Source organism: Scylla paramamosain, chromosome 2 (genome assembly GCF_035594125.1).
Source record: "Scylla paramamosain isolate STU-SP2022 chromosome 2, ASM3559412v1, whole genome shotgun sequence".
NCBI lineage: Eukaryota > Metazoa > Arthropoda > Malacostraca > Decapoda > Portunidae > Scylla > Scylla paramamosain.
The window spans coordinates 23,728,261-23,800,349 of NC_087152.1; the positions used below are offsets into that span (position 1 = coordinate 23,728,261).

Genomic DNA, 72,089 nt, shown 5'->3' on the forward strand with positions numbered 1-72,089 from the left:
AGGATGTTTTCCATCCTTTTTTTTGCGTTTTAGTACCTAATACGTTTATAAACACTCAGATGACACGTTTCTTGTAATATTGTGCAGCTATCTCATATACGGTGGTTTGTATGCATATTGGCGTTTTGATACCTAACTACCTCAAAAATACTCAAAACACGTTTTTCGTAATGTTCATCTGTATTTCCAGAAAGGATATATATATATATATATATATATATATATATATATATATATATATATATATATATATATATATATATATATATATATATATATATATATATATATATATATATATATATATATATATATATATATATATATATATATATATATATTCGTTTTTTGGACGAAGAAAGGTCAAAAACACTTAAAAGACACGACTTTTTTGTTGTTTTGTTCTCTAATATAGAGTGATTAGTATGGTCAGAAACACTTAAAAGACACGATTTTGATAAAATTGTTTTGTTCTCTAATATAGAGTGATTATTATAGTCTTTTAGCGCTTTTCCTCGTAACAAGCTGAAAAAAAATTCAAAAGACAAGTTTTTGGGAATGTTTTATTTTCCAAAGAACGATGGTTTAAATGCACCATATCGTTTTGTTACCTAAAAAGCTCATTATACGTTCTTAGCAGTTGTTCCCACTCTTCTTATAAGGTGATTTGAATGCATTTTAGCGTTTTCATAACTAACCAAAATCGCTCATAATACAAGATTTTGGTAATGTAGTTTTGTCTCTCCACATAGAGTGCTATTCATGTGTTTTAGTGTTTTGGTACAGAAGAAACTGAAAATCATTTATAATATACCTTCCTGTCAATAACTTTTTGTTTGTACATATTAGGTACTTTGCATGCATTTTTTTTTTTTTTGACATTTTTGATAACTAACAAGCTCAAAACACGTGATACTTTGTTTTTCCATTTTGCGTGCTTTCTATTTATTTATTTATTTTTTTTACCTATTCTTGCCAAACGACACGTTTCCTGTAATAATTGTGTTGTTATCCTTTGGGGTGCTTTGTATGCATATTGGCGTTTCGATTCTTAACAACTTCGAAAAATACTCAAACCACACGTTTTTGATAATGTTGCTCTGTTTCTCAAGAAAGGTACTTTTGTATGCGTTTTTGCGTTATTGTACGAAGATAGCTCAAAAACTTTCAGAGGACACGATTTTAATGAAGTTGTTTTGTTTTCCAATATAACGTTTTTTCCATGTCCTTTAGCGTTGTGGTAAGTAAGAAGCTAAAAAAAAAAAAAAACTCTAAATTCACGGTTTGTAATGCTGTTTTCTTTTCCCATACAGGGTGCTTTCAATGCACTTTAACGTTTTGGTACCTAACAAACTGAAAAGCACTCATATTACACGTTTTTAGCATATATATATATATATATATATATATATATATATATATATATATATATATATATATATATATATATATATATATATATATATATATATATATATATATATATATATATATATATATATATATATATATATATATATATATATATATGTTACAGTCAATACCTGAATCCAGACAATTTGTAAAGTGATTTATTTTTTCAGGCAATTTGTGAACTGCCTGGTTAGGTTAGGTTAGGTTAGGTTAGGTTAGGTTAGGTTAGGTTAGGTTAGGTTAGGTTAGGTTAGGTTATAACCTAACCTAACCTAACCTAACCTAACCTAACCTAACCTAACCTAACCTAACCTAACCTAACCTAACCTAACCTAACCTAACCAGGCAGTTCACAAATTGCCTGAAAAAATAAGTCACTTTACAAATTGTCTGGATTCAGGTATTGACTGTAACATATATATATATATATATATATATATATATATATATATATATATATATATATATATATATATATATATATATATATATATATATATATATATATATATATATATATATATATATATATATATATATATTTATTTATTTATTTTCTATTTCTTATCATAGAGTGTTTTGTATGCTTTTCTACGTTTTGATCCCTAACATAGTTGCAATCACTCATGATATACGTTTTTCAAAATATTGTTCTGCTTATCCATAAAATGTAATATTCATATGTTTTAGCGTTTCAGGAACTAAAAAGGTGAAAAAAAACTCATAATACAATTTTTTTTTTTATTAAAATCGTTTCGTTAAACATAACAAGTACTTTTCATTTCAAGCGTTTTGGAAATAACAAACTCACTCTCAAATTACACGTTTTCCATAGTGTTGTTTTGTTTCTCCAGAAAGAGTGTTTTTTTTTTTTTTTAGGTGTTTTAGCGTTTTTTAAAGTAAGAAGTACAAAAAAACAAGTAAATGACGTTTTCAATACTTTTTTTTTCTTTTAATATAAAGTGATATCTATGTTTTTTTTTTTTACGTTTTCCTGCGTAAAAAGTTGAAAAGCACTTAAAAGTCATCTTTTTGGTAAAGTTCTTTTCTTTTTCTCTATAGGGGTATTTTCCTTGCGCTTTAGTCATTTGGTATCTAACATGCCAAAAAACGTTCATATTACAGTTATTTAGCACTGTTGTTATGATGTTTTGTTTTATGGTGCTTTTTTTATGCATTTTGCCAATTTGGTCCCTAACATTTTGATAATCACTCATAATACACGTTTTCTGGTAATATTCCGTTTCTTTACGTAGAATGATGTTGATGTATTTTACCGTTTTGGTATCTAAGAAGCTAAAAAATAAATAAATTAATATATATATATATATATATATATATATATATATATATATATATATATATATATATATATATATATATATATATATATATATATATATATATATATATATATATATATATATATATATATATATATATATATATATATATATATATATATATATATATATGTACATATATATATATATATATATACATATATATATTACACATTTCTGTTAATATCTTTTCGTTTCTAATAATAGGTACTTTACATGCATTTCTAAGGTCCTGACAAGCTAAAAACGCGCAAAATAAAAATTTTCAATCATGTTATTTAATTATATACTTTCCCCCACCCCCCCCCCATATAAGCTGTTTTCCATGCTTCCTAACGTTTTGGTGCCTCATACGCTGAAAGGCCACGTTTCTTGTAATGTCATTTCGTTACCCCATAGAGGATGTTATGCATGCATTTTGGCGTTTTGTTACCTAACAAGCTGAAAACCACACAAAAACGTATTTTTGTAATGTTATTTTGTTTCTCAAGAAAGGGTGTTTTGTGTGTGTTTTAGCCTCATTCTTCGAAAGAAGTTCAACATACTCAAAAGACAAGATTTTCATGGTTTTGTTTTCCAATATAGCGTGTTTTACATGTTCTTTTTTTTTTATCGTTTCCGTACGTAAGAAGCTGAAAATCATTCAAAATACACGTTTTTGGCAATACTGTTTGCTTCTCCCATAAAGACTGCTTTGCATGCATTCTAATGTCTTGTTACCTGACAAGCCCAAAAACACTCATATTACACGTTTTTAGCATTATAGTTCAGATTCTTTTTATAGGGGGCTTTGTATTAATTTTGTCGATTTGGTCCTTAACATGGATGTAATCACTCAATATACACATTTTTTGGTAATGTTCTGTCTCGCCATATAGAGTGCTATTTAAGTGTTTTAGGGTTTTGGTACCTGAAAAAAAATAAATAAATAAAAACACCCATAATTCTCGTTTTTGTGCTTTGCATACATTTTCGCGCTTTGATATCTAACAAGCTGAAAAACTGTCAAAACTCATGTTCTTGTTAATATTTTTCTGTTTCTCCAGAAAGGGTATTTTGTATGCGTTTTAGCGTTTATGTAAGAAAGAAGGTCAAAAACACGCAAAAGACAGTTTTCATTAATTTGTTTTGTTTTCTAATATAGCGTGTTTCCCATTCTTTTAAGCGTTTTAGTAGGTAAGAATCTGAAAAGTACTCAAAAGACACGTTTTTGGTAATGTTGTTTTCTTTCCTTAAATAGGGGTTTTTGTATGCACTTTACCGTTTTGTAACCTAACAAGCCTAAAAAAACATATTACACGTTTGTTTGCATTTTTTTTTTATCTAATTCATTTTATTTTTTATCTAATTCATTTTATAGAGTGTTTGGTAGGCGTTTTGACGTTTAATTGCCTAACATGGTATTAATCACTCATAACACACGTGATCTGTAATATCGTTCTGTTTCTCCATATAGAGTGCTGTTTATGTGTTTTAGCGTTTTGATTCCTAAGAAGCTGAAAAACACTCATAATATACGTTTTTGTTATTTATTTATTTATTTATTTATTTATTTATTTATTTATTTTCTTTAATGGGTACTTTGTATGCATGTTTATCGTTTTGGTACCTAACAAGAACACTCAACATACACGTTTTCGATAATGTTTCCCACATAGGATGATATCCATGTTTTATGACCTTTTGGTGCCTAATGCGGTCATAAATACCCAAATGACACGTTTTTGATAATGTCGTCTCGTTACCCCATGAAGAGTACTTTCCATGCATTTTGACGTTTTGATACCTAAGAAGGTCAAAAACACCCAAAAGACATATTTTTGGTAATGTTTCTCTGTTTCCCCAGAGACGTTTTAGTGTTTTTGTAAGAAAGAGGCTATAAAAAGGCATGATTTCGATGAACTTGTTTATTTTCACATATATTGTTTTTTTTTTTTTTTTATGGTTATTAGAGTTTTGGTACGTAAAACGCTTAAAGACCTTCAAAATACACGTTTTTTGTTAATGTTGTGTTCTTTTCCCATAAAGCGTGTTTGCATGCAGTTTAGAGCTCTGGTACCTAACAAGCTGAAAAAGTCATATTGCACGTTTTAAGGAATGTCTTTTTATTATTATTATCATTGTTATTATTATTATTATTATTATTATTATTATTATTATTATTATTATTATTATTATTATTCTAAAAGGAGGTTTTATATGCACTTTCTCGTTTTTGTCCATAACATGATGGTAATCAACATGTTTTTGGCAATGTTGTTCTTTTTCTCTATATAGAGTGATACTGATGTGTTTTAGCGTTTTGATACCCATGAAGCTGAAAAAAAAAAAACACTCATAATACAGAAGCTCAAAAAAACTCAAAGGACACGATTTTGATAAACATGTTTTGTTTTCCAATATAGTGTTTTTCCCATGCTTTTTAGCGTTTTGGTACGTAAGACGGTAAAAACACTCAAAACACATTTTGGGTCTTTTTTCTTTTTTACCCATAAAGGATGCATTGCATACCCGTTAGTTTTACAACCTATCTGAAAAACGCTCATATTACACGTTTTTTTTTTTTTTTTCAAATTTTTATTTTATTTATTTATTTATTTATTTATTTTTTTTTTTTTATATCTTAAGGGGAGCTTTGTATGCATTTCTGCGTTTTGTTCTGTAACATGATGGCAATCACTCACAATACACGTTTTTGGTAAAAATTTTCTGTTTATCCACAAAGTCGTATTCATGTGTTTTAGCGTTTTGATACCTTTAAAAGATAAAAAAAAAAAAAAAACATTCATAATACACTTTTCTGTCAATGACGTTTCGTTTCACATAACGGGTAATTTGCGTTTTTTTTTTTTTTTGTGTATGTTTTTGTACTGAAAGACAAAATACATGTCATTCATATTATGTTTCTTCGTAAAGGGTGTTTGGATGTGTCTTTACGTTTTCTTGAGTAAAGCTTAAAAACACTCAAGACACATTTTTGGTAATATTGTTTCTTTTTCCATAAAGAGAGTTTCGTATGCTCATTATCGTTTTGGTCTCTTAGAAGCCCAGAAAAACTTATATTACACGTTTTTAGCAATGTCGTTCTGATTATTCATATTGGGAGCTTTTAGTTTTTAGTAATGTTGTTCTCTTTCTCCATATATAGTTATTCAAGTGTTTTAGCGACTTGATACCTAAGAAACTAAAAAAAAAAAAAACACGTTCACGTTAATATTGTTTCAATTCCCATATTGGGAACTTCGCATATATATATATATATATATATATATATATATATATATATATATATATATATATATATATATATATATATATATATATATATATATATATATATATATATATATATATATACACATACATATTAGCGTTTTGGTACCTAACAAACTCAAAAAAAAAAAAAATCAAACGACACGTTTTTGATAATGTTAATTTGTTTTCCTATATAAGATGTTTCCTATACTTTTTAGCGTTTTGGTACATTATATGCTCATTAACACCCAAAAGACACAAATATGATATTATCATTTTGTTACCGAATATAGGGTGCTTTGCATGAACTTTTGCATTTCGATACCTAACAAGCTCAAAATCACTCAAAACACAATTTGTAATATTGTTATGCTTCTCTATGAAGGATGTTTTTTTTTTTTCATGCGTTTTAGGGCTATACGTAAAAACCTCAAAAAAAAAAAACAGTCAATTTTGAAAGTTGTTTTGTTTTTTTCCAATATTACGTGTATTCCATGCAGTCTAGGTTTAAATTTATTTAAAATGCCGGATAACACTCAACAAACTCGGTTTTGGTTATGTTGTTGTTTTGTTTTCCTTCCCATATAAGGTGCTTTATAGGGTCTTTTGCAGCTACAAATTTTACATTTTTTGGTACCTAGCAAGATCCCCACAAAAAAAAAAAAAAAAAAAAAAAAAAAAAAAAAATATATATATATATATATATATATATATATATATATATATATATATATATATATATATATATATATATATATATATATATATATATATATATATATATATATATATATATATATATTTTTTATTTTTTTTTATGTAGGAAGGATACTGGCCAAGGGCAACAAAAATCTAATAAAAAAAAATGCCCACTGAAATGCCAGTCCCATAAAAGGGTCAAAGCAGTGGTCAAAAATTGGTGGATAAGTGTCTTGAAGACAGCTAGATATGCAACATTGCGGCGGTGAGAGAGGGGCTGAAGACAGTCAGTTAGAGGAGAGGAGTTGATGAGACGAAAAGCTTTTGATTTTACCCTGTCTAGAAGAGCAGTATGAGTGGAACCCCCCCCAGACATGTGAAGCATACTCCATACATGGACGGATAAGGCCCTTGTACAGAGTTAGCAGCTGGGGGGGAGAAAAACTGGCGGAGACGTCTCAGAACACCTAACTTCATAGAAGCTGTTTTAGCTAGAGATGAGATGTGAAGTTTCCAGTTCAGATTATAAGTTAAGGACAGACCGAGGATGTTCAGTGTAGAAGAGGGGGACAGTTGAGTGTCATTGAAGAAGAGGGGATAGTTGTCTGGAAGATTGTGTCGAGTTGATAGATGGAGGAATTGAGTTTTTGAGGCATTGAACAATACCAAGTTTGCTCTGCCCCAATCAGAAATTTTAGAAAGATCAGAAGTCAGGCGTTCTGTGGCTTCCCTGCGTGATATGTTTACCTCCTGAAGGGTTGGACGTCTATGAAAAGACGTGGAAAAGTGCAGGGTGGTATCATCAGCATAGGAGTGGATAGGACAAGAAGTTTGGTTTAGAAGATCATTAATGAATAATAATAAGAGAGTGGGTGACAGGACAGAACCCTGAGGAACACCACTGTTAATAGATTTAGGAGAAGAACAGTGACCGTCTACCACAGCAGCAATAGAACGGTCAGAAAGGAAACTTGAGATGAAGTTACAGAGAGAAGGATAGAAACCGTAGGAGGGAAGTTTGGAAATCAAAGCTTTGTGCCAGACTCTATCAAAGGCTTTTGATATGTCCAAGGCAACAGCAAAAGTTTCACCAAAGTCTCTAAAAGAGGATGACCAAGACTCAGTAAGGAAAGCCAGAAGATCACCAGTAGAGCGGCCTTGACGGAACCCATACTGGCGATCAGATAGAAGGTTGTGAAGTGATAGATGTTTGAGAATCTTCCTGTTGAGGATAGATTCAAAAACTTTAGATAAGCAGGAAATTAAAGCAATAGGACGGTAGTTTGAGGGATTAGAGCGGTCACCCTTTTTAGGAACAGGTTGAATGTAGGCAAACTTCCAGCAAGAAGGAAAGGTAGATGTTGACAGACAGAGCTGAAAGAGTTTGACTAGGCAAGGTGCAAGCACGGAGGTACAGTTTCGGAGAACAATAGGAGGGACCCCATCAGGTCCATAAGCCTTCCGAGGGTTTAGACCAGCGAGGGCATGGAAAACATCATTACGAAGAATTTTAATACGTGGCATGAAGTAGTCAGAGGGTGGAGGAGAGGGAGGAACAAGCCCAGAATCGTCCAAGGTAGAATTTTAGCAAAGGTTTGAGCAAAGAGTTCAGCTTTAGAAATAGATGTGATAGCAGTGGTGCCATCTGGTTGAAGTAGAGAAGGGAAAGAAGAAGAAGCAAAGTTATTGGAGATATTTTTGGCTAGATGCCAGAAATCACGAGGGGAGCTAGATCTTGAAAGGTTTTGACATTTTCTGTTAATGAAGGAGTTTTTGGCTAGTTGGAGAACAGACTTGGCATGGTTCCGGGCAGAAATATAAAGTGCATGAGATTCTGGTGATGGAAGGCTTAAGTACCTTTTGTGGGCCACCTCTCTATCATGTATAGCACGAGAACAAGGTGTGTTAAACCAAGGTTTAGAAGGTTTAGGACGAGAAAAAGAGTGAGGAATGTACGCCTCCATGCAAGACACTATCACCTCTGTTATGCGCTCAGCACACAAAGACGGGTCTCTGACACGGAAGCAGTAGTCATTCCAAGGAAAATCAGCAAAATACCTCCTCAGGTCCCCCCAACTAGCAGAGGCAAAACGCCAGAGGCACCTTCGCTTAGGGGGATCCTGAGGAGGGATTGGAGTGATAGGACAAGATAAAAATATGAGATTGTGATCGGAGGAGCCCAACGGAGAAGAAAGGGTGACAACATAAGCAGAGGGATTAGAGGTCAGGAAAAGGTCAAGAATGTTGGGCGTATCTCCAAGACGGTCAGGAATACGAGTAGGTTGTTGCACCAATTGCTCTAGGTCATGGAGGATAGCAAAGTTGTAGGCTAGTTCACCAGGATGGTCAGTGAAGGGAGAGGAAAGCCAAAGCTGGTGGTGAACATTGAAGTCTCCAAGAATGGAGATCTCTGCAAAAGGGAAGAGGGTCAGAATGTGCTCCACTTTGGAAGTTAAGTAGTCAAAGAATTTCTTATAGTCAGAGGAGTTAGGAGAGAGGTATACAGCACAGATAAATTTAGTATGAGAATGACTCTGTAGTCGTAGCCAGATGGTGGAAAACTCGGAAGATTCAAGAGCGTGGGCACGAGAGCAGGTTAAGTCATTGCGCACATAAACGCAGCATCCAGCTTTGGATCGAAAATGAGGATAGAGAAATATATATATATATATATATATATATTTTTTTTTTTTTTTTTTTTTTTTTATGTAGGAAGGATACTGGCCAAGGGCAACAAAAATCTAATAAAAAAAATGCCCACTGAAATGCCAGTCCCTAAAAGGGTCAAAGCAGTGGTCAAAAATTGGTGGATAAGTGTCTTGAAACCTCCCTCTTGAAGGAATTCAAGTCATAGGAAGGTGGAAATACAGAAGCAGGCAAGGAGTTCCAGAGTTTACCAGAGAAAGGGATGAATGATTGAGAATACTGGTTAACTCTTGCGTTAGAGAGGTGGACAGAATAGGAGTGAGAGAAAGAAGAAAGTCTTGTGCAGCGAGGCCGCGGAAGGAGGGGAGGCATGCAGTTAGCAAGATCAGAAGAGCAGTTAGCATGAAAATAGCGGTAGAAGACAGCTAGAGATGCAACATTGCGGCGGTGAGAGAGAGGCTGAAGACAGTCAGTTAGAGGAGAGGAGTTGATGAGACGAAAAGCTTTTGATTCCACCCTGTCTAGAACAGCAGTATGAGTGGAACCCCCCCAGACATGTGAAGCATACTCCATACATGGACGGATAAGGCCCTTGTACAGAGTTAGCAGCTGCGGGGGTGAGAAAAACTGGCGGAGACGTCTCAGAACACCTAACTTCATGGAAGCTGTTTTAGCTAGAGATGAGATGTGAAGTTTCCAGTTCAGATTATAAGTAAAGGACAGACCGAGGATGTTCAGTGTAGAAGAGGGGGATAGTTGAGTGTCATTGAAGAAGAGGGGATAGTTGTCTGGAAGATTGTGTCGAGTTGATAGATGGAGGAATTGAGTTTTTGAGGCATTGAACAATACCAAGTTTGCTCTGCCCCAATCAGAAATTTTTGAAAGATCAGAAGTCAGGCGTTCTGTGGCTTCCCTGCGTGATATGTTTACCTCCTGAAGGGTTGGACGTCTATGAAAAGACGTGGAAAAGTGCAGGGTGGTATCATCAGCATAGGAGTGGATAGGACAAGAAGTTTGTTTTAGAAGATCATTAATGAATAATAAGAAGAGAGTGGGTGACAGAACAGAACCCTGAGGAACACCACTGTTAATAGATTTAGGAGAAGAACAGTGACCGTCTACCACAGCAGCAATAGAACGGTCAGAAAGGAAACTTGAGATGAAGTTACAGAGAGAAGGATAGAAGCCGTAGGAGGGTAGTTTGGAAATCAAAGCTTTGTGCCAGACTCTATCAAAGGCTTTTGATATGTCCAAGGCAACAGCAAAAGTTTCACCAAAGTCTCTAAAAGAGGATGACCAAGACTCAGTAAGGAAAGCCAGAAGATCACCAGTCGAGCGGCCTTGACGGAACCCATACTGGCGATCAGATAGAAGGTTGTGAAGTGATAGATGTTTAAGAATCTTCCTGTTGAGGATAGATTCAAAAACTTTAGATAAGCAGGAAATTAAAGCAATAGGACGGTAGTTTGAGGGATTAGAGCGGTCACCCTTTTTAGGAACAGGTTGAATGTAGGCAAACTTCCAGCAAGAAGGAAAGGTAGATGTTGACAGACAGAGCTGAAAGAGTTTGACTAGGCAAGGTGCAAGCACGGAGGCACAGTTTCGGAGAACAATAGGAGGGACCCCATCAGGTCCATAAGCCTTCTGAGGGTTTAGGCCAGCGAGGGCATGGAAAACATCATTACGAAGAATTTTAATACGAGGCATGAAGTAGTCAGAGGGTGGAGGAGAGGGAGGAACAAGCCCAGAATCGTCCAAGGTAGAGTTTTTAGCAAAGGTTTGAGCAAAGAGTTCAGCTTTAGAAATAGATGTGATAGCAGTGGTGCCATCTGGTTGAAGTAGAGGAGGGAAAGAAGAAGAAGCAAAGTTATTGGAGATATTTTTGGCTAGATGCCAGAAATCACGAGGGGAGTTAGATCTTGAAAGGTTTTGACATTTTCTGTTAATGAAGGAGTTTTTGGCTAGTTGGAGAACAGACTTGGCATGGTTCCGGGCAGAAATATAAAGTGCATGAGATTCTGGTGAAGGAAGGCTTAAGTACCTTTTGTGGGCCACCTCTCTATCATGTATAGCACGAGAACAAGCTGTGTTAAACCAAGGTTTAGAAGGTTTAGGACGAGAAAAAGAGTGAGGAATGTACGCCTCCATGCCAGACACTATCACCTCTGTTATGCGCTCAGCACACAAAGACGGGTCTCTGACACGGAAGCAGTAGTCATTCCAAGGAAAATCAGCAAAATACCGCCTCAGGTCCCCCCAACTAGCAGAGGCAAAACGCCAGAGGCACCTTCGCTTAGGGGGATCCTGAGGAGGGATTGGAGTGATAGGACAAGATAAAGATATGAGATTGTGATCGGAGGAGCCCAACGGAGAAGAAAGGGTGACAGCATAAGCAGAAGGATTAGAGGTCAGGAAAAGGTCAAGAATGTTGGGCGTATCTCCAAGACGGTCAGGAATACGAGTAGGGTGTTGCACCAATTGCTCTAGGTCATGGAGGATAGCAAAGTTGTAGGCTAGTTCACCAGGATGGTCAGTGAAGGGAGAGGAAAGCCAAAGCTGGTGGTGAACATTGAAGTCTCCAAGAATGGAGATCTCTGCAAAAGGGAAGAGGGTCAGAATGTGCTCCACTTTGGAAGTTAAGTAGTCAAAGAATTTCTTATAGTCAGAGGAGTTAGGAGAGAGGTATACAGCACAGATAAATTTAGTATGAGAATGACTCTGTAGTCGTAGCCAGATGGTGGAAAACTCGGAAGATTCAAGAGCGTGGGCACGAGAGCAGGTTAAGTCATTGCGCACATAAACGCAGCATCCAGCTTTGGATCGAAAATGAGGATAGAGAAAGTAGGAGGGAACAGAAAAGGGGCTACTGTCAGTTGCCTCAGACACCTGAGTTTCAGTGAGGAAAAGAAGATGAGGTTTAGAAGAGGAGAGGTGGTGTTCTACAGATTGAAAATTAGATCTTAGACCGCGAATGTTGCAGAAGTTAATGAAGAAAAAGTTGAGGGGGGGTGTCAAGACACTTAGGGTCGTCGACGGAAAGGCAGTCCGACCTGGGGACATTTATGGTCCCCTCCCCAGATGGGGACTCCGAGGCTGGTGTAGGAGTCGCCATGATTTTAAAATTTTTGGAGTGAAGGGTGTGTGTGTTATTAGGTGCTTGTAGTTTTGTGTGGAGGAAGAGAGTTGTCTTTAGAGGGCAGGCTGTGACTACCTCCTTGTGTTGTGAGACACAAAGGGAAACGTTCAGTGAGGTCACAGCTGGGTTTAATGATAAGTTCACAGCACCCCCTGAACAGTGCTTTAGACCTCACTGGGAGTAATTATCGTTTCGGCAGGTGTCTACTGCCTCCTCCTATATATATATATATATATATATATATATATATATATATATATATATATATATATATATATATATATATATATATATATATATATATATATATATATATAAGTATTCTTATAGAGTGCCTTGCATGCATTTTAGGGTTTGGATATTGTGATAAGGAACTACCTTAAGACTTATTGTACATATAATTATGACTTTTGAGGTACTAGGTAACTGCCCTTAGAGGAAAGTAACAATTATTTTTGGGTAATGACTGCTATTGCGTTTAGTGGGGAATTACCGTGGTTGAATTAATTTGGTGTATTTAATATGGGAATTGGAAACTTTGATGTCTTTTTGGTACACCTGACGGTTTTTGCTGGCAGAAGCAGATCGGGACTGGTGGTGGTGGTGCAGATTGTGCTCCCCGCACCGAGGACGGTACTTACTCTAAGGTGTTGTATGTTAAAATAAGTTTGCTCAAGTGTAGGGCCTGGCTGGGTTTTTTCTTTCTAGAGTTATTTAGCATTTTGCGTACTTGTAACAGGATTAGGTATATTGGTGGTAAATTGCTTTACTTTTGCCAATGAAGTCTGTTGGCAGTTGGTAATACCGGGTTTAGGCGTGACTGCGTGAATCGCGAGTAATGGTGATAGTGTTTTGTGTTTTTCCATGTATTAGGCTAAGTAGTATATTAGATGTAAGTTTTCTCTTTACATTTAATTATACACACACAAAAAAAATAAATAAATAAAATAAATAAATAAATCACGTTTGTTGTATTCTTTCCTGAGTCTTACTGGGATGATGAGGGTTGGAATGTAAGCCGAACCTAGGGAAAAATTCTGTCTGGGTTCGTGTCTGTCATACACAGTCCACCCTCGCCTCCTACCTTGCTGGAGGAGTGATGGCGTAACAGATAATGGGGGCCTGTCCGGGAGATTTCTCGTTAGTATGGTTGGTTGCTGCTGTTGATTACCTGTTGTTAACTACTGTGGCTAAATTTTAATGGTTAAAGACTTGGAGCCTTTATGGCTAGTTAATGATTTGGATTATGGTACATGTTAAATTACTGGCTCTTAATGATTATGAAGTTATAACTATCTACCTTTAATATGTTCCACATTTAACTTGCATTGTGTATGTTAACTCTTTTGGTGAAGCATTTGAGAAGGAGCTCAATGTGAAATAATTAATTTTCAACACATCTGTTGAGTTACTGCAGACAAGGAAAATAAGTAAAACCGATTGTGTAGAACTAGCTAGTCACAACCAAGTAGTGACTAGCTTCATAAAGGTGGTTTAGCCTTGCGTGAGACTGAGGAAGGCTCTGAGGCTAAGGCTGTCCGACCTCTTGAGTTGGAAGTGGAGAGAAAGAGGCTTAAAGGAAAGAGAATTTCAGTTGACTTACCTCGAGGAGGCTCAATTGATGGTTGGAGATATGATCAGAGAAAACCCTCCTTTGACTTGTGTAAGAATGTGAAATTAGTAACTTCCTTTGATGAAAAGGATCCAGATGAATTTTTTTCAGCAATGTGAGATCATTTCAAATTCTTTAAAGTGGCCTAGTGATTATTGGCCGTTGTTAATTTAGAGAATCCAAAAAAGTAAAGGTCGCTCTACTTACTTGTCTTTGTCTGTTTCTCAGCGATCTAACTATACAGTAGTTAAGAAAGCCATATTGAATTCTTATGAATTAACTGCCCAGGCTCATAGATCGAAGTTTAGGAGCTCTATGAAAGAACCCTGCCAGACTTTCATTGAATACGCTCATGTAGTGAGAAAGCTCAGAGACAGATGGATATCTGCCAGTAAAGTAGATACATTTAATGAGGTGCTTGAACTAATTGCACTTGAGCCTATACTTAAGATGAGTGAGTTCCGAAGTCCGTACACATTTATGTGAGAAAGAAGCAACAAAACTTGAAAGAGCTGTAATTCTATTTGAAAATTAGTTTAATTAATTTTTCCTAAGAAAACCAAACCAGTCCCGTCTGTTCCTCATCAGGGTGGTAAATCAGTATCTGGGCAGGTGAATAGTATTTCCAGTAATCCTGTTAGACCAGAGTCAGGATTCAGTGGTTCACAGTCTGCACAAAAGAACAATATTCATTGGGGAAGACCTTTGATCCGTCAAGTGTTCCAGGTGAACCAGTGTGTAAGGATCCTCAGTTGTCTTTTAAACCATTTAAATTTGCTGGATTCTTATTTCAAACTGAAGATAGTGAAGCAGTACCTGTTCAGATGATGAGGGATACTGGAGCCTCACATAGTATAATTGTAAAAGGGTCAGTACCTGTCTTAAATGAAACTTATAGTGATGAAAGAGTTGTTCTGAGAGGACTAGGTGTAACTATCATTGTCCCCTTGTGTCGTAGATATCTGAAGTCAGATCTTGCTTCAAATCATTGCCAGTTGATGGCGTATCAGTTTTACTAGTGAATGATATTGCTGGCAGTCTTGTTGTTCCAAACCCTGTTGTAACTAATAAACCACTAAAGATAAGTCCAACTGCTGATGTTGAGAAACTGTATCCTGATCTTTATCCCTCTTGTGCTGTCACTCGCAGTCAAGTTAAACGTGAATTGTCAAATCAACCTTCAGTGGAGAATGCTGAAAGCTCTAACGAGTTGGAACGAATTGGGTTTTTTTTTTTGGGGGGGGAGGGGGTTATGACTACTATTGTGTTTAATGGAAAACTGCCGTGGTGTATTTAATATGGGAATTGGAAACCTTGATGTCTACTTGGTACACCTGACGGTTTTGGCTGGCAGAAGCAGATCGGGACTGGTGGTGGTGGTGCAGATTCAGGACTTAATCTGAGGTGTTGTATGTTAACTTAAGTTTGCTCATGTATAGGGTCTGGCTGGGATTTTCCTATCAAAAGTTATTTAGCATTTTGTGTACTTGTAACAGGATTAGCTATATTTGTTGTAAATTGCTTTATTTAAGTTGTACCTGTGAAGCCTATTGGCAGTTGGTGATATCGGGTTTAGGTGTGACTGCGTGAATCGCGAGTAATGGTGATGGTGTTTTTTGTTTTTCCATGTATTAGGTTAAGGATATTAGATGTAAGTGTTCTCTATACATTTAATTATACAAAGAACTCACGTTTGTTGTATTCTTTCCTAAGTCTTAGTGAAATAATGAGGGTTGGAGTGTGAGCCGGACCTAGGGAAAGATTTTGTCTGGTTTCGTGTCTCTCCACCATACACAGTCCACCCTCGCCTCCTACCTTGCTGTAGAAGTGATGGCGTAACAATATATATTTCGGTAATCACTAATAATATACGTTTATTGTAATGTTGTTCTGTTTCTCCATATATTGTGCTATTTGTGTGTTTTATCGTTTTTTGTAGCTAAGAAGCTGAAAAAAAACACTAATAATACACGATTCTGTTAATATCGTTTCGTTTTTCACAATAAGCATTTTGAAAGCATTTCTATCGTTTAGGTACCTAAAAAGCTTAAAGGCCCTTAAAAAAACAAAAACAAAAACATGTTTCTTATCATGTTATTCTGTTTTTATGTAAAGGGTATTTTGCGTGTGTTCATGGGTTTTGGTGCCTAAACAAGCTCAAAATCACTAAAAGACACGTTTTCCATAACGTTAAATCATATATATATATATATATATATATATATATATATATATATATATATATATATATATATATATATATATATATATATATATATATATATATATATATTGTGCTCAATAAGGATAATTCATTAGCGTTAGTGTACATTTTGCTGCCCATTGATGTTAACGGGCAAATTATTTTGTTGTGCTCAATAAGGATAATAGACCATTAACATTAATGGGCAGAGTATTTGTTGTGCTCAATAAGGATAATAGACCATTAACGTTAATGGGCAGAGTATTTCTTACTGGGTAAGCCGAGTTGCTCATTAACGTTAATGTACATTTTGCTGCCCATTAATGTTAACGGGCAAATGATTTTCTTGTGCTCAATAAGGATAATAGCCCATTAACGTTAATGGGCAGAGTATTTCCTACTGGGCAGACCGAGTTGCTCATTAACCTTAATGTACATTTTGCTGCCCATTAATATTAACGGGCAAATTATTTTTTTATCGATTACTTTACATATCACGTCAACTCAGTTTGTGCCTTGCTTGACACGCAAACACAGGGTAAGAAGATACACACATAATTCAATAATGATATATTATATTCAGAATTCCTTACAAAATAATTGTTCGTGTTCAAGCGGGTATTTATATGCTTTTTGTTTTATACTTTAGCCTTTTCTTTACCGTTACTAGTTCCTTTCTTTCTTTATTATTTTTTAACTGGGAGTTTAGCAATTAGTTTAAGAGTTTCTGTAGAAGGGGGTACCTATTTATACAAAATTTGGTATGCGAGAACTGTCTTAGCATTTTTAGTTAAATTACCTATATTTATATTTCATTTATGATTACCAAAAGCTCACGTAGAAGCACCTATTGCTGGTTCAATCATTTTAAATCTCCCAATTAAAGTTGGGAGGATACGGTTTAATTCGGGTACTTATTATATTTCAAGAAGTAAATAAAAGGTTTTGTTGGCTTTGGGTAAGTTTGGGAATTGTAGGTGGAGTTTATATTAGCTTAATATGTATGCGTCAAGTAGATATAAAATCTTTAATTGCTTATTCTTCTGTTGTTCATATAAGATTAGTTTTATGCGGTGTTATAATTTTTAGTTGATGGGGGTTAGCAGGGAGTGTAGTTTTAATAGTTGGTCATGGTTTATGTTCTTCTGGTCTATTTTGTCTAACTAATATGGTTTATGAACGTACGGGGAGACGAAGATTAATGGTAAATAAGGGATTATTAGCATTTATACCGAGAATAGGTTTATGATGATTCTTATTAAGAGTAAGAAATATAGCAAGGCCTCCTTCTTTGAATTTAGCAGGGGAAATCATACTGATTTTAACGGTTTTAAGGTGAAGAAAAGTCTCTATTTTAGGTATTAGCTTGTTATCTTTTTTTTTTTTTTTGTGTAAACTATATATATATATATATATATATATATATATATATATATATATATATATATATATATATATATATATATATATATATATATATATATATATATATATATATATATATATATATAGGTTAAGACAGCATGAGGTTTTTTATAATTCTTTATACTCGTGTTGTTCAGGAAAAGTTAATGAATATTTGAGATTGTTTTTACATTGATTACTTTTAAATGCAATAATTATTAATAGAACTTTATTGATAATTTAATAATCTTTTAAATTTATAAAAGAATGATCTGGAAAATTTCTATACATGCAATTAGAATATTGAGTTTATTTTCAGGTTCGCTCGTTTCTGGGATTCTGGCATTAACAAGAATTAAAAGAGGGGTAATGGATGTAGTTGAATGGGAACTTTTTAGATTAATAAGGAGAGCAATTATATTAACTTTAGTCTTAGATTGAATTTCTTTATTGCTTATAAGATTTGTTTTTGTAATTTCTGGGAGAGTTCTTTATTATAGAAGAAGGTATATAGTTGATGATAAAACTTTCAATCGATTTATATATCTTGTTTTAGCTTTTGTTCTCTCTATAAGATTTATAGTTTTAAGATCTAATCTGTTTAGAATTCTTTTAGGCTGAGATGGGTTAGGGTTAGTATCTTATGCTTTAGTTATTTATTATCAAAATGAAAAGTCTGCAAATGCAGGTATATTGACTATTCTTTCAAATCGAGTAGGAGATGTAGCAATCTTATTAAGAATTGGATTAATAAGATTAGGAGGATGAAATTTTTTGTTCTACAGATAGAACAGTAGGAGATGTAGCAACCTTATTAAGAATTGGATTAATAAGATTAGGAGGATGAAATTTTTTGTTCTACAGATATACGAAAGATGAATATTGTTGAAGTTTCTTTTAATAATTTTAGCTATAACTAAAAGGGCTCAAATTTCTTTTTCTGCATGATTGCCGGCTGCTATAGCAGCCATAACCCCCGGTGTCAGCTTTAGTTCATTCTTCAACTCTAGTTACTGCAGGGGTTTATTTAATGATTCGATTTAGGGCAGATTTAGAAGGATCGACGATCCAAACCAGTTTATTAATTATTTCATGTTTAACAATATTTATAGCGGGGCTAGGAGCAAATTTTTAATATGATCTAAAAAAAAATATTGCCTTATAAACTTTAAGGCAGTTAGATGTAATATTAAGAATTTTGTCTTTAGGCTTTAGTGATTTAGCTTTATTCCATTTATTAAGGCATACGTTATTTAAAGCTTTACTTTTTATATATGCTGGTGTTATTATCCATAGAGTTGGGGGCTATCAAGATATTCGATTTATAGGAAATTTAGTGAAATTTATACCATTAACGGTATCATATATAACTATTGCTAATTTGGCTTTATGTGGGTTTCCTTTTATAGCAGAATTTTATTCAAAGGATGTAATCTTAGAGGTTGCTTTTGTAAGGTGAATTAATTTCGTTGCATTATTACTCTATGTAATAGCGACAGGGTTGACTCTCCGTTTAGTTTTTTATTCCCTTTCAGGAGAGAATAATTTAAGGAAAATCACGAATCTTTCAGATGAAGATTTTTTAATGACTAATTCAATAAGAATTTTAGGTTTTGGGGCTATTTTGGGCGGATCGGCGTTAAGATGGAGATTATTTCCAGAATGCTATATAGTTTGTTTAAGAACAGTAATGAAGATAATAGTATTAGCAGTAAGAATTCTTGGGGGATTAGTAGGCTATATTTTAAATATAACGAGAGTAAATTATTCATTGAAAAAATAAATAATTACAGGCCAGTTGTAATAATGGGGTCAATATGATTTATACCTTTATTAAGAACTTTAAAATTGAGTGAAAAAAGTTTAAAAATAGGATCTCGGATGGAGAGAGTGGCAGATAAAGGTTGGTTTGAATTTTGTGGGTCAGGGTTTATATTATTTATTTTCCCATATATTCTTTATCTTGAATTCTTTACAATTGAATAGAATTAAAGTTTTCATAAAGATATCTGTATGGTTTTAATTTTTTAAATTTATATAATTCAAAAAGAATATTGCGTTGAAGCTGCAAAAGTAGACGAAAAAAAATATATATAATTGAACCCAGAGAGTAGGGAGTTAAAAGAGCTTTAAATTCTTTCTGTAAAGTAAAAATAATTTCTCTTCAGCATAAAGATCATCGTGATGGGAAAGCTCAATATAGATAAGGAATAAATATAAGACCTAAGAGAGTTGAAATTCAATTTAATGAAAAATAAAAAAAAAAAATTCTTGAAGATGGCAAAAAAATTGAGAATAAATTGGCTATAATTTTCAGATAGATTGAAGAGTTGTATAGGAATCAGAAACTTTTAAATCAATTTTTTTCGAAGGGTTAAAAAAAAAAAAAAAGATTAGAGATAAAAATTATTAATGTTAATAAAAAAGAAGAAGTAAAGATAAAATCATAGTAATGGGGCTATCTGAGGCATTAAGAATTATCTTGAAGAAGATAACTTTAACATGACAAATTAATATTATAAATTTAACTTATTTCTTGTCACCAGAAGTAGGCGCTATACTATGATAGGTTTAAAAGACCTACACTTACTTTCAGTCATCGGGTGAATCTGAGTATGAAGAAATTCAATTTAAGAAGGAATCTGTGTTAACACTTTCAATTACAATAGGCATAAATCTATGGTTAGCACCACAAATTTCCGAACATTGGCCATAAAATAATCCTGGGCGAGATATTAGGAATCTGGTTTGGTTAAGTCGGCCTGGAATGGCATCTGCTTTAATCCCTAAAGCTGGAACTGTTCAAGAGTGAATTACATCTGCTGCTGTAATTACAATACGAATTTGTGTATTCATTGGAAGAACGGTTCGACTGTCTACATCTAAGAGACGGAATCCTGATAAATCTAGTTCATTAATAGGAATTATGTAAGTGTCAAACTCAACATTAAGAAAATCTGAGTATTCATAACTTCAATATCATTGGTGGCCTACAGTTTTTAAGGTAATAGACGGATTATTAACTTCATCTAGTAGGTATAAAAGGCGAAGAGAAGGAAGAGCAATAAAGATAAAACAAATTGCAGGAACTCAATAGTTAATTAACTCAATAGTTTGATGCTCAAGTATAAATCGATTAATAAGCGAATTTCTGAGAACCGATGTAAATATATAGCCCACAAAGGTAATAATTATAATAAGAACAACTATAATATGATCATGAAAGAAAATTAGCTGTTCTATTAAGGGAGAAGCTCCATCTTGAAGACCTAAAAAGTTCATGTTGCCATTAAGAGAAGAGAGAGAGAGAGTTCTAAAAGAAGAATAATTTCTTCCTAGTAGGAGCTTAAATCCTATACATCTTTTTGTCATTTTAGAAGTTAGAAATTAGTGGAATTTCTATATAAGAATGGTCAGCAGGTGGGTAAGAGTGATTTCATTCAATTGAGGAAGGGAGGAAAGGAGTAAATAGGACAGGTCGGTTAGAAACCAGAGCTTCTCAAATAATAATTATAAAGATTGATATAGCAACAAGAGAGACTATAGATCCTATAGAGGAAACAATATTTCATGTTGTATAAGCATCTGGGTAATCAGAGTAACGTCGAGGTATACCATTAAGTCCTAAAAAATGTTGAGGGAAGAAAGTAATATTTACTCCGGCAAACATAATAGAAAAAAAATGAATTTTTATTCATTTAGGGTTTAAGGATAAGCCTGTAAAGAGTGGAAATCAGTGAGCAATACTGGCAAAGATACCAAAAACAGCTCCTATAGATAGGATATAATGGAAGTGGGCTACAACATAGTAGGTATCGTGGATAATAATATCAATTGATGAATTGGGTAAAACAACTCCGGTAAGACCCCCAACGGAAAATAAAACCTAAAGCCCATAGTATTGAAGGCCTATAATTAATTTGTGTTCCGTGAAGGGTTCTAAGTCATCTGAAAATTTTGATGCCTGTTGGAACGGCAATAATTATTGTTGCTGATGTAAAGTAAGCTCGTGTATCAACATCTATACCTACTGTAAACATGTGATGGGCTCAGACAATAAATCCTAAGATACCAATAGCCATTATAGCATAGATTATACCTAATGTTCCAAATGACTCTTTTTTTTCCTGATTCTTGTCTTACAATATGTGAGATTATACCGAATGCTGGTAAAATAAGAATGTAAACTTCTGGATAATCAAAGAACCAGAATAGATGTTGATAGATAACAGGGTCTCCACCTCCAGCAGGAACAAAGAATGATGTATTAAGATTTCGATCGGTTAAAAGTATGGTGATTGCTCCTGCTAGAACTGGTAAAGATAAAAGTAAAAAAATTGCTGTAATGAAGACAGACCAGACGAATAGTGGTATCTGGTCTATTCTTATTCCAAAAGATCGTATATTAATGACAGTTGTTATAAAATTAACTGCGGCAAGAATAGAAAATACACCTGGGAGATGGAGAGAGAAAATACCAAGATCAACTGAGGCTCCTGCATGGGCAATAGCTGCTGCTAAGGGAGGGTAAACAGTTCAACCTGTACCAACACTTCTTTCTACTATACCTCTTATTAAGAGTAGAGTTAGAGATGGTGGTAAAAGCCAGAATCTTATATTATTTATTCTAGGGAAAGCCATGTCAGAAGCTCCTAGTATAAGAGGGACCAGTCACTTACCAAATCCTCCAATTATAATTGGTATAACTATAAAGAAAATTATAACAAAAGCATGTGCAGTAACAACAACATTATAAATTTGGTCGTTACCAATAAGTGTTCCTGGTTGCCCTAATTCAGCTCGGATAATCAAAGTTAATGAAGTTTCTACTATACCAGATCATGCTCCAAAGATAAAATATAATGTACCAATGTCTTTATGATTTGTAGAAAAAATCATCGTTGCATAATAAGATGGCTGAGTGATGTAAGCGTTAGATTGTAAATCTTAAAACAGGTTAAAACTTTCTTATTAGGTTCCATAGTAAAATGAAAATAATATTAGATTGCAAAATCTAAAGATGTGGTTAGGCACTGGAACGTAGGATTTAAAAGGTTCTTTTTTTTTAGGCTTTGAAAGCTTTTAGTTTATATAACTTAAAATCCTAGATTGAAAATGGAATAGATAGGCATAAACCAAATATGTTAATAAAGGTAAAGAAAGCTAAAAATGAGGAAAAAGTCGATAAGGATTTAATAAAAAAAAAAGAGGAAAGTGAAGGAAAAGATAATAAGATTATGGGAACAAAAAGGCGTAGGTAGAAATAAAGAGTAATAAGACTTGAAAATAAAAGGATTAATAGAGAAAAATCATTATTTTAGATGAAAGAAGTTGAATAATAACCCAATTAGGTGAAAATCCTATAAAAGGAGGTAACCCTCCAAGAGACAGAAGGTTTATAGGAAGGAGAAGATTAAAAAGAGCTTTATTTTTATTTTGATTTATTAGGTCAGAGATTGAAGAGGATTGAGTTGAATAAAAGAGAATGATAACGGATCTTGATCACCGCACTTTTTTTTAGTGGTGAGCAGAAGAACCACTTAAAAAAAGGCGCACCCTTTTTTAGTGGTGAGCAGAAGAACACCAAAACCCTGCACAGCATTTTACACTAAATACCTGCGCAACTTTTTACACCAAAACCCTGCACAGCTTTTTACAACAAAACCTTCTGCAGGTTTTTAAACCAAAACCTTGCATATGTTTTTACTCCAAATCCCTGCACACGTTTTTACACCAAAACCCTACTGAGTTTTTTAAACCAAAACCTTGCACAAGTTTTTACACCAAAACCCTGCACATGGTTTTAGACCAAAACCCTGCACAGGTTTTTACACCAAAATCCTGTGCAGCTTTTTTAGTGTTGATCAGATAAACACCAAAAACTTGCACAGGTTTTACACCAAAACCCAGCGCAGCTTTTTTTAGTGGTGATCAGATGAACACCAAAACCCTGCACAGCTTTCTACACCAAAACCCTGCACAGCTTTTTACACCAAAACCCTGTACAGGTTTTTACACCAAAATCCTGCACAGGTTTTTACACCAAAACCCTGCGCACCTTTTTTACACCAAAAACCTGCACAGGTTTAACACCAAAATCCTGCTTAGGTTTTTACACCAAAATCCTGCTCACCTTTTTACACCAAAACCCTGCACATGTTTTTACACCAAAACCCTGCACCGGTTTTCTACACCAAAACCCTGCACAGCTTTTTTAGTGTTGACAAGATAAACACCAAAAACTTGCAAAACTTTTTACACCAAAACTCTGAGCAGCTTTTTTACTGTTGATCAGATGAACACCAAAACCTTGCGCAGCTTTTCACACCAAAACAAACAAAAGCAACTTTTTTTAGTAGTGATTAGATAAACAGCAAAACCCTGCAGACCATTTTTCACCAAATCCTTGCGTAGGTTTTTACACCAAAAACTGGCGCAGCTTTTTGCACCAAAATCCTGCGCACCTACTCGTATTTTAATGTTGACCAGATGAACACTAAAATCCTGCACAGAGTTTTACACCAAAACCATGCACAGCCTTTTATACCAAAACCCTGCACAGGTTTTAACACCAAATCCCTGCTCAGCTTTTTACACCAAAAAACTGCACAGGTTTTTTACACCAACACCCTGCGCAGCTTTTTTAGTGTTGATCGGATAAACATATAATCCTGCACAGCTTTTTACACCAAAACCCTGAGCAGTTTTTTTACTGTTGATTAGGTGAACACCAAAACCCTGCGCAGCTTTTTATAGCAAAACTCTGCACAGCTTTTTTTTTTTAGTGGTGATCAGATGAACACCAAAAACATGCACAGGTTTTTAAACCAAAACTCTGCGCAGCTTTTTTTTAGTGGTGATGAGATGAACACCAAAATCCTGCTCAGCATTTTACTCAAAATCCCTGCACAGCTTTTTACATCAAAACCCTGCGCAGCTTTTTACACGAAAACCCTGAGCAGCTTTTTTTAGTGTTATCAGATTAACAACATAATCCTGCACAGCTTTTTACACCAAAACCCTGCACAGCTTTTTACACCAAAACAATGGGGAGGTTTTTACACCAAAATCCTACACAGGTTTTTTACTTCAAAACCCTGCAAAGCTTTTTACACCAAAACCCTGCAGAGGTTTTAACGCCAAATCTCTGCCCAGCTTTTTACACCAAAACTCTGGACAGATTTTTATACCAAAACCTTACACACGTTTTTACACCAGAACCCTGCACAGGTTTTTACACCTAAAACCTGCGCAACTTTTTTTAGTGTTGATCAGATGAACACCAAAAACCTGCACAGGTTTTATTCACCAAATTTCTGCGTAGCTTTTTTAGTGGTGATCAGATGAACAACTAAATCCTGCATAACTTTTAACACCAAAACCCTGCGTAGTTTTTTAGTGTTAATCAGATGAACACCAAACACCTGAACAGCTTTTTACACCATAACTCTGCACATGTTTTTACACCAAAACCCAGCACAGGTTTTCAAACCAAAATCTTGCACAGCTTTTTTAGTGTGGATGAGATGAAAACCAAAATCCTGCACAGCTTTTAACACGAAAACACCAAAACTCTGCGCAGCTTTATTTAGTGTTGATCAGATGAACATAAAAAACCTGCACAGATTTTTACACCAAAAGCCTGCGCAGCTTTTTTTAGTGGTGATCAGATGAACACCGAAACGATGCACACGTTTTTACACCAAAACCATGCGCAGCTTTTCACACCAAAATCCTGCTCAGCATTAAAAAAAAAAAAAAAAACCTGCCCAGCTTCTTTACTATTGATCAGATGAACACAAAAACCCCTTATAGCTTTTTACACCAAACCCCTGCACAGGTTTTTACACCAAATCCCAGCAAAGGTTTTTACACCAAAACCTTGCGCAGGTTTTAACACCAAAATCCTGCACAGCTTTATTTAGTGGTGATCAGATGAACACCAAAATCCTGCACAGGTTTTTACACCAAAACCCTGTACAGGTTTTTTTTATTAGTGTTGATCAGATGAGCACCAAAAACCTGCACAGGTTTTTGCATCAAAATCCTGCGCTGCTTTTTTTAGTGGTGATCAGATAAACACCAAAAAAATCTTCACAGCTTTTTACGGAAAAACCCTACACAGCTTTTCTAGTGTCGTTCAGATGAATACCAAAACCCTACACATTTTTTTTTATTGTTGATCAGATGATAAAAAAAAAAAAAAAACCTGCACAGCTTTTTACACCAAAACCCTGCGCAGCTTTTTGTTTTGTTGATCGGAAAAGATCAAAACCCTGCACAGCTTTTTACACCAAAACACTTCATTGCTCTTTACACCAAAACACTGGACAGGTTTTTACACCAAAATCCTGCGCAGCTTTTGACACCAAAACCTTGCACAGGTTTTTACACCAAAACACTGCGCAGCTTTTTACACTAAAACACTGCACAGGTTTTTACACCCAAACCCTACACACGTTTTTAAACCAAAACCATGCACAGGTTTTCACACTAAAACCCTGCACAGCTTTTTTTTAGTGTTGAGCAGCTAAACACCAAAAACTTGCACCGGTATTTTTTTTTCACCAAAATTCTGCGCAGCTTTTTTTAGTGTTGATCAAATGAACACCAAAAACCTGCACAGCTTTTTACACCATAACCCTGCACATGTTTTTACACCAAAACCCACCACAGGTTTATACACCAAAAAACTGCACAGTTTTTTACACGAAACCCTTCCACAGTTTTTTTAAGGTTGATCAGATGAACACCAAAACACTACACTGCTTATTACACCAAAACCCTGCGCAGCTTTTAACAACAGAACTCAAAGCAGCTTTTTTTTAGTGTTGATCAGAGGAACATGAAAAACCTGCACAGGTTTTTACATCAAAACTCTACGCAGCTTTTTTTACTGTTGATCAGATGAACACCGTAACACTGCACAGGATTTATACCAAAACCCTGCGCAGCTTTTCACACCAAAGCCACACGCACCATTTTACAAGAAAAGTCTGCCAAGCTTTTTTACTATTTATCAGATGAACACCAAAACCCTGCACAGATTTTTACACGAAAAACCTGAACAATTTTTTACACCGAATCTCTGCAAAATGTTTTTGCACCAAATCCCTGAACAGGTTTTTACACCAAAACCCTGCACAGGTTTTTAGAACAAAACCCTCGTCATTTTTTACATTAAAACCCTGCGTAGGTTTTAACACCAAAATTCTGTGCAGCTTTTTTTAGTGTTAATTAAATGAACTCCAAAAAAACATGCACAGGTTTTTATACCAAAACACTGCTGAGCTTTTTTTTAGTGGTGATAAGATGAACACGAAAACCCTTCACAGGTTTTTATAGGAAAACCCTGCACAGGGTATTTTAGTGTTCATCAGATGAACACCAAAAAAGTGCACAGCTTTTTACACCAAAACCCTGCGCAGCTTTTTACACCAAAACCCTGCACAGGTTTTTACACCAAAATCCTGCTCAGTTTTTTTTAGTGGTGATCAACTGAATACCGAAAAAACCTGCACAGCTTTTTATACCAATCCCCTCTGCAGCTTTTTTAGTGTTGATCAGATGAAAAGCAAAAACCTGCAAAGGTGTTTTTAGCGTTCTTGAGATAAACACCACAAAAAAACCTTCAGAGCTTTTACACCAAAACCCTGCGCATCTTTTTAAATGTTGATCATATGAACATCAAAACCCTGCATATATTTTTACACCAAAACCATGCACAGATTTTTACATTAAAACCCGGCACAGGTTTTTACACCAAATGCCTGCATTTGGTGTGTTGATCAGATGAACACAAAAATCCAGCACAGCTTTTTACACTAAAACCCTGCACAGCTTTCTACACGAAAACCCTGCACAGATTTTTACACGAAAATTCTGCACTGCTTTTTTTAGTGGTGAATAGATGAACACCCCCCCCCCCAAAAAAAAGGACAGCTTTTTACACGAAAAGCCTACCCAGCTTTTTCAGTGTTGATCAGATGAACACCTAAATCCTGCACAGGATTTTTTAGAGTTGATCAGATGAACACAAAAAAAAAAAAAAAAAATCTGCACAGCTTTTTACACCAAAACCCTTCGCAGCTTTTTAAATGTTGATCAGATGAACATCAAAATCCTGCACATCTTTTTACATCAAAACCCTGCACAGGTTTTTACATCAAAACACTGCACAGGTTTTTACAGCTAATCCCTGCGCAGCTTTTTTATTGTTGATCAGATGAACTCAAAAATCCTGCACAGCTTTTTACACAAAAACCAAGAACAGGTTTTTACACCAAAACCCTGCACAGCTTTTTTTTAGTGTTGATGAGATGAACACCAAAATCTCGCCCAGCTTTTTACACCAAAAACCTTCCCAGCTTCTTTTAGTGTTGATCAGATGAACACCAAAAACCTGCACAGGTTTTTACACCTGCACACCTGTTTTTACACTGCACACCATTTTATACTAAATCCCTGCACACCTTTTTACACCAAAACTTTACATCAAAGCCCAGCGCAGTTTTTTTTAGTGTTGATCAGATGAACACCGAAACACTGAACAGGATATACACCAAAACAATGCGCAGCTTTTCACACCAAAACTCTGCGCACCATTTTACACCAAAAGTTTGCCAAGCTTTTTTACTATTGATCAGTTGAACACCAAAACCCTGCACAGGTTTTTACACAAAAACCTTGAACAAGTTTTTTTCCTGCAAACTATTTTTGCACCAAATTCCTGCACAGGTTTTTACACCAAAACCCTGTACAGGATTTACAACAAAACCCTCCACATTTTTTTTACACCAAAACCCTGCGCAGGTTTTAACACCAAAACCCTGCGAACTTTTTTTAGTAGTGATCAGATGAACACCAAAATAAAAAATAAAAAACACAGCTTTTTACACCAAATGCCTCCGCAGCTTTTTCAGTGTTGATCAGATTAACAGCTAAAATTGCACAGGTTTTTTTTAAAGTTGATCAGATGAACACCAAAAAAAAAAATCTGGACAGCTTTTTACACCAAAACCCTGCGCAGCATTTATTTACACCAAAAACCCTGCACAGGTCTTTGCACCAAATCCCTGCTAAGCTTATTACACCAAAAAACTGCACAGGTTTTTTACATCAACACCCTGCGCAGCTTTTTTAGTGTTGATCACATGAACACCAAAACACTGCGCAGCTTTTTACACCAAATCTCTGCGAATCTTTTTTTAGTGTTGATCAAATGAACACCAAAAAAAAAACATGCACAGGTTTTTAAACCAAAACCCTACGCACCTTTTTTAAGCGGTGATGAGATGAAAACCAAAATCCTGCATAGCATTTTACACAAAATCCCTGCACAGCTTTTTTACAACAAAAACATGCTCAGATTTAACACGAAAAGCCTGAGCAGCTTTTTTAGTGTTGATCATATTAACAATAAAATCCTGCACAGCTTTTTACCTTAAAACCCTGCACATATTTTTGCACCTAAACCCTGCGCAGCTTTTTTAGTGTTGATCAGATGAACACCAAAACCTGCACAGGTTTTATTCATCAAAATTCTGCGTAGCTTTTTTAAGTGGTGATCAGATGAAGAACAAAATCCAGCATAGCTTTTAACACCAAAACCCTGCGCAGTTTTTTTTAGTGTTAATCAAATCAAAAACATTTTACACAGCATTTTACACAGCATTTTACACCAAAACTCTGCACATGTTCTTACACCAAAACTTAGCACAGGTTTTCGAACCAAAATCTTGCGGAGCTTTTTTAGTGTTGATCAGATGAACACCAAAATCCTTCACAGCTTTTAACACGAAAACCTTGCGCATTTTTTTTTTGTGTTGATCAGATGAACACTAAAACTTTGCACAGCTTTTTAAACCAAAACCCTGCGCAGCATTTTACACCAAAACTCTGTGCATCTTTTTTTAGTGTTCATCAGAAGAACATGAAAAACCTGCACACATTTCTACACCAAAACCATGCGCAGCTTTTCACACCAAAATCCTGTTCAGCATTCTACACAAAAACCATGCCCAGCTTTTTTAGTATTGATCAGATGAACACAAAAACCCTGCATAGCTTTTTACACCAAAACCCTGCAAAGGTTTTTACTCGAAATCCCTGCAAAATATTTTTGCACCAAAACCCTGCACAGGTTTTTGCACCAAAACCCTGCACAGGTTTTTACAACAAAAACCTTCACCTTTTTTTACACGAAAACCGTGCGCAGGTTTTAACACCAAAACCCTGCACAGCTTTATTTAGTAGTGATCAGATGAACACCAAAATCCTGCACAGGTTTTTACACCAAAACCCTGCACAGGTTTTTTTTATTAGTGTTGATCAGATGAACACCAAAAACATGCACAGGTTTTTGCATCGAAATCTTGCGCAGCTTTTTTTTTAGTGTTAATCAGATGAACACCAAAAAAAAAAAAAAAAAAAAAAAACCTGCAAAATTTTCTACAAAAAACCCTGCGCAGCTTCTTTTAGCGTTGATCAGAAGACATCAAAATCCTGCACAGCTTTTTACAACAAAACCCTGCACAGGTTTTAACACCAAAACGCTGCACAGGTTTTTTACACTAAAACCCTGCGCAGCTTTTTACAACAAAACCCTGCACAGGTTTTAACACCAAAACGCTACACAGGTTTTTTACACTAAAACTCTGCGCAGCTTTTTACACTAAAACCCTGCACAGGTTTTTACACCAAAAACCTATACACTTTTTAACACGAAAACCATGCACAGATTTTTACACCAAAACCCTGCACAGCTTTTTTTTAGTGGTGATCAGATAAACACCAAAAACCTGCACCAGCCTGCGCAGCTTTTTTTTAGTGTTAATCAGATGAACACCAAAACACTGCACAGCTTTTTACACAAAAACTCTGCACATGTTTTTACGCCAAAACCCACCACATGCTTATACACCAAAACCCTGCACAGGTTTTTATATGAAACCCTTGCGCAGTTTTTTTTAGTGTTGATCAGATGAACACCAAAACCCTGCACAGCTTTTTATGCACTTGTTTTTACTACAAAACCCACCACATGTTTATACACCAAAACCCTGCACAGGTTTTTACACGAAACCCTTGCGCAGTTTTTTTTAGTGTTGATGAGATTAACACCAAAATCTTGCACAGCTCTTAACACCAAAACCCAGCACAGTTTTTTTTTAATGTTGATCAGATGAACACCAAAACACTGCACTGCTTATCACACCAAAACCCTGCGCAGCTTTTTACAACAAAATTCAACGGAGCTTTTTTTTTGTGTTGATCAGAGGAACATAAAAAACCTGCACAGGTTTTTACATCAAAACCCTGCGCAGTTTTTTTGTGTTGATCAGATGAACATCGAAACACGACACAGGATTTACACCAAAACACTGCGCAGCTTTTCACACCAAAACCGTGCGCACCATTATACACCAAAAGTCTGCCCAGCTTTTTTACTATTGCTCTGATAAACACCAAAACCTTGCACAGATTTTTAAAAGAAAACCCTGAACAAGTTTTTAAACCAAATCCTTGCAAAATGTTTTTTCACCAAAACCCTGCATAGGTTTTTACACCAAAACCCTGCACAGGTTTGTACAACAAAACCCTCCACATTTTTTTATACCAAAACCCTGCGCAGGATTTAACACCAACACCTTGCGCAGCTTTTTTTTAGTGTTGATCAAATGAACACCAAAAACATGGAGAGGTTTTTACACCAAAACACTGCGGAGCTTTCTTTAGTGGTGATCAGATGAACATGATAACCCTGCACAGGTTTTTACACAAAAACCCTGCACAGGTTATTTTAGTGTTGATCAGATGAACACCAAAAACCTGCGCAACTTCTTACACCTAGACCCTGCTCAGCTTTTGACACCAAAATCCTGCACAGGTTTTTACACCAAAATCCTGGTCAGCTTTTTTTATTGGTGATCGGTTGAATACCAAAAAAACCTGCACAGCTTTTTATATCAAAACCCTCTGCAGCTTTCTTAGTGTTGATTAGATGAACACCAAAACCTTGCAAAGGTATTTTTAGTGTTCTGCACAGAATTTTACACGAAAACCTTGCGCACCTTCTTAGTGTTGTTCAGATGAACACAAAAATCCTGGACAGCTTTTTACACCAAAACCCTGCACATGTATTTTACACCAAAACCCTGCGCAGCCTTTTACTCCGAAACTCTGCGCAGCTTTTTATACCAAAACTCTACGCATCTTTTTTAATGTAGACCAGATAAACACTAAAACCCTGCACAGCTTTTTACAACAAAACCCTGCACAGCTTTCTACACCAAAACCCTGCACAGGTTTTTTACTCCAACACCCTGCGCAGCTTTTTTGGTGTTGATCAAATAAACACCGAAACACTACGCAGCTTTTTACATCATAAATTTGCGCAGCTTTTTTTTAGTGTTGATCAGATGAAAACCAAAAACATGCACAGCATTTTACACAAAATCTCTGCGCAGCTTTTTACACCAAAACCCTAAGCAGCTTTTTACACGAAAACCCTGAGCAGCGTTTTTAGTGTTGATCATATTAACACTAAAATCCTGCATAGCTTTTTACACTAAAACCATGCACAGCTTTTTACACCAAAACCCTGGACAGGTTTTTACACCCAAATTCTACACAGATTTTTACAACATAACCAAGTGAAGCTTTTTACACGCACAGGTTAAACCCTGCACGGGTTTTTATACCAAAACCTTGCACAGGTTTTTACACCAATACCTTCGACAGGTTTTTACACCAAAACCCTAAACACGTTTTTACACCAAAACCCTACTCAGGTTTTTACACCTAAACCCTGCGCAGCTTTTTTTAGTGGTGGTCAGATGAACACCAAAAAAACCTGCACAGCTTTTTGCACCAAAACCCTACACATTGTTTTTAGTGTTGTTCATATGAACAACAACCAAAACCTTATGCAGCTTTTTACACCAAAACCATGCCCAGCTTTTTACACCAAAACCCTGCACATGTTTTTACACCAAAAAACTGCACAGGTTTTTAGACCAAAACCCTCCGCACCTTTTTAGTGTTGATCATATGAGCACAAAAATCCTGCACAGCTTTTTACACCAAAACCCTGCACAGGTATTTTACACCAAAACCATGAGCAGCTTTTTTAGTGTTTATCAGATAAACTCCAAAATGTTGCACAGCTTTTTACATCAAAACTCAGGTTTTTTACAGTTAATCAGATGAACACCAAAAGCCTATGCAGCCTTTTACACTAAAACAAAGCGCAATATTTTTTAGTAGTGATCAGATGAACACCAAAACCCTGCACACCAAATCCCTGCGCAGCTTTTTACACCAAAACCCTGCGCAGCTTTTTATACCAAAACTCTGCGCAGCTTTCTTAATGTTGACCAGATGAACACTAAAACCCTATAGAGCTTTTTACAACAAAACCCTGCACAGCTTTTTATATCAAAACAATGCACAGGTTTTTACATCAAAACCCTGCACAGTTTTTACACCATATACCTGCTCAGCTTTTTATACCAAAACCCTGCACAGGTTTTTCACACCAACACCCTGCGCAGCTTTTTTTTTTTAGTGTTGATCAGATAAACACCAAAACCTGCACAGCTTTTTATACCAAAATCCTGCGCAGGTTTTTTACTGTTGATCAGATGAACACCTAAACCCTACGCAGCTTTTTACAGGAAAACTCTGCGCAGCTTTTTTGAGTGTTGATCAGATGAACACCAAAAACATGCACAGGTTTTTAAAACAAATTCCTAAACAGCTTTTTTTTAGTGGTGATCAGATGAACACCAAAACCCTGCACAGCATTTTACACAAAATTCTTGCACAAATTTTTATACCAAAAACCTGCGCAGCTTTTTACACAAAAACCCTGAGCAACTTTTTTAGAGTTGATCAGATTAACACTAAAATCCTGCATAGTTTTTTACACCAAAACCCTGCACAACTTTTTACACCAAAACCCTGGACAGGTTTTTACACCAAAACCCTGTACAGATTTTTAAACCAAAACTCTGCATAGGTTTTTACACGAAAATCCTCCACAGGATTTTACACGAAAACCCTGCGCAAGGTTTAACACCAAAACCCTGCACATTTTTTTTTAGTATTCATCAAATGAACACCAAAAACCTGCACAGGTTTTAACAGTAAAACCTTGCGGAGCTTTTTTTAGTATATAGATGAACACCAAAAACCTGCACAGATTGTTACACCAAAATCATGTACAACTTTTTTTTTTGGGGTGATCAGATAAACACCAAAACCCTGCACGGCTTTTTACACCAAAACCAAAATGCAGCTTTCTTATTTTTGATGAGATGAACAAAAAAAATAATGCATAACTTTTTACAAAAAAACCTTGCACACGTTTTTGCACTTTTTTTATTGTTGATGAGATGAACAAAAAAAATAATGCATAGCTTTTTACACAAAAACACGTCATGCGCATCTTTTTACACTAAAACTCTGCGCAGCTTTTTTTAGTGTTGATAAGATGAACACAAAAAATCTGCAAAGTTTATACACCAAAACCCTGCGCAGCTTTTTACACCAAAACCATGCGCAGCTTTTTTTTATTGTTGATCAGAAGAAAACCAAAACCCTTCACAGCATTTTACAGTATCTCTGCTTTAGTATGGATCAGATGAACAGCAAAACCCTGCACAGCTTTTTACACCAAAACCTTGCGAAGGTATTTAAACCAAAACACTGCACAGGTTTCTATACTAAAACCCTGTGCAGCTTTTTACACCAAAACCCTGCACATTTTTTTACTCACCACCCCCCAAAAAAGCAGAGCTTCTTACACCATAACGCTGCACAGGTTTTTATATTAAAACCCTGCACAGGTTTTTACACCAAAACCCTGCACAGATTTTTACATCAAAACCCTGTGCAGCTTTTTCAGTGTTGCTCAGATGAAAATAAAAATGCTGCACACCTTTTTACACCAAAAACTTGCATAGGTTTTTACAGCAAAACCCTGCGCACCATTTTTTGAGTTGATCATATAAATACCAAAATCCTGCACATCTTTTTATACCAAAACCTTGCGGAGCATTTTTAGCATTTAAAGCAGAGCTCCTTACACCATAACCCTGCACAGAGTTTTACACCAAAGCCCTGCGCGAAAAAATCCTGCACAGATTTTTACACCAAAACCTGCGCCTCTTTTTTAGTGTTGATCAGATGAAGACAAAATTGCTGCACAGCTTTTTACACCAAAACCCTGCACAGGTTTAAAAAATAAAAAAAATCCTGCGCAGCTTTTTTAGTGTTGATCAGATAAACACAAAAATCTTGCACAGCTTTTTATACCAAAACACTGAGCAGGTTTTTTACTGTTGATAAGATGAACACCAAAACCCTGCTCAGCATTTTACATCAAAACCAAGCGCAACTTTTTTTAGTGGTGATCAGATAAACACCAAAACCCTGCAGAGCATTTTACACTAAATCCTTGCGCAGCTTTTTACACCAAACCCCTGCACAGCTTTTTACACCAAAACCCTGCAGAAGTTTTTACACAAAAACCCTGCACATTTTTTTACACCAAAACCCTGCACAGGTTTTTACACCAAATCCCTACACAGCTTTTTTAGTGTTGATCATATGAACACAAAAATCCTGCTGAGCTTTTCACACAAAAACCCTGCACAGGTTTTTTACACTAAATCCCTGCACAGCTTTTTTAGTGTTGATCAGATAAACATCAAAATCCTGCACAGCTTTTTATACTAAAACCGTGCGCAGCTTTTTTACTGTTGATCAGATGATCACCAAAACCCTATCCAGCTTTTTATACCAAAACCCTGCGTAGCTTTTTTAGTGGTGATTAGATGAACACCAACAACATGCACAGCATTTTACACAAAATCCCTGCGCAGCTCTTTACACCAAAACCCTGCGCAGCTTTTTACACGAAAACCTGCGCAGCTTTTTTAGTGTTGATCAGATGAACACTAAATTCCTGCACAGTTTTTAACACCAAAACCCTGGAAAGCTTTTTACACCACAGGCTTTCATACCAAATTCTTGCGCAGCTTTTTACATGAAAACCCCTGACATGTTTTTACACCAAAACACTACACACGTTTTTACACCAAAACCCTGCACAGGTTTTTATACCTAAACCCTGCGCATCTTTTTTTTAGTGTTGATCAGATGAACACCAAAAACCTGCACAGGTTTTTTTCACCAAAAACTCTGCGTAGCATTTTTTAGTGTTGATCAGATAAACACCAAAGAACTGCATAGCTTTTTACAGCAAAACTATGCACTTGTTTTTACACAAAATCACCAATCACCAAAACCCTGCACAGGTTTTTAAACCGAAACCTTGCGCAGCTTTTTTAGTGTTGATCAGATGAGCACCAAAACGCTGCACAGCTTATAACACCAAAACCCTGCTGAGATTTTTTAGTGTTGATCACATGAACATGAAAAACCTGCACAGATTTTTTGACCAAAACCCTGCACAGCTTTTTTTTAGTGGTGATCAGATAGACACCGAAACTCTGCACAGGTTTTTACAACAAAACCATGCACAGCTTTTCACACCAAAACACTGCTCAGCATTTTTCACCAAAACCCTGCACAACTTTTTTAGTATTGATCAGATAAACACCAAAACCCTGCATAGCTTTTTACACGAAAACCCTACAGAGGTCTTTACACCAAATCCCTGCAAAGGTTTTCACACCAAAACCCTGCACAGGTTTTTACACCAAAAACACTGCACAGGTTTTAACACCTAAACATTGCACTGCTTTTTTTTAGATGTGATCAAATGAACAACACAATCCTGCACAGGTTTTTACAACAAAACCCTGCACAGGTTTTTTTTATTAGTGTTTATCAGATGAACACCAAAAACCTGCACAGGTTTTTGCATCAAAATCCTGCGCAACTTTTTTTGTGGTGACAAGATGTACACCCAAAAAACCTGCTTTTTACAGCTTTTTACAACAAAATCCTACACAACTTTTTTTAGTGTTGTTGAGATGAACACCAAAACCCTACACAGGTTTTTTTAGTGTTGATTAGATGAACGCACACACAAAAAAAAACCTGCAGAACTTTTTACACCAAAACCCTGCGCACCTTTTTTATAGTGTTGATCAGAAGACATGAAAACCCTTCACAGGTTTTCTACACGAAAACCCTGCACAGGTTTTTGCACTAAAACCCTGCAGGTGTTATTACTCCATAACCCTCCACAGGTTTTTACAGCAAAACCTTGCGCAGGTTTTTACATCAATACCCTGCACAGCTTTTTACACAGCTTTTAACATCAAAACCCTGCACAGCTTTTTACAACAAAACCCTGCAGAGGTTTTTACACCAAAAATCTGCACAGGTTTTTGCACCAAAACCCTCCACGGGTTTTTACACCAAAACCCTGCACAGGTTTTAACACCAAAACCCTGCGTGTTTTTTTTTTAGTATTGATCAAATGAACACCAAAAACCTGCACAGGTTTTAACGGTAAAACCTTCCGGAGCTTTTTTTTAGTGTTGATCAGATTAACACAAAAAACCTGCACAGGTTTTTACACCAAAATCATGCTCAGCTTTTTTTAATTGGTGATCAGATAAACACCAAAACCCTACACCAGAATCCTGCGCAGCTTTTTACACCAAAACCTTGCGCGGTTTTTTTAGTGTTTTTCAGATGAACAGCAAAACCCTGCACAACTTTTTACACCAAAACCCTGCAAAGCCTTTCACACCAAAACCTTCCGCACTTTTTTACACCAAGCCACAGGTTTTTACACCAAAATCCTGAGCACCTTTTTTAGTGTTGATCAGATGAACACATAAATCCTGCAGAGATTTTTATACTAACATCCTGCATAGATTGATCAGAGTTGGTCAGATAAACTCCAAAATCCTGCACATCTTTTTATACCATAAAATCCTGCTGAGCTTTTCTAGTGTTGATCAGATGAACACCAAAACATTGCATAGCAATTTACACCACAACCCTGCGCAGCTTTTTTAGTGTTAATCAGATGTACACCAAAAGCCTGCATAGCTTTTTACACTAAAACCATCCAGAGCTTTTTACATCAAAACCTTGGGCAGGTTTTTACACCAAAATCCTGCACACGTTTTCACAACAAAACCCTGCACAAGCTTTTACACCAGAACCTTGCGCAGCTTTTTTATTGTTGATCAGCAAAATCCTACACAGCTTTTTACACCAAAACCCTGCACAGCATTTTACATAAAAACCTTGCGCAAGTTTGTACACCAAAACCCTGCAAAGGTTTTAACAGAAAAACCCAGTGCAGCTTTTTACACCAAAACCCTGCAAAGGTTTTTACACCAAAACCCTACAGAGGTTTTTACACCAAAACCATTCGCAGCTTTTTTAGTGTTATTCAGATTAATACAAAAATCATGCACAGGTTTTTACACCAAAACTCTGAACAGGTTTTTACACCGAAATCCTTTTTTAGTCTTGATCAGATAAACACCAAAATCCTGCACATCCTTTTATACCAAAAACCCTGCTGTGTTGATCAGAAGAAAACGAAAACCCTGCACAGCTTTTTACACCAAAATTTTGCGCAGCTTTTATTAGTGTTGATCATATGAACATCGAAAAGTTGCATAGGTTTTTGTACCAAAACCCTGCGCAGCTTTTTACACCAAAGTCCTGCGGAGCTTTTTTAGTGTTGATCAGATGAACACCAAAACCCTGCACAGCTTTTTACAATAAAATCCTTCACAACTTTTTACACCAAAATCATACGCAGACATTTACACCAAAATCCTTCACAGGTTTTTACATCAAAACCCTACTCAGCTTTTTACAACAAAACCTTGCTCAGCTTTTTACACCAAAACCCTGCACAGGTTTTAACACCAAAACGCTGCACAGGTTTATACACCAAAACCCTGCACAGGTTTTTGTGTATCTTTTTTAGTGTTGATCAGATGAATACCAAAACGCTGTACAACTTTTTACACCAAGACCCTGTGCAGTTTTTTTTTAGTGTGGATCAGAAGAACACCAAAGCCCTGCACAGGTTTTTATACAAAAACCATACGCAGCTTTTCACACCAAAATCCTGCTCATCATTTTACGCCAAAACCTTGTCCACCTTTTTAGTATTGATGAGTTGAACACCAAAATCCTGCATAGCTTTTTACACCAAAACCTTGCACCGGTTTTAACACGAAAACCCTGCACAGGTTTTTACAGCAAAACCCTGCACAAGTTCTTATATCAAAACGCTGCTCGGTTTTTTAAAGCAAAACCCTGCACAGGTTTTTACAACAAAACGCTGCACAGGTTTCTACACCAAAATCCTGCACAGATTTTTACATCAAAACACTGCGCAGTTATTTTTAGTGTTGATCAGATGAACACCAAAAAACTGCACATGTCTTTTTCAACAAAACCCTGCGCAGCTTTTTTTAGTGCTGATTAGATGAACACCAAAACCCTGCACAGCGTTTTACACGAAGACCCTGCACATGTTTTTACACAAAAAACCTGCATAGGTTTATACACCAAAACCCTGCACAGGTTCTTAAATCAAAACCTTGGGCAGCTTTTTTTAGTGTTGATAAAATGAACTCCAAAAACCTGCACAGCTTTTTACACCAAAACCCTGCGCAGTTTTTTTAATGTTGAACACTTGAGCACCAAAGCCCTGCACAGCTTTTTACAACAAAATCCTGCGTATCTTTTTACAGCAAAACACTGCGCAAATTTTTTAGTGATGATCAGATGAACATAAAAAACCTGCAAAGGTTCCTTAAACGAAAACCCTTCGCAGCTTTCTTTAGTGGTGATCAGATGAACATCAAAACCCTGCATAGGTATTTACACTAAAACCCTGCGCAGTTTTTTGCACTAAAACCCTACGCAGCTTTTTTAGTATTGATCAGATGAACAGCAAAACCAAGCACACGTTTTTACACCAAAGCCCTTCACGGGTTTTTACACCAAATCCCTGCAATGGTTTTAACACCAAAAGTGCAGGGTTTTGGTGTAAAAACCTGTGCATGGTTTTGGTGTAAAAACCTTTGCAAAGTTTTGGTGTAAAAAGCTGCATAGAGTTTTTTGTTTAAAAATCTGTGCAGGGTTTTGGTTTAAAAACCTGTGGAGGGTTATGGTGTAAAAACATGTGCAGGGTTTTGATGTAAAAAAGCTGCACAGGGTTTTGGTGTAAAAACTTGTGCATGGTTTTGGTGTTAAAACCTGTGCAGGGTTTTTGTGTTCTTCTGATGAACACTAAAAAATCTCCGCAGGGTTTTGGTATAAATGAATGTACAGGAATTTGGTGTTTATCTTATCAACACAAAAAAAAAGTGCGCAGGATTTTCGTGTAAAAACCTATACATGGTTTTGTTGTAAAAAGCAGTGCAGGATTTTTCTGTTCATCTGATCAACACTATAAAAGCTGCGCAGGATTTTAGTGTAAAAACCTGTGCAGGGATTTGCTGTAAAAACCTGTGCAGGGTTTTGGTATAAAAACCTGTGCAGGGTTTTGGTGTAAAAATCACTGCAGGGTCTTGGTGTAGAAACCTATGCAGGGTTTAGTTGTAAAAACTTTATTTTTATTTATCACTATTATTTTATTAGTGTTGATCAGATGAACATGAAAAACCCGCACAGGTTTTTTTCAGTGTTGATCATATGAACAACAAAAACCTGCACAGCTTTTTACACCAAAAACCTACGCAGCTTTTTTTACTGTTGATCAGAAGAACACAAAAATCCTGAAGAGCTTTTTATACCTAAATCCTGCATAGGTTTTTACACCAAAATCTTGCGCACCTTTTTTAAAGTTATTCAGATAAACTAAAAAATCCTGCACATCTTTTTGTACCAAAACCCTGCAGAGTTTTTTTAGTGTTAATCAGATGAACACCAAAAGCCTGCACAACCTTTTACACGTCCATGTATGGAGTATGCTTCACATGTGTGGGGGTGTTCCAATCATACTGCTCTTCTAGACAGGGTGGAATCAAAAGCTTTTCGTCTCATCAACTCCTCTCCTCTAACTGACTGTCTTCAGCCCTTCTCTCACCGCCGCAGTGTTGCATATCTAGGTGTCTTCTACCGCTATTTTCATGCTAACTGCTCTTCTGATCTTGCTAATTGCATGCCTACCCTCCTTCCGCAGCCTCGCTGCACAAGACTTTCTTCTTTCTCTCACCCCTATTCTGTCCACCTCTCTAACGCAAGAGTTAACCAGTATTCTAAATCATTCATCCCTTTCTCTGGTAAACTCTGGAACTCCCTGCCTGATTCTGTATTTCCACCTTCCTATGACTTGAATTCCTTCAAGAAGGAGGTTTCAAGACACTTATCCACCAATTTTTGACCACTGCTTTGACCCTTTTATGGGACTGGCATTTTAGTGGGCATTTTTTTTCATTAGATTTTTGTTGCCCTTGGCCAGTGTCCTTCCTACATAAAAAAAAAAAAAACTTTTTTACACCCAAAATCTGAGCAGCTTTATTTAGTGTTGATCACATGAATACCAAAATACTGCACAGCATTTTACATCAAAACCTTGCGCAGCTTTTTTAGTTTTGATCAAATGTACACTAAAACCCTGCACAGCTTTTATCACTATAACCCTGTACAGCTTTTTACACCAAAACTTTGCCCAAATTTTTACACCAAAATCCTGCACACGTTTTTTACAACAAAACCCTGCACAGGTTTTTACCCCAGAACCCTGCGCAGCTTTTTTAGTGTTGATCAGAAAAAAACTCTACACCGCTTTTTACACCAAAACCCTGTACAGCATATTACACAATAACCTTGCCAAGGTTTGTACACCAAAACCGTGCACAGGTTTTAACAGCAAAACCTTGTGCAGCTTTTTAAACCAAAACCCTGCAAAGATTTCTACACCAAACCACTACACAGATTTTTACACCAAAACCCTGCACAGGTTTTTTCACCAAAAGCCTGCACAGGTTTTACACCAAAACCCTGGAAAGATTTTTACATCAAAACAGATTTTTACACCAATACCATGCGCAACTTTTTTAGTGTTGATCAGATTAACACAAAAATCCTGCACAGCTTTTTACACCAAAACCCTGAATAGGTTTTTACACACAAATCCTGCGCACCGTTTTTAGTGTTGATCAGATAAACACCAAAATCCTGCACACCTTTTTATACCAAAAATCCTGCTGAGTTTTTTTGTGTTGATCAAAAGAAAACGAAAACCCTGCACAGCATTTTACACCAAAAATTCTGCGCAGCTTTTTTTTTGTGTTGATCATATGAACATCAAAAACTTGCAAAGGTTTTTGTACCAAAACCCTGCGGAGCTTTTTACACCAAAACTCTGCGCAGCTTTTTTTTAGTGTTGATCACATGAACACTAAAACACTGCACAGCATTTTACACTAAAACCTTGGGGAGCTTTTATTAGTGTTGATCAGATGTACACCAAAACCCTGCACAGCTTTTTATACTAAAACCCTACACAGCTTTTTACACAAAAACCTTGCGCAGATTTTTACTCCAATATACTGCACACGTTCTTACAACAAAACCCTGCACAGGTTTTTACACCAGAATCCTGCGCAGCTTTTTTAGTGTTGATCAGCAAATCCCTACACAGCTTTTTACACAAAAACGTTGCATAGCATTTTACACAATAACCTTGCGCAGGTTTGTACACCAAAACCCTGCACAAGTTTTAACAGCAAAATCTTGTGCATCTTTTTAAACCAAAACCCTGCAAAGATTTTTACACCAACACCGTGCACAGGTTTTTACACCAAACTCCTGGAAAGGTTCTTACACCAAAAGCCTGCACATGTTTTTACACCAAAATCCTGGAAAGGTTTTTACACGAAAACCATGCACAACAACACTAAAACACTAAAAAATAATGTTGATCAGATTAACACAAAAATCCTGCACAGCTTTTTACACCAAAACCCTGAATAGGTTTTTACACCGAAATCCTGTGCACCAAAATTTTGCACAGCTTTTTACACCAAAATCCTACGCAGCGGTTTTAGTGTTGATCAGATGAACACCAAAACCCTGCACAGCTTTTTCCATTAAAATCCTTCAGTACTTTTTACACCAAAATCATACGCAGGCATTTACACCAAAATCCTACACAGGTTTTTTTTATCAAAACCCTGCACAAATTTTTACACAAAAACCCTGCACAGATTTTTACACCAGAACCTTGTGCAGCTTTTTTAGTGTTGATCAGATGAATATCAAATCCCTGCACAGCTTTTTGCACCAAAACTCTGCGCAGTTTTCCTTATAGTGTTGATCAGATGAACACCAAAGCCCTGCACAGGTTTTTACACAAAAACTATGCGCAATTTTTTATACCAAAACCTTGCTCAGCATTTTACACTAAAACCTCGCTCAGCTTTTTTATTATTGATCAGATGAACACCAAAACCCTGTATAGCTTTTTACACCAAAACCCTGCACAGGTTCTTACACCAAAACCCTCCACAGATTTTTACACAAAAACCCTGTGCAGGTTTTAACACCAAAACCCTGCACAGCTTTTTTTTAGTGGAGATCAAATGAACATCAAAATCCAGCACAGGTTTTTACACAAAAACCCTGCACATGTTTTTTTATTACTGTTGATCAGACAAACACCAAAAACCTGCACAGGATTTTGCAAAGGTGTTTACACCAAAACAAAGCACAGGTTTTTACACCAAAACCCTCCACAGGGTTTAGACCAAAACCCTGCGCAGGTTTTAGCTCTAAAACCCTGCACATCTTTGTTTTTGTATTGATCAAATGAACACCAAAAACCTGCACAGCTTTTAACAGTAAAACATTGCGGAGCTTTTTTTTAGTATTGATGAACACTAATAACCTGCACAGTTTTTTACACCAAAGTCATGCGCATCTTTTTTAGTGGTGATCAGATAAACACCAAAACCCTGAACAGCTTTTTACACCAGAATCCTGCACAGCTTTTTACACCAAAACCTGCAGAGGATTTAACACCAAGGCCCTGGACAGGTTTTTAACACCAAAACCCTGCGCAGCTTTTTTACTGTTGATGAGATGAACATAAAAATACTGCACATATTTTTACACCAAAACCCTGCACACGTTTTTACACCAAATCCCTGCAGATCTTTTTTTATTGTTTAGTTGAACACCAAAATACTGCACAGCTTCTTACACCAATACTGTGCGCAGCTTTTTTAGTGATGATCAAATGAACACAAAAAATCTGCACAGTTTATACACCAAAACTCTGCGCAACTATTTTTAGCGGTGATCAAATTAACACCAAAACTCTTCAAAGCATTTTACAGTATCCCTGCTTAGATTTTTACACAAAAAAATTGCGCAGCTTTTTTGAACAGATGAACAGCAAAACACAGCACAGCTTTTTACACCAAAACCCTGCAAAGCTTTTTACTCCAAAACCTTGCGCAAGTTTTTACACCAAAACACAGCATAGGTTTTCATACCAAAACCCTGCACAGATTTTTACACCAAAACCAACTTTTTTAGTGTTGATTAGATGAAAAAAAAAAAAAAAAAAAATCCTGCACACCTTTTTACACCAAAATCCTGCATAGGTTTTTACACCAAAACCATGTACACATTTTTTTAAGATGATCAGATAAACACCAAAATCCTGCACATCTTTTTATACCAGAAACCTGCGGAGCTTTTTTTGTGTTGATCAGATGAACACCAAAACCAAGCGCAGCATTTTACACCAAAACATTGCGAAGCTTTTTTTTAATGTTGATCACATGAATACCAAAACACTGTACAGCATTCTACACCAAAACCTTGCGCAGCTTTTTTAGTGTTGATCAGATGTACACCAAAATCCTGCACAGCTTTTTACACTAAAACCCTGCACAACTTTTTACACCAAAACCTTGCGCAGGTTCTTGCACGAAAATCCTGCACACGTTTTTACACCAAAACCATGCGCAGCTTCTTAAACCAAAACCCTGCGCAGCTTTTTACACCAAAGCCCTGCGCAGGTTTTTACATTAAAACCGTGCACAGAATTTTACACCAAAAATCCTGCAGATGTTTTTACACCAAAACCCTGCACACGTTTTTACACCAAAACCCCGCATAGGTTTTTATATCAGAACCCTGTGCATCTTTTTTAGTGTTGATCAGATGAACAGCAAAATCCTACACAGCTTTTTATACGAAAACCTGCACAGCATTTTACACAAAAACCTTGCACAAGTTTGTACACCAAAGCCCTACACAGGTTTTTACACCAAAACCCTGTGCAGCTTTTTACACCAAGGCCCTGCAAAGATTTTTACACGAAAACCCTGCACAGGTTTTTTATACCAAAACCCAGCACTGGATTTTACACCAAAACCCTGGAAAGGTTTTTACATCAAAATCCTGCATAGGATTTCACACCAAAACCCTGCACAGGTTTTTACACAAATCCCTGCGCAGCTTTTTTAGTGTTGATCAGATGAACACTAAAACCCTGCAGAGCTTTTTACACAAAAACCCTGAACAGGTTTTTACACCAAAACCCTGCGCACCTTTTTTAGTGTTGATGAGATAAACACAAAAATCCTGCACATTCTTTAATACCAAAAACCTGCGGAGCTTTTTTAGTGTTGATCAGAAGAAAACGAAAACCCTGCGCAGCTTTTTTACACCAAAATCCTACGCAGCTGTTTTAGTGTTGATCAGATGAACACCAAAACCTTGCACAGCTTTTTACTTTAAAACCCTTCACAGCTTTTTTACACCAAAATCATAGACAAGTTTTTACACCAAAATTCTGAACAGGTTTTTTCACACCAAAACTTGCGCAACTTTTTACACCAAAACTCTGCACAGGTTTTTACACCAAAACCCTGCACAGATTTTTACATCAAAACCCTGCGCAGCTATTTTTAGTGTTGATCAGATGAACACCAAAAACCTGCACAGGTTTTTTTTTTCTCCAAAACCTTGCAGAGCTTTTTTTTACTGGTGAGCTTTTTACAACAAAACCCTGCGCAGCTTTTTACAGCAAAACAGTGTGCAATTTTTTTTCTTTTGTGTTGATCAGATGAACATCAAAAACCTGCACAGGTGTTTTACATCAAAACCCTGCGCAGCTTTTTTTAGTGGTGATCAGATGAACACGAAAACCCTGCACAGGTTTTTACGCTTAAACCTTGCGCAGTTTTTTGCACTAAAACCCTACGCAGCTTTTTTAGTATTGATCAGATGAACAGCAAAACCAAGCACACCTTTTTACACCAAAGCGCTTCACAGGTTTTTACACTAAATCCCTGCAAAGGTTTTTACACCAAAAGTGCAGGGTTTTGGTGTAAAAACCTGTGCAGTGTTTTGATGTAAAAACCTCTGCGGGGTTTTGGTGTAAAAAATCTGTGCAGGGTTTTGGTTTAAAAACCTGTGGAGGGTTTTGGTGTAAGAACCTTTGCAGGGTTTTGGTGTAAAAAAGCTGCACAGGGTTTTAGTGTAAAAACCTGAGCATGGTTTTGGTGTAAAAACCTGTGCAGGGCTTTGGTGCACAGGTTTTTATACCAAAACCCTGCACAGGTTTTTTTAATGTTGATCAGATGAAAAACCTGCATAGGTTTTTACACAAAAATCCTGCGTTACTTTCTTTAGAGGTGATCAGATGAGCACCAAAACCTTTCATAGCCTATTACACCAAAACCATGCAATTTTTTTTTTTTTTTTGCATTAAAACTCTGCGCAACTTTTTTTTTTTTTTTGTTGATCAGATAAATCACAAATCAGATGATCACAAAAATCCTGCACAGCTTTTTACACCAAAACCCTGATAAGGTTTTTACATCAAAATCATGCGCACCTTTTTATACCAAAACTCTGCGCAGCTTTTCTTTAGTGTTGATCAGATGAACCTGCACAGGTTTCTTACACCAAAAAACATGCGCAGCTTTTTTTAGTGGTGATCACTAGTGGTGATCAGATAAACACCATAACCCTGCACAACATTTTATAATAAATCCTTGCGCAGCTTTTTACATTAAGACCTTGCGCAGCTTTTTACACCAAAACCCTGCGCAAGTTTTTTTTAGTGCTGATCAGATGAACACCAAAATCCTGCATAGCTTTTAACACCAAAATCCTACGCATCTTTCTGCACCAAATCCCTGCGCAGGGTTTTTTTCACCAAAACCCTGCACAGATTTTTAAACCGAAACCCTTCGCAGCTTTTTACACCAAAACCCTGCACAGGTTTTTACAACACAACCATACACAGGTTTTTATATCAAAACCCTGCACATGTTTTTTACACGAAACCGTGCCCAGCTTTTTTAGTGTTGACCAGATGAACTCAAAATTCCTGCAAAACTTTTTACACCAAAACACTGCACAGGTCTTTTACACCAAAACCATGCGCAGCTTATTTAGTGTTGATCAGATAAACACTAATATCTTGCACAGTTTTTTACACCAAAACCCTGAGCAGGTTTTTTTTACTGTTGATCAGATAAACACCAAAACCCTGCTCAGCTTTTTACACCAAAAACCAAGTGCAACTTTTTTTTTAGTGGTGATCAGACTAACACGAAAACCCTACAGAGCATTTTACAGTAAATCACTGCGTAGTTTTTTACACCAAATCATTGCGAAGCTTTTTACACCTAAACCCTGTGCAGTATTTTTTATGTTGATCAGATGAACACTGAAATCCTGGACAGCTTTTTTCACCCAAACCCTGGTCAGCTTTTTACACCAACACCCTGCAAAGGTTTTTACACCAAAACCCTGCACAGGTTTTTACACCAAATCCCTGCGAAGCTTTTTTAGTGTTGATCAGATGAACACAAAAATCCTGTTGAGCTTCTTACACCAAAACCCTGCACAGATTTTTTACACCAAAACACTGTGCAGCTGTTTAGAATTGATCAGATAAACACAAAAATCCTGCACAGCTTTTTACACCAAAACACTTCGCAGCTTTTTTTTAGTGGTGATTAGATGAACACCAAAAACATGCACAGCATTTTACATAAAATCCCTGCGCAGCTTTTTACAGCAAAACCCTGCGGAGCTTTTTTTAGTGTTGATCAGATGAACACTAAATTCCTGCTCAATTTTTAACACAAAAACCCTGCACAGCTTTTTACACAAAAACCCTGGACAAGTTTTAACACCAAAATCCTGCACACGTTTTTACACCAAAATCCTGCGCAGCTTTTTACACCAAAACCCTGGACATGTTTTTACACTAAAACCCTACACACGTTTTTACAACAAAACCCTGCACAGGTTTTTACACCTAAACCTTGCGCATCTTTTTTTTTAGTGTAGATCAGATGAACACCAAATACCTGCACAGGTTTTTTTTTCACAAAAACACTGCGTTGATTTTTTTTAGTGGTGATCAGATGAACACCAAAATCCTCCATAGATTTTAACACCAAACCCTGCGCAGTTTTTTTTTCGTGTTGATGAGATAAACATCAAAAAGCTTTTTTACTGCAAAACTCTGCACATGTTTTTTTTTACTAAAACCCAGCACACGTATATTCACCAAAATCCTGCACCGGTTTTTAAATCAAAATCTTGCACACTTTTTTTTAGTTTTGATCAGATGAACACCAGAACTCTGCACAGCTTTTTAAACCAAAACCCTGCGCACCTTTTTACATCAAAACTCTGTGCAGGATTTTTTTTAGTGTTGATCACATGAACATCAAAAACCTGCACAGATTTTTACACCAAAACTCTACGTAGCTTTTTTTAGGGGTGATCAGATGAACCCCGAAACGCCAGGCGCAGCTTTTCACACCAAAACCCTGCTCAACATTTTACGCCAAAACCCTGCCCAGCTTTTTTTAGTATCGATGAAATGAGTACCAAAACCCTGCATAGCTTTTTACACCAAAATCCTGCACAGGTTTTTACGCCAAAAGACTGCGCAGGTTTTTAAAACAAAACACTCCACAGGTTTTTACTCCAACATCATGCTCAGGTTTTAACACCAAAACACTGCTTTTTTTTTTTATTGGTGATCAGATGAACACCAAAATACTGGACAGGTTTTTACACCAAAACCCTGCACAGATATATTTATTAGTGTTGATCAGATGAACACCAGAAACCTGCCAGGTTTTTGCATCAAAATCCTGCGCAGCTTATTATAGTGGAGATCAGATGAACACCAAAAAAACCTGCACAGCTTTTTACACCAAAGCCCTATACAGCTTTTTTTAGTGTTGTTGAGATGAACACCAAAACCTGCACAGCTTTTTACACCAAAACCCTGCGTAGCTTTTTTTAGTGTTGATGAGAAGACACGAAAACTCTTCCCAGGTTTTTACACGAAAACCCTGCACAGGTTTTTACACTAAAACCCTGTAGAGGTTATTACACCAAAACCCTGCCCAGGTTTTTACACCAAAACCTTGCGTAGGTTTTTACATTAAAACCCTGCACAGCATTTTACAGAGCTTTTTACACCAAAACTCTGCATAGCTTTTTACACCAAAACCCTGCACAGGTTTTTACACCAAAACTCTTCAGAGGTTTTTACACCAAAACCCTCCACAGGCTTTTACACGAAAACCCTGCGCAGGTTTTAACACCAAAACCCTGAGCATCTTTTTTTAGTATTGATTAAATGAACATGAAAAACCTGCACAGGTTTTAACAGTAAAACATATCGGAGCTTTTTTTTAGTGTTGATCAGATTAACACCAAAAACCTGCACCGGTTTTTACACCAAAATCATGCGGAGCTTTTTTTTATTGGTGATCAGATAAACCCCAAAACCCTGCATAGCTTTTTACACTAGAATCCTGCACAGCTTTTTACACCAAAACCTGCAGAGGGTTTAACACCAAAGCCCTGCACAGGTTCTTACACCAAAACCGTCCGCAGCTTTTTTATTGTTGATGAGATGAACACAAAAATACAGCACAACTTTGTACACCAAAACCCTGCACTCACTGCAAATCACTGCGGATCTTTTTTGGTATTGATAAGTTGAAACCAAAATCCTACACAGTTTTTAACACAAAAACTGTGCGTAGCTTTTTTAGTATTGCTCAGATGAACACCAAAACCCTGCGCAGCTTTTTACTCTAAAACTCTGCGCAGCTTTTTTTAGTATTGATTAGATTAACACATATAACATCCACAGTTTTTACACGAAAACCCTGCGCAGCTTTTTTTAGTGGTGATCAGATGAACACCAAAACCCTGCACAGCATTTTTCAGTATCCCTGCTTAGCTTTTTACACGAAACTTTGCTTTTGACACCAAAACCCTTGCGCGTCTTTTTCAGTGTTGATGAGATGAACAGCAAAAATCCTACACAGCTTTTTCCATCAAAACCCTGCAAAGCCTTTTACACCAAAACCTTGCGCAGTTTTTTACAAGAAAACCCTGCACAGGTTTCTACAACAAAACCCTGTGCAGGTTTTTTACTCCAAAAAAACAGAGGTTTTTACACCAAATCACTGCAAAGGTTTTTATACCAAAACCCTGCGCAGGTTTTTACACTAAAACCCTGCACAGGTTTTTACACAAAAACCGTGCGCAGCTTTTTTAGTGTTAATCAGATGAACACAAAAATCCTGCAGAGCTTATTATACCAAAATCCTTCAAAGGTTTTTAAACCTAAATCCTGCGCACCTTTTTTAGAGTTGATCAGATAAACTCCAAAATCCTGCACATCTTTTTATACCAAAACCCTGCGGAGCTTGTTTATTGTTGATCACATGAACACCAAAACACTGCACAGCATTTTACACTAAAACCTTGCGCAGCTTTTTCAGTGTTCATCAGACGTTTTTACAACAAAACCCTGCACAGGTTTTTACACCAGAACCCTGCGCATCTTTTTTAGTGTTGATCAGTAAAACCCTACACAGCTTTTTACACCAAAACCCTGCAAAGCATTTTACACAAAAACCTTGCGCAGGTTTGTACACCAAAACCCTGCACAGGTTTTAACAGCAAAACCCTATGCACCTTTTTACGCCAAAACCATGTAAAGATTTTTACACCAAAACCCTGCACAGGTTTTTACACCAAAACCAGCACAGATTTTTACACCAAAACTCTTAAAAGGTTTTTACACCAAAACACTGCACAGGTTTTAGCATAAAAACCCTGGAATGGTTTTTACACAAAAACCCTGCACAGGTTTTTACATCAAAACCATGTACAGCCTTTTTAGTGTTGACCAGATTAACACAAAAATCCTGCACAGCTTTTTACACCAAAACCCTAAACAGGTTTTTACACCGAAATCCTGCGCACCTTTTTTAGTGTTGATCAGATAAACACCAAAATACTGCATATCTTTTTATACCAAAAACCCTGCCGAGCTTTTTTAGTGTTGATCAGAAGAAAACGAAAACCCTGCACAGCTTTTTACACCAAAATTTTGCGGACGTTTTTTAGTGTTCATCAGATGAACACCAAAACCTTTCACAGCTTTTTACACCAAAATCATACGCAGGCATTTACACCAAAATCCTGGACAGGTTTTTACATCAAAACCCTACGCAGCTTTTTATACCAAAACCCTGCACAGGTTTTTACACCAAAAACTTGCCCAGCTTTTTTAGTGTTGATCAGGTGACCACCAAAACCCTGCACAGCTTTTTATATCAAAACCCTGCGCAGTTCTTTTAGTGTTGATCAAATGAAAACCAAAGCCCTGCACAGCTTTTTACAACAAAACCCTGCGCAGCTTTTTACAGCAAATCCCTGCGCAGCTTTTTTTTTAGTGGTGATCAGATCAGCAAAACACCGCACGGGTTTTTACACCAAAGCCCCTCACAGGTTTTTACACCAAATTCATGCAAAGGTTTTTACACCAAAAGTGCAGGTTTTTGTTGTAAAAACCTGTGCAGGGTTTTCGTGGAAAAAGCTGCGTAGAGTTCTTGTGTAAAAATCTGTGCAGGGTTTTCGTGTAAAAACCTATGGAGGTTTATGGTGTAAAAACCTGTGCAGGGTTTTGGTTTAAAAAGATGCGCAGTGTTTTGGTGTAAAAACCTGTGCAGGGTTTTCGTGTAAAAACCTGTGCAGGGTTTTGGTGTAAAATACTGCGCAGAGTTTTGTGTAGAAAGCTGTGCAGGGTTTTCGTGTTCTTCTGATGAACACTAAAAAAGCTCCGCATGGTTTTGGTATAAAAAGATGTGCAGGATTTGAGTGTTTATCTGATCAACACTAAAAAAAAGGTGTGCAGGGTTTTCGTGTGAAAACCTACGCAGGGTTTTGGTGTAAAAAGCTGTGCAGGGTTTTGGTGTAGAAACCTGTGCAGAGTTTTGGTTTAAAAACCCATCAGATGAACGCAAAAATCCTGCATTGCTTTTTACACCAAAACCTTGCGTAGCTTTTTTAGTGTTGATCAGATGAACACCACTACCCTGCGCAGCTTTACACACCAAAACCCTGTACATGTTTTTACACCAAATCCCTGCAAATGTTTATACACAAAAAACCGGCACATGTTTTTACACAAAACAGCGTAGCTTTTTACACCAAAACACTGCACAGGTGTTTACACCAAAACTCTGGACAGTTTTTTACACAAAATCCTTGCGCAGGTTTTTTACGCCAAAACCGTGCGCAACTTTTTTAGTGTTGATCAGATGAACACAAAAAACCTGCACAGCTTTTTACACCAAAACCCTCCGCAGTTTTTTTAGTGTTGATCAGATGAACACCACAAACATGCGCAGCTTTTTACACGAAAACCCTGTACATGTTTTTCACCAAATCCCTGCAAAGGTTTATTCACGAAAACTCTGCACAGGTTTTTACACCAAAACCTTGTGAAGCTTTTCTAGTGTTTATCAGATGAACACTAAAATCCTGTACAGCTTTTTACACCAAATCCCTGCGCAGCTCTTTTGGTGTTGATTAGATGAACACCACAATCCTGCGCAGCTTTTTGCATGAAAACCCTGCACAGGTTTTTACACCCTGCGTAGGCTTTTAATCCAAAAACCCTGCACAGGTTTTTACACCAAAACCTTGCGCAGCTTTTTGCACCAAAACCCTGTGCAGCTTTTTTTAGTGTTGATCAGATGAACATCAAAACCCTGCACATATTTTTTTTTATTGTTGATGAGATGAACACCAAAAACTTTCACAGCTTTTTACACCAAAACCCTGTGCAGCTTTTTTCAGTGTTGATCTTATGAACATCAAAAACCCTGCACAGGTTTTTACACCAAAACCCTGCACTGGTTTTTACAACAAAACCCTGCACAGGTTTTTACACCAAAACCTGCACAGGTTTTTACACCAAAATTATGCATACGAGTATGTTTTTACAGCAAAACCCTGCGCAGATTTTTTTTGTGCTGAACACCAAAAACCTGGACACGTTTTTACGCCAAATTCCTGCGCAGCTTTTTTTAATGGTGATCAGATGAATTTGAAAAGCCTGTACAGATTTTTACAGCAAAACCTTGCGCAGCTTTTTACACAAAAATCCTGCGCAGGTTTTTACGTCAAAACCCTGCGCAGCTTTTTTAGTGCGGATCAGATGAACACCAAAAGCCTGCACAGGTTTTTCACACCAGGACTCTGCACAGGTTTCTTAGTGCTGATCAGATAACACCAAAAACCCCTTCGGAGCTATTTTTAGTATTGATCAGATGAACATGTAAACCCTGCGCAACTTTTTATAGCAAAACACTGCACAGGATTTTTTAGTGTTGATCAGATGAACATCCAAAACCTACAGAGCTTTTTACACTAAAACCCTGCGGATCTTTTTTTAGCGTTGATCAGATGAACACCAAAAACCTGCACAGTTTTTTACACCAAAACCCTGCGCATCTTTTTTTTAGTGTTGATCAGATGAACACCAAAAACCCCTTCGGAGCTATTTTTGGTATTGATCAGATGAACATGTAAACCCTGCGCAGCTTTTTATAGTAAAACCCTGCGCAGCATTTTTTGTGTTGATCAGATGAACATCAAAAACTTGCACAGGTTTTTACTTCAAAACCCTGCGCAGGTTTTAACACTAAAAACCCTGCACAACTTTTTACACAAAAACCTTGCACAACTTTTTACACCAAATCCTTGCGCAGCTTTTTATTGTTTATCAGAAGAACACCAAAACCCTGCGCAGATTTTTGCACCATAACCCTGCGCAGCTTTTTTATTTTTTATGAGATGAACATGAAATCCCTGCACAGGTTTCTACACCAAACCCCTGCGCAGCTTTTTGCATCAAAACCCCGCGCAGCTTTTTTTGTTTTGATCAGTTAACATCAAACACTGCACAGGTTTTTACAACAAAACTTTGCACAGATTTTTGCTCCAAAACCTTGCACAGCTTTAGTGTTGATCAGATGAACATCAAAACCCTGCACGGGTTCTTACACCAAAACTCTGCACAGGTTTTTACACTAAAACCCTGCACATCTTTTTGCACCAAAACCCTACGCAGCGTTTTTAGTGTTGATCAGATTAATATAAAAAACCTTGCACAGGTTTTTACACTAAAACCCTGCGCAGCTTTTTGCACCAATACGTTGCGCAGTTTTTTTGTGTTGATCAGATGAACATCAAAAACCTTGCGCAGCTTTTTACACAAAAACCTTGCGCAGCTCTTTTAGTGTTGATCAGATGAACATCAAAACATGAACGAACTGCTAAAGAAGATGCCCTCGACGCATGCGAACGCCACCAGGCGCTCGCCTTACGAAGCCTTCCCATCGTCGATCCAACGCTTGGCCCACGTTGTCTTCATTTTGTCTGAGCAGCTAATCTACTTTCTTTTCGTCTTCGATGTATATTTTAAAAAACAACCCGTATACATGATTTTTGATGCTTTCTATCGCCAATTGGACATTGTAAAAAGAAACGACTTCGATTAAATCTGTTTCGCCCATAAAGTTCTTGATAATGTTCTCGTTTACGATGCCAAGGCGAGCGTGTTTATGTCATCGGACGGTTTGAAGTCGGCAGCGTGCCAGAAGCACTTGACGCTGGTCAGAAACATCTTGTAAAGTTCTGTTGTATAGAGCTCCCTTCTTGCCCTTCTTTCTCTCTTCGTCGTAATCTTTCTTTATTTCTTAAAACATTTTTATAGCTTTTCTGGTATTTCCGTCGAGAGTAGAGCTTACAAGCTCAAGCACTGCCCATTTCTTGTCACTCTGATTCGGATTTTCAACCATAACGTCGAGCTGACTGTCGCTTTCTCCTTCTGCTGCTGCTGCTGCTGCTGCTGCTGCTTCGAGATAAGTAGCAGACACGCCGTAATCTTCAACTTTACTGAAGGGAACCGTCTCCTCAAAGAGGAGGAGGTATCTGGTTATAAGAAACGGCCGCCGTCTCTCGGGTGTTATCTTCCATGACAGAAGCCATCTTGCAATAAGAAAATGTAGTTCCTTGTAAGAGACAATACAATATGATGATATTAGACCGAGGCGCTGATCTTTATACCCTTTCAGATGGCGTCGCCGTTCATATAGACAACATAGAGAGTTCCTTGGTCTTTGAGAGTGAGAGGCTAAAGACCTTCTTCGAACCTAGAGGGGACGGTATGTGTGGGAGTGTCAAGTTCTGGTCGGCCGCGGCGGACATCACTCCGGAGGAACTAGGACGGATTCTACTTTCTGAAGAAGGATGATCGCTGCGCGTGCATCTTCTGTCGAGGGAAAGTAGGAGGAAGAAGGAGACAGTGAGAGGCGAGCACCAGAGGCACTTTCCTCGTTGTCCTTTCATCAGAGGCAAGCCCGTCGGCAAAATTCCGATGTCCCTCTGCGAATACCTCGAGCCCATGTGGAGAGAGACTGTATTTGAACGGCTAAAGGAGAGACCGTTGGGTGTCATCCTTCCAGAGTTATGCCTTCCTAACAACCGAGAGGCTTTGTTCACCTCCTCGTCTTGGTCGATGGTTATGAAGAAAAAGCTGTCGACCGCAGGCTTCTCCTTTACCTGCCTCAGCGATCACGTGCGCTGCTTTAGGTGCGGATTGGGCCTGAAAAACTGGTCAGGCAGTATGCACCCCCTAGAGATGCATGCCAAATACTCTCCCGACTGCACGGTGCTCAAACTTTTGAATGGGCCTATAGCAATCAAAGCCCACCACGATAGGAAGAAGATGGTTGACGATAAACTGGTGGATCTAGTGACTGAACAAGGGGACATTGAGAGGCACGTGATAGCTATGGGGTTCCCTCCTGATCATGTCAAGGTGGCCGTGAAAAAGAGACTCTTGGACCAAGGAATCAAAATCTACAGAGTTGCAGATTGCACAGAAGCCGTTTGCGTCAGCATGGAACAGAGGGCGAGGGTAGAGCAGGTCGTCGGGCAAACCTTGGTGGCTATCGCCAAGAGAGATGAAGACATGAAACATGACCTGGGCGAGCGAAGCTTTTATGATGCTGCTCCCGCCTTGACGGCAACAACAAGAGCAACGACAAGAACCTATAGGAGATGAGCCGAGTCACGAAACTGCTGCTGCTATTTCTACGAGAGCGATAGATCTGCATTACCCTTCGATATTGGAAGGGGCCAACTTTGACACAGGGGTGGGAGAAGTGTCCGGCGAAGGTGCTGATGAAACAACAACGGAGTTGAGCGAAGAAAAGAATCGCCAACAGCTCTGGAAACAGAAGAAACAAAAGCAAACGTAGAAGAGGCGGAGAAGGATGAGGATGAAGAACATTGTGTAAAGAATGACTCGAAATCGGACGGGATCATACTAGAACTTGCTTGTAAAGTATGTCTTTGTAAAGAAGCTGCTGTTGTTTTGTTTCCTTGTAAACACTTCTGTATGTGCCCTACATGTGCAGTTGCTGTTGGGAAGTGTCCTGTTTGTAGGCAAAACATTGTAGATGTTCTAACAATAATAAGATGTTAACTTTGCTTTATTTTTTCCTTTTTCTTGATGTTCTTGGAGAAGGATAGTTGCAGGTCGCGGTTGCATCCTGAAGAAGCTCTGGCGAACTAGCAGCCCCTCTGCTAGATAGATAGATAGAAATTTAGATATTTTATTGACCACAGCAAACAGATAATACCAATGGATTGTACATACTAGTATTACATAATCTACAAGATAATATTAAATTATTATCGCTTCCTAACTGTAGTCCATCATCTATCCCGCACTACAAGTCTCTCTGTTTGTAACCCTCCACGCACGCACAGCCTCTCATTCACCTCCAGTCGACCTCTGTTTCTTTAATTCCACCTGCCAGTCTCACACGCTAAACTATGTCCATTTACTCGAAATTGTGTGAATGATACTCTATGAATATCATTTACTGCATACTACTTCACTGTATATATACGGTGTACCAATAAATCTGGGTTAATATCCTTATATGTTGTGCGTCTTGAGGAGTTACTGTTTACCATGTCATCTTTTAATTTCTTCATTACCAAGCTCAGGTCCGGTACATTTGTGTTGATCATCTCTCTGACGGTCCGACTGGTTGGAGTGTTAGAGTTCACTGTGAAGGCTAATGGATCATTGTGAAGGCTAATGGATCATCATCATATCCTGAACTCTCATGCCACATACTATATAAAAATTTGTGTTGTCTGTGCCTGATTAAGTCCTTGAAAGGTGGATACCCTGACTCCACGTAGCAAATGTCATTACATGTTTTCTCACTCCTAATAATCTTTTTAGACACCAATTGTACAATTTCACCATCGTTTTCAGATCAGCTCCTATCCAAGATTCACAACCATAAATTAGTGATGACATGAGAGCTGCATCAAATACACGCTTCTTTATCACAAACGAAATATCATTATTTTTTTGTGACAAAAGACACAAACTTTAACACATGTGACATCTTATTATTAGCATGGACTTTGATGGCAGAGGTGGTTGAGCCATCGCTGGTAAACGGTGACCTTAAATACACATATGTGTCACAATGTTCCACCACCAAGTCACCCACCACCAAAGGTTCACGATCTCTTTCACTGCTGCTTATCACAAAAAAAAACTTTGTCTGTACAATAAACAATAATGTTTCTGTACAATAATCTTGTAACAAAGATACCTTTCTCATTATATTTGCCCTCGTTGTCGATAATAGCACTGTGTCGTCCGTTAGTACAAGTATATGTAGCCATTGTAAAAATCCATCATGTCCACACTCTTCTTTAATTAGTCTTATAAGGTCATTAACCAAGATGATAAAAAGTAAACATGAGGTGGGTGATCCTTGTCTCACACCTAGAGTTATTAAGACCACCGCTGTTCCGACCAAGCTTTCTGTCACAGTATACATAGCAATATGTGCACATAACATAGCTGAGCCACATCCTAATCTTTGTAACACATAAAATAATTTATGTCTAGGTACTCTGTCATAGGCCTGGGAAAAGTCAATGAATGTTACAAATAGAGTAAATTTCCTCCTCCTAGCCATGTCACATAACAACCTGAGAGCCAGTATGTTCTCCACACACCCTCTCTTCTCCTGAGCACCAGATTGTTCCCTGAAAGATCTAAACCACTGTCTCATTCTCGCACACAACACCATGTCGTACACCTTGGTAATACTGTTTATTATACTTATTCTCCTATAGTTTCTTGTATCTGTCCTGTCACCCTTCTTAAAAATTGGAACTAACTTTGCCCTTGTCCAAGCTAACGGGTAATTACCAGAGTACAATATATTATTAAACAAAACACTCATATACATAATCCATTGTACTGGCAATAATTTAACAATACCGGGTGATACGCCATCAGGACCTGAAGCTTTGTCTGGTTTCATTTGCTTCACTTGTTGTATTTTTAATGGGTTAATAGGGTCATCTAACAGGAGTATAGACACATCGGTGGAAAAGTCACATTCAGTAAGTTTCACATTGTCGGGAGGGTTAAAGTTAGTTTCAAAATAATCTTTAAAATCATCATCAAATGGGCACACATTTGAATTATTTTCATCACCAACTTTTCCCTTCCAATTTATAGCCCTCCAGAGTTGCAGATCATCTTTGTTCTCAACCAGTCTTTCCCACCTCTTTAAAGTAGTGTTTTCATCCTGTACGCGGGCTTCACGGTTACCACTACTACGAGCACATTGGTATACTATATCTGTCACATTATTGATATCATCATTGATATTGTTCATTATCATAGGGACATCTAATAGCTGAACGTTATACAGAAATAACGTTTCGTCAACATTTGTAAATCTAATGGGCTTTGTTACTTTTCTCACGCTAGAAACCCCATTATGAATTGAGTAATCTCCCAATAATGTCACACTAATGGGGGCGTGATCTGAAGGTAACGAAACGTTATGGATCACGGAGAGCTCGCTCACTCCGCTCACCATTGAGGGACTCAGAATACATGTCTAATTCTGAGATCCATTCAGTTCCTTGTTTATACGTTTTCTTGCTTATGAAGTGATTCGTTGGTGTTTCTAAGTTATTTAGCACCAATAACTCTGATTCTTTACACACACTTGATAATATAAAGGCATTTTCATTAGGAAGTGGGACATCATCGGGTAGCACTGGGTACGAGAAGTTTTCCATACCTGGCACCTCTTCCTGGTCCAGGAGTGAACGAACAGACTGTCCAAATCAAATAACAAAAAACAAATAAATACTTAGGTGCATGTCGTAACTGAACCCACACCTCCTCAATATGAAAATCTACACTTACTATAGAGTTAGATAAATAATTCTTGATTAATAACACTATACCTCCAGCCAGCGTTCTCAGGATGCTCCTTCTCCTTCCTCTCCGCCTCACGTAACCTCCTCCACCGTGCTCGGATGCTTGGGTGGACGTCCTTCTTAATATAGATCTTATTCAACTCTCCAATGACTTGTTTAAGCTTACTTGCCTCGTTTAACACCTTGTCCCTGGCCCCCTTACTGTCAAGTGTGACCAGTATAGCACGACGTCTGTGGTTGTCACCCCTGGTCCCCAATCTCCGGTGTGACTTGACAGCCTCCCTCACATCCACCTCCGTCCAGATCTTGCTTAGCTTATCCTGCTCTGATGTTGCACCCTCCAAGGCCTCTTCCTCATCTGGCACTCCAGTTATTACTAGATTCATCTCCCTCTCTTTTCGATCTATAGCCTCCAGATATCTTTGTTGTCTGGCTATGATCTCACCTTGCTTCTCCACCTGGGTCTGTAGCGTCTCAAACCTCTTATTAATGATGCTGTCAGGTGCGGTAACTGCCTTTTTTAGCTCAGCTACTTCGCTTACCAGGTTGTTCACCATCTGCAGAAGTTGGGCAGGTCATCTGAACGCACAGTTGCAATCTGACGTTAGTCCATACCTCAGGGCCGGCTCAGTCGGTGTCACCGGTATCGTTGAGCTTTTCAGTATCTTTAACTAGCAAAAACCTGCTCAGCTTTTTGATAATACTTCTAAAAAGCCTAACGATATCGGCGACGCCTCTTGGGACAGGTCTGAGACGGAGGGTTATGCGACTGGAGGACACTGTCTCTGACCGAGGACTCGAGCTCAAGCTCCTCCACCCGCCTCAACTCTTCAGTTGCATTCAGTGTAATGCTACAGGATCAAGTCTGGCTTAACCGGTGTCACCGGTATCGTTGGGCTTTACAGGAGTTTTATATTAACATAAAAGAGCTGCGCAGCTGGTTAAAAAATATTCTGAAACGTCCAACAATACCGGCAAACAACTCTTGAACATGATTTGAGTTGAAGGGGGTTTTCAGAAGAATATTTCTAAACATCAAAAACCTGCGCAGCTTTTTAGGGTTGAACGGATGAACATAAAAAAAAAACTGTGTAGGTTTTTAGGGGTAAAGTTAAACGGAGGTTGTGAGAGCGAGAGTGGGAAGTGGGAGCGAGAGTAGGAAAAAGTAGAAGAAAAAAAATATAGCCGACACTGTTTGAATTCATGTTGTTCTGAGCGCGGTTGAGTCTGTAGCCCGTCACCTCTAGCGAGAGCATCACTTTGTCGGAAGCCTCGGCCGAACTGCACAGTGTGTTGTCTTCAAAGAATAACTGTCTTTCTTCAATGTTCATTCTTATGTTGTTTATAGTCTGAGCTACGTCCGAAACCACTTCGTACGCAGAGGACAAGTTCTCGCCATGACAGTAGGTCTTGAATACCATTCTGGACACGATGGGCTCTCCTTCCATCGGCGTCTCGATGCACGCCATGTCCACAAACGTGTCAAAGTTTTCGTCTCTGTAGCTCGTTATTTGAGATTTCCACAGGTTAGGGTTCAGTTCGAACCACTTTCCCTCGACCTTTCCCTTTTCGGTCACGATGAAACAGTTTTGCATCGTAACGAGCAACATGTTGCCAAAGGGGTTCATGTTGGCAAACAATATGCCGGTATCCATGGTGGGCAGCAGTTTCTTACGCCGAACGTCTAGTGAGTTAATCAGGTTCCAAAAACTTGTAATCGTATCCTATCTTTGACGAACAGTCAATGGAAGAGAGCGCGTTCAAGAGTTCAATCAGACGTCCGTCGGCGGAGTGCTTGTTCGCCCAATGTATTTACTCTTGTCCTTTCTTGTCCTTGAACCGAACAGTTCCACTGGCGACAAAGAATATGGAGCAGAAGCACGACACGTAAGTAAGTAAGTAAGTAAGGCTGCTTGCCGTCGATGTAGAGATTGATGTAAGAAGAGGTGAGGGTGCTTGCATCGTCTACTGGCCAATTGCAAACCAATTGATTGATAACTTGTTTGCTATTTCTTCAACGACGGCATTTCTCTTTCCTTTCTTTCCGTTGTCGTTATCCTCTACTTCCCTGACGAGTATGCAGGATGCCAGCTCGTATGCAAACAATGGAGTGTCTGTTGCCTTGTCGCGCCTAAGGAACATCTAGGCGTAATCGAACTGGTCGTACATTAATCCTCCCTTTTTTTTTTCGAGCTTGAGCATTCCTACTCGGACTCGGACGCTCAACGGTGTGATACCATCTCAGACCCGGTTCAGCCGGCTTCGCCGGTATCGTTGGGTCTGGAGCCGGTTCGGGCCGGTAACAAGAGAAGAGGGGGTTCACACGCACCAAAAAAACTCAGGCTCACGCTCGGATCGAGAGGGGGCGTGTGCCCTTTAGCTGAGAGCTATTTTTTAGCAAACATTAGGCAAACAAGCAAAACAAAAAACTCGTGTTTCTCGTGTTTTTGATACATGCCTCTAGCTGATCGCCTCTCATACCTATCCGGCATGAGAGGCGGGCTGTCCCTGTTTAGAATGTCTCTAACCGACACCGTTCTCGGCAAGGAAGATTACAGAGACGGTGGGAGAGTGAAGGGCGCGGTATCTCTGGTAGCGCCCATTGAAGGGATTGGGCACCATAATAGAAAACTCTATATTCTCCAAAAAAGTGTAAATATCTCGTCAACTTTTACAAGGAACAGAACATTCTCCTCGCCAAAGCTTCTGTGCTCGTATATCGGTTTACCACTGGCGTCAAAGACATTGTGTCTGCGTTGCGATTGGATGAACTTCCTTCGGATGATGTGGCCTACGACCCTCTCGCCAACAGACTTGCCTGTAGCGAAACCGCCGCTAATAGAGGCGCTTTCGTGCATTTATCAGCTCACGGTAACCTGTTTGGCTGCACAGATATCACAAGACTGGCTAGGAAAGCCATCGAAATTCACGAGGCCAATAGCGTCACCAAAGATAAGCTAAAGACGATCCTAGACAATATCAATTTGCGCAAGGTGAAATATAAAACTCCATATTCTGCAAAAAAGTGTAAAGATCTAATCAACTTTTGCAAGGAACAGAACATTCTGCTCGCCAACGCTTCTGGGACCGCGTATCGGTTTGCCACTGACGTCAAAGACATTGTGTCTGCACTGTGATTGGATGAACTCCTTTCGGATGATGTGGCCTACGACTTTCATGCGTTTGTCAGCTCACGGTAACCCGTTTAGCTGCACGGATATCATAACAAGACTGGCTAGGAAAGTGATCTAAATTCACGAGGCCAATAGCGTCACCAAAGATAAGCTAAAGACGATCCTCAACAATATCAAGACGCGCAAGGTGGAATCAATAAAGACGCCATTCGGAAAAAAAGTCATCCAGCATTTGGGAATACCTTCGTTCTCTGACAATGTGTTACTGAAATCGCGCCAATTCATGTTCTCCGTCACCACAGTAACCAATGCCATATCATAACAAGACTGGCTAGGAAAGCGATCTAAATTCACGAGGCCAAAAGCGTCACCAAAGATAAGCTAAAGACGATCCTCAACAATATCAAAACGCGCAAGGTGGAATCAATAAAGACGCCATTCGGAAAAAAAAAGTCATCCAGCATCTGGGAATACCTTCGTTCTCTGACAATGAGTTACTGAAATTGCACCAATTCATGTTCTCCATTATCACATTAATTGAGAACTCTGCCATCTTGGCCAACACCAAAACTATGCTAAGGAATCTAGAAAACAGGCTCATGCGGTTGTGGTAAGGCTGAAGCATTTCAAGCATATAAGGGATGAAGGATTGACCGTGCCTAGAAACGTAATCGCTAACGTATATAAAAAATTATATACTCTGAAGACCGACACAAAGTAGCTGGAAGAGGACCATTTTATTGAGTTTGTCGTCGATTTAGAACTTTTCAATGTCAAGGAAGCCAAGAAGAACTTTACAAGAGCCTTGAAAGGAGTACACGTACACCACATTGCTCTATTAGAGATGATACATTCGGCCATTAGTTCGGAAACAGAAGAGGCCGAAGAGGCAGAAAAAAGCTCTTCTTTTCTCTCCACCTCCGAAAGCCAGACCAAGATGATGAACATGTCGCCTTGTGGCAAGTATGTGATCCCTCCTGTGACAAAGATGGTAGTAAAGATCGAAGATGGAGACGTGGATGCCGCTATACGCCATGAGGAAAGGATGAGGAGATCTTAGAGACATTGTATCCTTCAGTAACGAAGATGTAGAAAGCATAGCCCACCTCATCAATTATCTTAGCTCGGCTCTCGCAGACGCTGCCTCATTATTATTATTTTTGGCTGCCGCCAAAAATAATAATAATGTCCCCTCCAATAACCAACAACAACAAAAGAGTGGTGTTAGTGGGCGCCAATCCAGATTCGGCGATAGTTTATTGCCATTCAAAAACATTTCGTACATCCCGGTTGCTTCAGAAACAAGCAGCACTCGTCCTCTCCTGCTACTCTCCCTCTTAGATAATGTACGAGTGTCGCCAGATGGGGCTCAGTAGTGAACGACTCCAAGACCAATGACAAGACGTATAGGTTCCTAGATCAACATTCTATCCAAGCACAAGTTTGGCGAATACACTCAAGCGTCTATCGTTTCTCCCTTTAACAAATCTCAAAAGTACATCACCAACATTGGACAGTCCACCGAGTCCCTTTCTACACCACAGACGTCTGTCCCCGGAAAGACGACGACAACCCCCCAGAAACGCATGACAAAGTACGTCGATAAGGTAGTCTCGACCTATCGAACACGGCAGAATACAATGAACTGTCAGACGTCTACGGCGACATGATGAGCGCTCTGACCTCTTCCGCCTCTCTCAAATCCCGCTCTTTCTTTGTTAATCCTCCAAAGATGGGCGAATAGCCCAGGGCTGATTATGATACGATCAAAGTAGTATCGGAGATGAAACAGCTAAAATCTTCGGCCATCGAACAGTACGTCAAGATGTTGTCCACTCTAGAAAGCTACGAAAATGACCAACACCATCATCCCCAATGAAGCCAAACAAGTATCAGAGAACCAGACCGAAAAAATCTAGAAGCATTCAGAAGAATACAGGCATTGGTTAATGTGGTAACGGAGGCCTCATCCCTCACTTTAACCAAGGGGTCGCCACACATAAGGAAGAGATCAAGGCCATTAAAACCGAAATCGACATGCTGCACATCAAAAGCAATGAGGTCGACAATATCTACAAACTCTATTGCCAACAACTGGATAGCCTAATGGGCAAACTGAACATAGGCACTAACAAGTCTTCCATCAGCGAACTTATGAAGATCACCGACGTTTCTCAACAAGAGATGAGGACAATAAACGATCTCAAAGAGTTTGCTACCGAGCACGAATGCTTAATGTATCGAGTACCTGGACCAGAGCCCTACTCTGAATAAGCCAAGTCTGACGCCTATGCTAATGTCATCGAAGACATCGGCGCCGGCCAGCAAACGGTCAAAGTATCTTTCAGGGACACTATGGCCTTGTTTCCTGAACCCATTAAAAAAATCAACTCTTCGCCGTAAACCTCAGGAGCGCGCTTGACACTCTCGAGAGCTACAAATCCATGCTGGTGGATAGGATCAGGCTGCTCCGGGAGCGCGCGGTCAAATCCTAGGCCGAGGCTAACGCCATCTATGCCAAAATAATGAGCGCCGAAGCCGTTCTTCAAAATCACGTATCCGAACAGAAAGAGTCGTTACAGCGTAACATGTCCATCGCTGCCAACACCATAGAGTCTAGCCTGTTTACCGAGGTAATCCATCATGAGCTCCTGACTTACATCGAGGTTCAGGTAGAGAGGGTGATCGCCCGCGGCGACAGCCCGCAGACAGCTGACGAAACCGGCAGTGACAATACCATCAATAGGGCCAGCTCTGCCGGCGAAAAGGAAAAGGTCGTGTCGGAAGTAGCCGTGGAGAGCGTCTCGGCTTTCCGATGTTAATAATGTGGAGTGCGGCGATCTCGACGTCAACGTGGCCGGCTCAAACAGCGCTTGGCGAATCAGCAAAATTGTAGAGGTGGCTTGCGGCGCCAACGACATGCCAAGAAGGTACTGGTCTTAGGTTCCATGACCTCTATCGCTCAACAAGTGTCCAATCGCATGAATGATCCTTCTATTCTTCTTCAGACAAACATTGTTGTCTGTCAATACATTTCCGACATCCCTATGTCTTCTGAGGATCTCGTGACCAAAATGTCTTACCAACAGCGATTCTTTCCTCAAACTTGTAATGAGAGTGAGTGCCGTGGTCGGTAATGGTAGTGTCATGTGTCCCAGAAACCTCCTGGGCGACTTTAAGCGATACAGAAAGGCCATTGGAATGTGCCCACTTCCTCTACTCCACAGGGCATGCTAGACACAGTAATCCAATCTCAGTCTCCGAAACGATGATTATTCTCAATGAGGTCTAAAGCACTGTTCAGGGGGTGCTGTGATCATTAAACCCAGCTGTGACCTCACTGAACGTTTCCCTTTGTGTCTTACAACACAAGGGGGCAGTCACAGCCTGCCCTCTAAAGACAACTCTCTTGCTCCACACAAAACTACAAGCACCTAATAACACACACACCCTTCACTCAAAAAGTTTAAAATCATCATGGCGACTCCTACACCAGCCTCGGTGTCCCCATCTGGGGAGGGGACCATAAATGTTCCCAGGTCGGACTGCCTTTCTGTCGACGACCCTAAGTGTCTTCACACCCCCCCTCAACTTTTTCTTCATTAACTTCTGCAACATTCGCGGTCTATGATCTAATTTTCAATCTGTAGAACACCACCTCTCCTATTCTAAACCTCATCTTCTTTTCCTCACTGAAACTCAGGTGTCTGAGGCAACTGACAGTAGCCCCTTTTCTGTTCCCTCCTACTTTCTCTATCCTCATTTTCGATCCAAAGCTGGATGCTGCGTTTATGTGCGCAATGACTTAACCTGCTCTCATGCCCACGCTCTTGAATCTTCCGAGTTTTCCACCATCTGGCTACGACTACAGAGTCACTCTCATACTAAATTTATCTGCGCTGTATACACCTCTCCTAACTCCTCTGACTATAAGAAATTCTTTGACTACTTAACTTCCAAAGTGGAGCACATTCTGACCCTCTTCCCTTTTGCAGAGATCTCCATTCTTGGAGAATTCAATGTTCACCACCAGCTTTGGCTTTCCTCTCCCTTCACTGACCATCCTGGTGAACTAGCCTACAACTTTGCTATCCTCCATGACCTAGAGCAATTGGTGCAACACCCTACTCGTATTCCTGATCGTCTTGGAGATACGCCCAACATTCTTGACCTTTTCCTGACCTCTAATCCTTCTGCTTATGCTGTTCTTCTCCGTTGGGCTCCTCCGATCACAATCTCATATCTTTATCATGTCCTATCTCTCCAATCCCTCCTCAGGATCCCCCTAAGCAAAGGTGCCTCTGGCGTTTTGCCTCTGCTAGTTGGGGGGACCTGAGGAGGTATTTTGCTGATTTTCCTTGGAATGACTACTGCTTCCGTGTCAGAAACCCGTCTTTGTGTGCTGAGCACATAACAGAGGTGATAGTGTCTGGCATGGAGGCATACATTCCTCACTCTTTTTCTCGTCCTAAACCTTCTAAACCTTGGTTTAACACAGCTTGTTCTCGTGCTATACATGATAGAGAGGTAGCCCACAAAAGGTACTTAAGCCTTCCATCACCAGAATCTCATGCACTTTATATTTCTGCCTGGAACCATGCCAAGTCTGTTCTCCAACTACCCAAAAACTCCTTCATTAACAGAAAATGTCAAAACCTTTCAAGATCTAACTCCCCTCGTGATTTCTCGCATCTAGCCAAAAATATCTCCAATAACTTTGCTTCTTCTTCTTTCCCTCCTGTACTTCAACCAGATGGCACCACTGCTATCACATCTATTTCTAAAGGTGAACTCTTTGCTCAAACCTTTGGTAAAAACTCTACCTTGGACGATTCTGGGCTTGTTCCTCCCTCTCCTCCACCCTCTGACTACTTCATGCCACGTATCAAAATTCTTCGGAATGATGTTTTCCATGCCCTCGCTGGCCTAAACCCTCGGAAGGCTTATGGACCTGATGGGGTCCCTCCTATTGTTCTCCGAAACTGTGCCTCCGTGCTTGCACCTTGCCTAGTCAAACTCTTTCAGCTCTGTCTGTCAACATCTACCTTTCTTTCTTGCTGGAAGTTTGCCTACATTCAACCAGTTCCTAAAAAGGATGACCGTTCTAATCCCTCAAACTACCGTCCTATTGCTTTAATTTCCTGCCTATCTAAAGTTTTTGAATATATCCTCAACAGGAAGATTCTTAAACATCTATCACTTCACAACCTTCTATCTGATCGCCAGTATGGGTTCCGTCAAGGCCGCTCTACTGGTGATCTTCTGGCTTTCCTTACGGAGTCTTGGTCATCCTCTTTTAAAGATTTTGGTGAAACTTTTGCTGTTGCCTTGGACATATCAAAAGCTTTTGATAGAGTCTGGCACAAAGCTTTGATTTCCAAACTACCCTCCTACGGTTTCTATCCTTCTCTCTGTAACTTCATCTCAAGTTTCCTTTCTGACCGTTCTATTGCTGCTGTGGTAGACGGTCACTGTTCTTCTCCTAAATCTATTAACAGTGGTGTTCCTCAGGGATCTGTCCTGTCACCCACTCTCTTCTTATTATTCATTAATGATCTTCTAAACCAAACTTCTTGTCCTATCCACTCCTATGCTGATGATACCACCCGGCACTTTTCCACGTCTTTTCATAGACGTCCAACCCTTCAGGAGGTAAACATATCACGCAGGGAAGCCACAGAACGCCTGACTTCTGATCTTTCTAAAATTTCTGATTGGGGCAGAGCAAACTTGGTATTGTTCAATGCCTCAAAAACTCAATTCCTCCATCTATCAACTCGACACAATCTTCCAGACAACTATCCCCTCTTCTTCAATGACACTCAACTGTCCCCCTCTTCTACACTGAACATCCTCGGTCTGTCCTTTACTTATGATATGAACTGGAAACTTCACATCTCATCTCTAGCTAAAACAGCTTCTATGAAGTTTGGTGTTCAGAGACGTCTCCGCCAGTTTTTCTCTCCCCCCCAACTGCTAACTCTGTACAAGGGCCTTATCCGTCCATGTTTGGAGTATGCTTCACATGTCTTGGGGGGTTCCACTCATACTGCTCTTCTAGACAGGGTTGAATCAAAAGCTTTTCATCTTATCAACTCCTCTCCTCTAACTGACTGTCTTCAGCCTCTCTCTCACCGCCGCAATGTTGTATATCTAGCTGTCTTCTACCGCCATTTTCATGCTAACTGCTCTTCTGATCTTGCTAACTGCATGCCTCCCCTCCTTCCGTGGCCTCGCTGCACAAGACTTACTTCTTTCTCTCACCCCTATTCTGTCCACCTCTCTAACGCAAGAGTTAACCAGAATTCTTAGTCATTCATCCCTTTCTCTGGTAAACTCTGGAACTCCATGCCTGCTTCTGTATTTCCACCTTCCTATGACTTGAATTCCTTCAAGAGGGAGGTTTCAAGACACTTATCCACCAATTTTTGACCACTGCTTTGAGCCTTTTATGGGACTGGCATTTTAGTGGGCATTTTTTTTATTAGATTTTTGTTGCCCTTGGCCAGTGTCCTTCCTAAATAAAAAAAAAACAAAAAAAAACAGTAGAAGCCATGACCGACAGCACCGTCGAAATGGTTGCGGCTGTATCCTCCGACGCATGCCGTACTGGGCCATTACCAGTAAACCCGTATGTAAAGACCGCATCAACAGCCTAAAAGCCGACCTCGCCGGAGTCATTGATAATGCTACCAAACTAGAGAGAAGCGCCGCCAGCGGTGGCCTGTCTTCCCTCAACTCCATCCTGAGGCTGCCTTCATACGCTACCGGAATGGTAGGAAGTGGAAAGAATATTCAAGCTAATCCTAGGAGAATACACCATTGCGTCCTCCGACAACACTGGTATTGACGTGGCCAAGAACAAATTCCTGGTGTCTTTTTTCCTGAACGTATTGGACCTTGAAATGTCAGAAATCGTCAAGAACATCGAAGGTTCGATCGAGAGGAAGCGTCTCGAACAGGCCGTCAATGAAATCAAGCGCAATATCATGACATCTTCGTCTCCTTCTATCCTGGGGATAGAAGGATCTCTGTCTTCCATGCTCTCGGCGCATGACATGAGAGACGGACGCCTCTCGGGTTCGATAATGGAGAGCGGAGAAGACGCCATCCGGGCCATAGACAGCTTCAAGACCGCGCCCCTGCTGGTACGTCACACAGCGCTGTTCCACCCGCATTCTCCTCTGTGTCTGTCTCGCCAGACCAAGGACATGTTGGCCAGAACAACCCACTCCACCACCACCGCCAGCAACATTCTAAGTGAATCTATGCCACTCCTAGGGGACATTGTGCTGTGCAATACCAGGGATACGCCCCCCGAGCGAGCCATAGACAGAATGCTGCTCTCTACTTTCCTTGTGAAGCAAGGCAAGAACTTTGACGACATTTGCAGCACTCTTCTTCTCTAGAGCTGACACTGCGCTCAATGACATGGAAATAAAGTTCAGCTTCATTCCCGAGCTTGTCTCTGCCATCGCAAAGTACAAAGGAATGGAAGTTTCTGACATTATCAAGAAGAACAACGAACATAGTAGGTGGAGAGGTTAACAGGACTACCGGCGACGTCATCGTCGTTTCCACTTCTACCAACACGTGGGGTGGTGCCGACGGTCTACTTCAGGGTCGTCTTCTGCCTTCTTTCCTCATCTTTAATCCCACCGGTGCAGCTTCGGTCAACGGAGTGCCCATCACCAGAGAGGGAGAACTATTGGCGGCAATGAAGCGCAAGAAGGCGGCCGGCGTGGGAGAAGGGAACGCGGAAGAATTCGGCAGGGGTATACTCAGCGAGGGCGCTCTCCGTGCCGTGAATGACAAGGCCATCTCGTTGGAGCTGAAGCCGCTCAAAGAAAGCTGGGATAGGATCGTCAAACTGCAAGCCGTCTTCTCAAAGACGGCTGATTTCATCTACAAGAGTATCAACAACAAAATCATCAAGAACCAGGTGAGTGTCAAGCCCATTCTAACGACTCAGAAGGACATTTGCAACACATTAAAGGACATCAAAAGCTTTATTAGGGACATGTCTGCTAGGATTATCGCTTCCAGAGATTTGATTACAGGGGGGTACAAAGGCGATCCGACACAAGCTCTGATCGCTCCTTACAAATCCGAACAGACGGGTGTGATAGGTGCTATATCCGCTGGCATTCAGATGAGTATTGGTTGTCTGATAGCGGCCAACAGTAGAGGCATTGAAGAACTGCGCATAACCATGGAAGAGCAGATCACGCTAAGCTCTAACCAAGGCAGAAAGATGCCCGAACATGGCGGCATCAGATACAACAGTGGAGAGGGACTCATCACTTATGCAGATTCACTCTTCAGAGGACTGAACAACAAGACAGCGTCTACGAATCTGCTGCACAGAGTAGTCGATACTATAGTTCAAGGTCTCGAAAACGGAGACAGAATGCGTTGCCTGGCTTTCGTGGATGTGGCGCCCGCCCCCTAACACCGCACGGAAGAGAACAAACGGCGTGCCATTACCAAGTTGCTATATGAAAACCAAAACCTCTTGAATGCCATCGCAAACACAATGTATTTTGGCGCTGGCGTTGGCGGCCACGGCAGTAGTGGCAATAATAAGGTTTTTGATGTGCTGGGGGATATCAAATGCCAACAAAAAATGATAAATGAGAATGCTATTAGGGATGGAATGAACACATTGTTCAGCCAGAAATTAATTTTTTTTATAATAAAAATCAAATAAATTTTCTGGAACTTTTTATTAAGCCTTTATTAAACCCGCGACATCAGTTGTGTCGGGCATGATCTAGAAGTATACAGGTTCGCATCCATGATGCTCGAGTTTGCGTCTAGTTCTTTGGTCACCACCGTTATTATGCAAATAGAGAAGATCTACAACAACCATATAATATACAAGGAGATTGGTACTTCATACCTCTGTCCTGTTCATACTCAGGTTGTATGGGTGGGGGCCCTACCTTCATACAAAATACCCCAGAGTGCGACTGAAGCCGTCAAAGAGAAGGGGCTAATGCGTCATGCTTGAAGAAGGGAAGAAACTTCGAAGGTGTAGTTCTTCATAAACATCTTGTCGACATGTTTTTTTCTGAGTGAAAATATAATTGAGTAAAATGTTTAATTTTTTACACCTAAATTTTTTGAAAACCCCCTGATATTGTTTGGTTTTTCAGAATAAAAAGCTTTGTAACACAAGTTGATACAATACAAAAACAATGACTACCAAAACAATAAAAATCAAAGATCACCAACACTCCCAATACTTCATCTCTTTTCTTTCTATATATGATAGCGATCGTTCTAGCCTCTTATCTGAACCTCTGAGTCAGCAGACTCGACAGGCCAACAATCTTTATATCCTTCTGACCAGCCCCCCAGTGACTTGAGCATCACCCCGTCCACGTCCAGCATGCCAGCAACCATACACAACCCGTCTTCCAACAAGTCGTTGTCAATCCCATCCTCCGCCAACTGTTGCGAAACCAGGTGCACCGCAGCACCCATAGAGCTCTCCTCGCTCGTCAGACCACTGGACCGGAGCGAGTCCCATAGCCTGTGATCGCAGTAGAGGTACACGCTCTGCGCCAGCGTTCTAGGCTTCCTTTCACATAGTGAAGTGTTTTTGGAAGACAGAATG

General features: G+C 38.6%; 1 protein-coding gene and 1 pseudogene across 1 annotated transcript; one reads left to right on the forward strand and one right to left on the reverse strand.

Annotated features, from left to right (window-relative positions):
* Nucleotides 1-21,091: 21,091 nt before the first annotated feature.
* Nucleotides 21,092-22,610, reverse strand: LOC135107098 (cytochrome c oxidase subunit 1-like; annotated as a pseudogene).
* Nucleotides 22,611-22,852: 242 nt separating this feature from the next.
* On the forward strand, nt 22,853-56,115 carry LOC135107102 (death-associated inhibitor of apoptosis 1-like). The gene is given in 3 exon segments (XM_064016780.1): nt 22,853-22,864; nt 55,274-55,340; nt 55,343-56,115. Coding segments are annotated over 3 exon segments (852 nt in total).
* Nucleotides 56,116-72,089: the final 15,974 nt, after the last annotated feature.